Raw genomic sequence first — 72089 nt, forward strand, 5'->3', positions numbered from 1 at the left:
CGATTCTGAAGGTATTTTTTCAAAATCAAAACGCACGTCTTCATCCGTGGTCGTTGCGTTGTAAAATGAATAAATTGTCAAGAATTTAGTAGAACTGACTTTTACGCATGCGTAGTATAGATAAAAATGTCGCAATGCGGACAAATAAGACTAAACAAAGTTAATGTTCATATTTATCGATATAAAACACCTCTCGATGATTCCTACTATTAATAAAATCAGAAGAAAAACCAAAACTGGTTTTCTTTGGCCTGACTTGATGAACAGTGCCAGGTAGTCATCCAAGCAGAACGAGACCTTACCTGTGACTGTCCAATAAGTTAACAATGGAAGTGTTCGACAATTAATGGTGAAATGTTTTAAGTAAGTTATAAGCCTCAAACTGACCATTATGACAGATATTAGACTCTCCTCGGCGCTAACGCGCCTCGGGTCGTCTAATATCTGACATAATGGACAGTTTTCGTCTTATAACCTTTACATAAATTTCATTGGACAAGAACAGACAGTAATATTAATTTGGTAACATTTGATACTCACTCTTACTTCAATACAATATTTAACTTTCTGGTACATTTTAAACATCCGAATACATTTTCTGATTTTTTTTTTATCTCATTTCAGCTTACTCAAGCAAAATTATACCGTATTTGACAGAATTTATTCACCTCTAGAAAGATGATTACTTTCAACTTCAAGATTCTAATGATACGTTTGATATCCTTCGCAACAGCTGAAGCGTACTCTACAATACAGCCAGGTTTCAAGATAAATACACTATTCTCTGTTAGTCTGGACAATTTCCCTTTGAGGAACATCGCCTATGATGATTTAAACAAATCATTTTTTGTAAGTGGACGAAACATACTCTACAAATTCAATTTCGGAAATTCCGGTCCGTCTCTTACAAAGCTAACTGGGCCAAATTATACCTGTTTTGCAGAAACAAACTTAAATGCAAAATACTGTGGTGACGACAAGAATTTAGTCATGGTAGTCACGCCTGATTTTCTGATTACATGCAGTACCCTCTATGGTGGACGGTGTATAAAGAGAAACAAAATGACTTTAAACGAGGAAAACGCTGCACACCCATACATACAACTTGTGTCTGACATAACTGGTTCTGCGTTAGGAAAATTAGTAAATATAACAGTGCACGACGTAAGTGGTGTCAGATATTCAAAGGAACTCCTTTTGTTTGCTAAAACCCCAATGGAGTTACCAAAATCAGTGCCAAAACTAAACAGAAGTGTATTATTTTCCGTTGGATCAAATTTGCAGGGAAAATATTTCAATAACTTTTTAACTGAAAATGATATATTCGACTTATTTTTGAAACCTACTTACATAAGCTCAATGGACTACAGATCGATGTTTGAAAATGACGATTTTGTGTTCCTTTTGTTTAACCAAAATTCAAAAGCAAAGTTAGCCAAATTGTGTAAATCAATAGATAAATATAATCCTAAAAGAGTATACGAAGACATTCCAATTTATTGCAAAGACGGAAATAAAACTTTCGATGTGATTGTGGATGGAAAGTTTATCAATGCATCAGGTGACCGATATCTAACCGCCATTTTTACAAACTTTGCTGCAGGATCTTCTGCTCTTTGTATGTTTTCAGAATTTGAAATTTACGACGCATTTCTGAAGTCCAGAAGAGATAGATATGGTTGTCCTTATCATGATCTACCGAACAACGAATTGATATTTGATGATTCACAGAATTTGCCTAAATGTGTATATTTGTTACTAAGTGAAAGTGAGGTAAATAGGACTAGCTGCTTGTTTTCTGTACAATATATTCAGTGTACTTCTAATATGAAAGACAAGGCAGAGAAATAAAATTGAAATTGTTTGAAATTTAGCTCAATATATACTCAGTTGTATGTTCCCAAACTTCGTTTAGGGAACATGATTAAAGAATAGGCAAATTCAAAGAATTGTGGATATTGTGCCATTATTTTTGGCTTATTGTCCCCTACTTTTGTGAAAGCAAGGGAACATTAAATCTCATTTGTCTCTCTAACTGTTTATCCGTCTGTCACAAAACTTGAATCATTGGTCATAACTTTTGACTGAGAAGAGCTACATAAGTGTAGATAGAGCCTTATAAATGTACATTACCTGAGACGAGCCCTTTAAAAATACTACATGTATAGTTTATACTCCCTTGATATTTGCTTTGGAGTTTTATCAACGTTTCATTATTTTTTTTACATTGATTTAAATTGGCCATAACTTTTGAAAGAGAAAAAAACCCCAAAAATCCTAGCATCTTTGGAAATGTCTTATAGCACAGGTAATGTACATGTAAAATAAGAAATCCCTATATTTCTTCTCATTCAAAAGTGATCACTAAAGATAAAGTTTTTGTGTCAGAAGGACAGACGGAGAGACCTAAAGACGAATGAGATTTAATCTCAAATGGCCTTGTAAAGGAGACAATAAATAACATAACTAATAAATAATACAAGTGAAGAAGAGACTCGCGCATTAAGAGACTGCATCCTTTAGTCGACTTTTCTTTGTCTGGTAGACAAGTAATATATAAAATTTGCATTAGAAATGAACTTACACTTTCCATGAATATTTATTTTGTTTTTAAACTGGATACTTCGCTTTCTCAACATATAGATTTACTCTCATATGCATGCCTTAAACGATTTAGATTTAAATTGTTTAAAATTAATGAGCCGCAATTATTCCTTTGAATACATTTATCATGTAAAAATTTAAAGCTTAACCAGTTAATATTCTAATACTCCAGACTTTGTAAGGCAGTATTTGATTTTTTTTATTTAACTAAATATTCATTTGAATGTTTGTCTCACATAAAATTAATTCAATTCTTTTGTTATAGTTATTCTCTGGAATTTCTGATGCATTCAAAAAGCAGTGTTTCTGCAATAATGTGACCAATATGGTACCACAGTTTGGTATTGTAATTGGTATTTTGCCACTTTTCGGAAAATCCGTTTACGGAACACAGAATGTGATAACAGTTATTGGAGATCAGATAGTGGATGAATTTACATTACTTTACCTTGGGACGCATGAAGGAAGCGTAATAAAGGTAAAGAAAGAAAATACTTGTATCTAAGTAAGGAAAAATTGAACTCACGGTGTATTTAAACTAGGGATGTCAACAAATATTCGAGTATTCGACTATCTTTTGATAATACAGAATATCGAATAAATATTTTACTCGATAATTCGAAAAAAAGATATTTACTTGTAATCCTGAATTCAAGGTGAATGGATCTGCCCAGTTCATTTATTAAGGAATCGGTGTTCTCCAGAGTAAAACTCAGATTAACCCAAAGTTTCTAGTCAGTCTTCGTTATAATTGTTCATACTCAGAGATTATCTGTTCGGCAAACATACAAATAAATGAAATGCTTTGAAAGGTGTCAGATAAAAATTGTAAATGTTTTAAATGCAGTTACATAATGTCGATATCTCGCATAATGCAAATATTATTCATAAGGAAGTATTTTATACCCTCAATATAGATAAAATTTGCTGTAAATATTAAATATATTCATTGCTACATAAATGCAAACTACTTAATCAATTCGTTCATGGGGAAAGCGTAGATAATACATTGTACAGGATAAGAGTCTATTAATGACAAAAAAGGGAACATCAATTGAAAAATCAATATAAACTAGATGCCGTCATGAGACAGTAATATCCGTAAGGTGTTTGTCTCTAAATACAAACTTCTTCATATAAGGCTTTCCAAGGGAAAAAGACAAAATAATTCTATAATTTACACAGTACACGTATTCGTCAAATTGAGTAAAAGATTCTCAGGTGACCATGTGATGAATTTATAAAAAGGTGCCAAATTTTTTTTTAGTATTTGGTCAGGCAAAAAAAAAAAAAGGCTGAAAATCGAACCCAATCAATTTTGTCAACGCCCAATCGCCACCCCACACGTTTTATTTTAAATAGGCCTATATTGCAAATTTATGTTAAAACATCGTTTGTTACAATTTAAAAATCGTTTTTGTAATATACATGTATGTGAACACCTTTTTGAAAATATCTACATCACATTGGGTTTGTGTCACATATTGTCAATTTTATATAGCAACACTCGGCACACCTCTGTCGTTGTTATTTTTAGACACAGGACAGACAATCACATGACTTAATACTATTCACTGAATTCCCGCTTACAGGAACTAACAGCTGGGCACTCCCAGCCTAGCTGATGAACGAGTTCGATGTCTATATTATACAGAAAGTAATATTTGTGAATTCTTGTGTGTGTCCCGGTTAGATAAATTTATAAAATATATATATATATATATATATATATATATATATATATATATATATTCTTAAGTCAAGTCTATTATGCTTTAATTATCTGTCAAAATGTTTGTCTATGTGACGTCTATATGTTGTATGTCATTGTAATATTTTAGGCTTTTGAGTCTTATTTCTACGCTTAATAAATTATTGAACCTATACCAGGCATAGTCATTTTCTGATGCTCTGATCACTGGCTACACATATACTGTGTAAAGTATAGAATTATTTTGTCTTTTTGTTTTTGGAAAGCCCAATACATGTATGAAGGAGTGTATATTGAGAGGCAAACATCTTAGTGCAGGCATAACTGTGTCATGACAGCATCCACTTGGAAACTACTCACGGCTTAAACATGACATGAGACTCAAACCCATCACTATTGATGTGTATTATACTTGTATTGCACTAAGAAAAATGATGTTTCAGATAAAGAAAGAATTAAGTAGCTAAAAGTCTTATGTAGATATAAACTTTTTATGTAATTTTTGCTGTGATAACACTGAAGATGCTTAGTAACGCTTAATGTCATAATTTCAAATACAATTATATTTAACTTTTGAATTTGTACTGTCATTTCCTCGGAAATACTGGTAAAATTGGTTCCCATTATTTTTGCTTTATTTTAGTTACTTGTGAACAAAACGTTTTCTGTACACTACATCGAAACAATAAGAATAGACAAAAGCGAAATCAGGGCAATAATTGACATCAACGAAGATCCAGTAATACTGACAGAAAATAAGGTATGTGGTTATCTATGCTTATGTTTTTCTTAAATTAGTAGAAGCTATAATAATACGACCTATACTTTATGCATTTTGAAAATCAATGTAGTGATTAATTTGGTACAGATTGAATAAAAACAATTACATCTACCTATTTTGATGAAACTTAAATCAGTCTCCGTACTTGAATTGACATCAGAAACATAAATCAAATAAATTTTCAATGCCATGCTCCTTGGTTGCCATGCCAACAACAGAAAAATCTTAAACAATTAAATTTTCAGCTTCTTTTAATCTTAATTGGGCCATTCTCTTAGATTACCTCTTTGCTACTCACGTTCTTTGGAAACTGTTCAGAATATATATAGTTTGTGGCAAGCAAGGGTAACTCTGAAGTTCATTTAAAATTTATGCTGAAATATGCCTTAAAATTAAAGTATTCACATGTCATAGGTAAAACATTATCAAACTTGATCAACAACTTTTATAAATCAATGAAAATGTTTGACATGAAGTAAATAAGTATAAGCAATATCATAGTATCTACTTTTATGGCTACAATGGCGACACAGTGTAACCAGGCAAAATCAGTTACTAAAATCGGGTTAAAGCTACTGTCTTGAGAAAAATGAAAATTCAAAACTGTTAGATATGCATTTTTAGAACCTTGCAACGCCAACACCGTAAGAAAAATACCCCAGGTAAGTGCTTTTTTTGCGATTTAACCATGGAAACAACATACCACTGGATTAAATGGACATTTTTGCTGGTTTTGGAATTAACTTGTCATTTATCAAGAAACAAATCATATGACACAGCTTGCATAGTACTTATCTCTGGTAAATCTTAAGTTGAATATCATAATATTATATTGATTAAATTTGATGAAGAAAACAACACTGTGGCTATAGTAACCAAGAAGAGAAAATTTCAATTTTATGAACTTCATATCAATATTAAACTCTTTGAGCCAGATTCTTGCATCCAGTTAGAGATTGGAAGATAGTCAAAATTGAAATAAGGTTTGCTGCACATATATATCAATCATAAAAGTTTTGGGAATCTACATTTAAGGGGAATTATCCAAAGAAACAAAATATTTTAAGGTAGGATTCTTTTCATATTTCTTGTATTTAAATATTAATGAAATTTTCAAAGAATCAAGAACACAATATTACTATGGGCCAGTTTCATTTGTCACCGATCGGCGCACGCCGAATTGCGCCGGTCATATGACCGGCGTTAAACGGCTAAGAGGCAAATGAATTAAACCGGCGAAAACATTTTTTAAAAATGAATAATTACGCTAAATGATAATCAATTAATTAAGTTTTATCACTTTTTACATTATGTCTTAGTAGAATAATTCGAAATTCAATTTTAAAAAAAACCATGGACCTCATGAAAAATTTTATTTTTCAGAAAATAAAAACATATTTTAAATATATGAATAGAGATTTGCTCAAAATATGCAAGCAAATAAAGAACATATCGATTTGGTAAAAGAATCTGCATTTTCACAGTTGTTTTCTCTTCCCGCCATATTTCTAAGACCGGCAATTTCCTCGCCGGTGATTTCAGACCGGCGCATTCGGCGTACGCCGGCGAACCTTCCCCGGTCAAATGAAGTAACAAACCGGGTTACGAAAGGTCAAGCGGCGCATTCGGCGTACGCCGGTATTACAAATGAAATCCTACCTTTAATTCATTGCACCAATGTGTTTCTTTTGGTATTACTTGAGAATCCGTGCTCTTCTTTGCTCCATTCGTAAAAAAAATAATCAGTGGCTGTCTTTCTGATTGCTGATTTGTTAAAGACCAAATAACAAACACTAGATAATGGGTTACCAAGTATTACGCAAAGGAATTAATAATCGCCGTCCAATTATACTAGGCGTACGCAATGTGATTTGAATCGGTTTAGCTTTTAGTAGAAATTAAACTTTACAGGACATATTTCAGGTGCTGCTTGTCTTTAATTCGACTCCGCCCCAGACAATCAGCTTTAAAAAGGTCAACCAATGGAACGTTTCATTCGAATTAAGAGTGAAAAGAATCGCTTTGGTGCAGTGCATTCAAAGTGTTGCTATCAGTGAGATTAAAATGACCGTTTTATATTGGAGGCAAGTTCAGGTCAATGTCATTGCCTTTTTTCCTGGACATTAATAATGATAAAAAAAATAATGTTGCAAATTATGAGATCCCTATATATTAATGTGTATTTGAATAGATTGAATGTTTTTCTTTTTCCATAAAAAGATACTTGTATAAATGGCCTATAAGATAGTATTACCAAATTGACATAAATAATTAAACTAACACGGATATTCTCTAATCCGAATTTTCTCTACTTTTCTTAAATTTTTAGGATATATTAGTTATTTTTATATGTTTCCAATTAATTTTTTCTCATTTTCACATATAGTCAAGTTGTCACATAAAGATACGAAATTATAGAAAAACAAAAACAAAAAAGTCCGTTTACTAAGAGAGAAAAAAAATACTTTTTTATGGATTTTTGGCTCAAAAACAAAAAAGTCCGTTTACTAAGAGAGAAAAAAAATACTTTTTTTTATGGATTTTTGGCTCAAATCTGTACTAAGACTGGAGGCTTATAAAAACTAATATTGTTCTAGTTTGTTTGAGGAATCATATCTATTTGATATATTTAAGAACTTTAGTCAATTACTTTTAAATAAACTTACATTTGATTTTTTATAAGTCTTTGATTGGGTAAAAATTATTACTAAATTCATAGTTCTTTAATTATTTTGAGAGGCGGAAAGAGATGTTTTCATACGCCACAATTCCGTCAAAAATATAATCCCTGCGAGCATTAAAATACGGTTTACCATTTCTGGCTAAAGTTGTACAATTGTTATGAGGAAGGAAAGATATTGTGTTTTAAATTTCTTACGCATAATTATATAAGACATATAAGCAAATGCACTTTGAATATTCCATTTTGTCAGAAACCAGAGAAGAATCCTACCTTAAATGTTTTAAATAATGTATTTTCTGTTTATTTCCATAGCAACGGTCAATTTAGAGAATTTGATAAGGAACAATCCAACGCCTTTAAAAATTGATTATCAGTTATAAAGAAATGTTTTTTTTAAAAGACAGAATCAAATTTTTACAGATAGAGTATAAATTGGAAGTCTCTCTGTAGAATAGAAGTTTTTTGAAGAGACTTACTTTTACACTCGACGACTGATTTCTACTATTGAAACAGTGACTTACTCCATCTACTAAAATGTAAAAGTCAGCTGTCGAATGCAAAAGTAAGTCTCTTCATAAAACTCTATAAAGACCATGGCAACCATTGCTAACCAATGTAAAATATTCTAATTTTTCATTGGTATATTTTTAAAGGCTCCTTTCTCCATTATTTGGTTACAGTTCATCCTATAATTGTTATTTACTTTGACATTTATAACTTTATCAAATTCAATTCTTTTAACTTATGAATACTTTGTTAACATAGTAACGTATGAAAAAGTTGATTTACCAAACTTGTTCATAATGTATTAAAATCATCAGAACTTCAACTCTTGGAAATCTATGCCATTTGTTTTCTTTGCCGCAAATGTTAAACACGGGGCTCTTAACATGTTACAAATGTCATTTTCCAAACTTCAAGACATGTAAACATTGAAACCGAAATAAATCATAATCAATTTTTGCCTGATTTTATCATATTAAAATTTTATCATGGAGAGTTTGGGAAATTTCTAAGACTATGCATGCGACTGCTTTTATAATACAAATTTTTAAGTTATTACAGAGAATATCCCTCTTATAACGGAGATAACTTTCTGAAGATTTTTTTTCATGAAATGTAATAAAATATCATGTCAGATTTTACAGATTTCATTCATAAGTAACATTTTCTAGTCAGCTCAATCGAATATGTTTTACCTTTCAGATGTTGCTTTCTAGTGTCTATTGCCAGTTTTTTTCTTCCATTATTGATAACATTTTACCTTAAACATTTATACTCAGTTCCTTTAACAATGTAAATTGAGATATTTCTATCTCTTAACGAATTTGATATTCTGATTTAAAAAGCAACGCTTCGGTGTTTTCTAATGAGATTTAGATAGGTAATAGTAAATATTATTTATATTTATATACTTCATATGTTTAATTTTATTGTAAGATAAAAATAATTACCGTCCCGTCATGTGTTTTCGTGGTTATATACGTTTTCGTGGTATTTTTTTTTATTTTTAGGTATAATCACACAATGCGATATCGAAATGACATCATATTTGCTACTAATAAAGGGGAACCTTGTGCATGTTTTATGACCAAATGTTAAACCTTTTTGCCTTTGCCAAAATAAAATATAGCGAGTGAGTTATGCATAGTTTGCAAATTTGACAATTTGCATAATATACGTTTATTCGTCGTGTTTTGAACTAGAATACCAAACTTACAAACTAAAAGCCGGCGATCCTGCAGATCATCGTCTGTTAACTATCTATACAGCTACCAGTCATGTGACAATAATGTGGAATTTTCCACTTTTGATTTTTCTACTGTGATCTAGTAACGTCATTTTTCGTATAATTTTCAAAGACAATATTAGGGGTGTTAAAAAATGATGTGATAAAAAAATAGTGTGCCGTTGATAATCAATTCAATTAAACATTTAATTTCTTTAAATATATATGGCATTTATATTTTAAACATGAAACATTCAAATTAAGCTTTACAAAATTACTTCCAGGCCACTCTTGAGAAAGAGAAAATTAATTTTTACATTATTTAACAATACAGCTTAGGCACGCCTAGATAGATGTGGTCTTAATTAACAACAAATAAATTTCCATGTCAAATAATGTAATCATTTTGTCAATAAATTAGTATTTTTGACACTGTAAAATTTATAAGGATTTTGCCCTACTAGATTTCCATAGTTTACTTGTTTAATAAATACCAAAAAAAAAAAAAATCAAAAGAGCAACCATGCAAGAATTCAATTATCTTCTGAACAAATAACAAATGATATGTGAGTTAAAATCATTTTAAAATAAGGAGAATTATTGTTTGTATATGTGATAAATAGCAAACATCTCAATTATTCAGTCTTGAAGCACTTTATTACAAATTAACCGTAATGCCACGAAAACTCATGATTCGAGGGTATTTTTTTAATTAACCATATCAAATTTTCTTCACATCATGATTTGACATATTATTCATATCTGAAAAAGTAAGCAACACTCTATACTTCAATCTATTTTCCATTTGAATTTAATGCTATTGTTGTTGATGAAAAAAAAATGTTTTGAATTTCAAAAAATGGTAAATTTTTGGAGCTGAGGGATATTTCACTTTAATACCTTATACAGAGAAATTTGTATAATTTTCCAAATATTCTTAACAGTTGTATATTATAAAGATATACATACTTATATATTAATACACTGTAGTATAAAATATAGTTTGATCCCTGAGAGCAGTCAATTTCTATGATGAAAGGCCACCAATTATTTTGAAACATAATGATAACAATCACTGATGATAATTTTGCATTGCCTGTATTTATTATTTATTCTATGTCTATTTAGATTGTGACTATTACCCCAACTGATTGTGAAGTATTTAATCAGAGTTGCAGTAATTGTATGCAAGCAAAATCCCCACACTGCGGCTGGTGCATTTCAAAGCACAGGTAATTTGAATTACAACTTGAGTGAATAAAGAGATATAATACTAATGTGTAATATTTAATATTTTCTTGTAATTCTAAAAAGTACATCTTTAATCTTGTAATGCTATATCTTGTAATTCTATAAAGTACGTCTTTATTAATTCAATACTTCTCTAATCTTAGCTGAAGAACTGTAGCTCTCCGAAAAAATATATTAACAGACCTGAGAGCTACAGTACCACCCATTGAAAAACCTGTATATTTATTACGCACAAAAAAGTGCGCTCGGTTATGGATTAATTCTTCCAATTTCTTACCTCAATTGAAAAAGGTAGATTATCATATTTAAAAACATTTCTTACTCCTGATGATATATATGGAGTTAAGAAAAAATATTCAAGCTCAAAAGTCCATGAAAAATGCAAAATTGAAGCAAGGTAAACAGGGAGCTCCGTATTATTTATTAATTTTAAAAAGAACAATGCATTTTTAGAATTTTGCTTCTTTCTTTTCTAAGCAATTTTCTGAATTTTATAATATTATTTTTATTTAGATTATCTGCCTTTGTGTCGGCGCTAAGCTCATTAAGGATTTTAAATCCTAATAAGATAAAAAAAAAATCAGTTTTATTGAAAGGTACGATTTGTAATAAAATATAATTATTGCAATCAAAAAAATTATTTTATTTTGAAAGCTTACATTGCAAAAAATCTTATCTATGAAACTGACAGACGTAATTATATTGAAATCATATCTGACTTCCTCTGCCTTTACTTACCGATATTTGTCGCCCGCGTGGCGCAGTGGTTAGAGCGTCTGCTCTAGATTCACGAAGTAAGGAGTCAACCCTTGCGTCGCAGGTTCGAATCCCACTGTGGGACGTGGAGACCGGTCCTTCGGATGAGACCGTATAAACCGACGTCCAGTGTCGCAGTAGGTGCTGGCACGAAAAAGACCCGTCCCTGCTAAATGGCCCTGAGTGCCGAGTATAGGACAAAATTTGCAGCTCTCCACCGGCAAGTGGTGGCGTCTCCATATGAGTGAAAAATTCTGAAGAGGGACGTTAAACAATATGTAATCAATCAATACTTACCGATATTTAAATCTGCATTGAACTCTCTTCAATAGTAAATAATAGTTTTTTCTGTTTTTTTTTTTTTGTGTTTTCCTTACATATCTATCAAAACCTCAAATTTTAAAAATAACCGTTTACGTGGAAATTTTAACGAAACGCGAATTTGGCGATTGACCTTAAAAATTTTAGCGATTTCAAATGCTCACTAAATAAGATATTGCATATGAAAGGCAATTAATTTTAGCGATATTTAATTTTAGCGATCTAAGCACCCTCGTTAATAATCCTCGTTGAAATTTTGCTACGCGGTACTAAGGTTCAAGATAAAACATTTAAAGGAACGATAACTTGTTCAGATCTGTCTGAACGAAGTGAAATAAAAAATGAGCTATGCAAAATTTTTAATACGATATAGCTAATAAGTTTATAGTAAAAGTACGAGAAATTTAGGAATTGTCAGCGTTTGATAACTAAGCGTTTTCAAAAGCTAAGCTAGCTTTACGTGCATAAAGATGCCACAAACATTCTGAATATGAGCGTCAAATATTAAATGACCTATAATAAATAAAAATTTGTCTGGTCACCCAATTATCATCAATTTTTATAATTGGTAGTGTTGTCTACGTTCAGGTAAAATTGAAAGTACATTATGCATATTAATTATAATGTGTAATTAATGATAAGTACTTATGAGCCTCAATTGATACCTTAATAAACAAATCACAAGGCTTGGAATCTTATCGGATCATTGAAAATGTGTTATAACAGAACATGTATCGATATTGCTCCATTTTAATTTTGAATACCGATGCTGAAAAGAAGTCACGGAATTAGAATGGTCTAATTGAAATGATAATTATAAATCAATTCTTATTTTAAAAAGCTATTTTATATAAGATTTTTTTTATATTGATGAATATTGACACGAGCTAATGTTACGGACATAAGTCCAATACCCTCTCTGTTTTTATTTCCAAAATCTGAAGAGAAGATTATAAATAAGAAAAAAAAGAATTGACAGGCATAATATAATGTAAAGTCACCCAACTATTTCGCTTATCGCGACCATTTTCTAAGGCCCTGCCACACCAAGCAGCGTTCACACGGAGTCATTACGGCGTTGTTAAATTTTTGAAATCGCCGTGGAATGGCAGGAAAATTGCACAAATTTCTGTAAAATTTTTACAATGTGTAGATGTCACAGCGTCTCTACGGCGACGAACGCGATTCTACGGCGATCTCACGGCGTTCCAACCGATCCCATTGCTCTTGTTTTGTGAGTTGGCTGACAACGCTCTAACAAGGTTGTAGGAGCGCAATTGTGATCGCCAACGGACGCTTAAAAAACGCCCTGGGAGCGCAATGATCGCAGTTACAACTCAGTGATGTTGCCGTGTAGTCACAGTCGAAAAAATTACAAGACGGTAAATCTCATTAGAAGCGCTGTAAAAACGCAATGGAAACGCAGTGACATCTTCGAGGACTCCGCGACATCTCCGTGAGGTCTCCGTGGAAGCGCAGTCTACTATGACTGCGTTCGTGCCGAGATCATGTGCGTCTTCACGGCGTTCGTAGGAGCTCCCACTACGTTGTTGGAGATCTCACCGCCCTGCTACGGCAATCATACTACGTGTCTACTGCGTTCTTATAATACCGCGATCACACGGCGGGTACTTTGTGCATGCCCTGGCTTTCTGGAAGACCCTACGCGACCATACGGCGTTCAGTGGAGATCTCGTCGCGTTGAAACGCCGCTGTAGGAGACTCTACTGCGATCACCACGGCGTTTTGCATTTCCGACCAAAAATATCTCAAAAACAAAAAGATCTCACACACCCCAAGTTAAGAAGAAGACAGATAATGCAAAACAAAAGTCAAGCTCAATGAAGATTATTTTTACCCATGGTATATTGTTTATAAATAGCTCACCGTGTCATCCTTTATATAGTACCTAATTTAAATGCCTCCGCCCTTTTGTATGTAATAGAAAAACCGCACACTGCTCGAAACAAAATGTTCCGGAATTTGCATGTGCGGTAGGTGTTAAAAATTGGTTTGTATTTCTAAATACTCAAAGTCATTATAATAATTGTACAAACTTTTAATTAGAATTTTTATGATATACACCATGAAAATAAAATTGATACCATATCCTCAAGTATATTCTGTAAAATAAGGACGAAAAAATGGAACAAGCTACTATACTTAAGTGGGAAACTCCTTTCACAGCATAAAACCATCTATCACGTCGTAATGTAAATACAAGTAAAATATCTGTGAATGTACAATGTATCCTACACATTACCTCCTATTTATTATAGTAAACAAATAAATAGTGGGAAAGTTACATGTAGATACATGTACATAGAGACGTGAAACGAGTTGAGAGAGAAACAGAAAATAAGAAGGTAGAAAAAAGGTAGTAGTTAAGAATGGGGGTCATGTTAGTATGAAAATGGTAAAATTATACCCATTTATACTAAAATGTTATTTTTACGACTGAATATTCAGTTTTCCCCTATTAAATCAGTATTGAAACAAATACATCTAAAAGAGAATAAATGTATTTTGAATATATGGCCATTGTATAATATATACATTTTTCAGTTGCACGACAAAATTGATATGTGAAGAGGAACACAGTTTATGGATTTCTTCCTTGAAGAACCAATGTTTAACATTGCTTTTGAATAAAGACGCTATTGATGTTGACTCAGGATTGGTAAGTTTTTATATGTTATGTATGATGTCAAGTGTAAGTTTTCAAATGTATCGTGAATTTACATGTAATTGACAAATAATACGAATGACAAGTATACAGAATTATCATGTCGTTATTTGATTTTTGTCCCTTGAAAAGTTTTCATTCGTCACAATTAAACTTCCAATACGGTGCACCATGAATGCGAACTCGGAACTTATTGAACGTAGTGGAGTTTTTTTTTAAGTCATCTGAGTATTCAACTAATTTTGGCACAAAGCATTTGGTGGTAAAGAGAAACAAAAATTCTATATTTCATGGTCCCTGCCCCCATGGGGCATGAGGGGTGGCCCAAAACCACTAAAATTAATGCAATCTTGAAAAATCTTCTTCTTAACTTTTGGGCATCACGCAGTCAAACTGTTGGCATGATTTTAGTCAGAATTATTTTCTCTACCAAAATTGTAATAAATCATGGCCCCGGGGTCAGGCGCTCTAGTGCTAGGGCAGAGCTTAATAGATCATAGTGAAAAGGCATGATCTCATTGAAAAACTCCATCCCTACTCCTGGAGAATAAATAAACTAACCAAGCAGATAGTTATGTTGAATAAAGCTGCTTTTTCCAAAATTGTGAATTTCATGGCTCCTGGGTTACGGGTTCTTGTGTTAGGGCGGGAATCTATTGATCATATACTAGTGAAAATGCTTGAGTTCTTTACAATTTTCTCCTCTGCTCTTGGGAATTGTAGCAATAAACTATGTACACAGTTATAATGAAGAAGGTTGCTTCTTCCCAATTTGTGTATTTCATGGCCCCTGCCTCAGGGGTTCTGGTGGAAAGGCGAGGCTCTGTTGGTTATATAGTGAAAATGCATTAATTACATGACAATCTTCTCTGCTACTGAGTATTAACAAACAATGTAATATATACAGTGTATAATGAGTAAGAATGCCTCTTCAAAAAGTATGAATGTCATGGCCCCTGAAACAGGGGTCCCTGTGTTAGGGCAGGGCTAAATAGAATATATAGTAAAATTGATTTTTTTTCTTTTAAAGATCTTCTCTCCACTTGAGTATTAAATAAAATAACCAAGAACATGATTATGTTAAATAAGGCTGCTCCTCACAAAATTGTGAATTTCATGGCTTCAGTATTAAGGATTCTAGTGTTAGGATGGGGCTCCATTGATTATATAGTGAAAGTGCATAAATTTTCTTTGAAATTCTTCTTCTCTGCTCCTGGTTATTAAAACAATCAACTATGCACATAGTTATAATGAGGTAGGATGCATGAATTTTTATGGTCCCTGGTTCAGGGATTCCGGTGTTAGGGTGAAACTGCAATGATTGCATTGTGAAAAAGCATAGATTCTTTGGAAATCTTTTCCTTTTATCCCAAATATTATGCCAATGATCTCGGAATTATAGGTACATGTTATGATGACGACAGGTGCCTTTTCCAAAATGGTTCATTTCGGGGCCCCTGGGTTACGGGTACCGCCGGGGGATAGGGGTGTTTTTACACTGCCTGAAAATAAAGTAATGCTTTGAAATCCTCTTTTTGGTATTAACCATCCATTTATGATTAAATAAAATTTAAAATACAATTTCCAAATTTTTGAAATATATGGTCCCTTGGTCAGTGATTCCTATGGGTTGAGGTGCACAACTGGTGGTTATAAAGTGCGAATGCATTTTCTCTTTGTTACTCTGATATACCTCTGTCTATTAAGTAACCAAAGTAAGCATACTACGAGGGGTGATAAAAAAGTTCGCAAACTAACTGAATAACTTCCATAAAAGAAACAATATTTGGTTTCAGTGTTGATTATACTTTAAATTAGTCCTCTCCAATTTTATTGAACATCTGCCGACGTTCTGCTCATGCGCGAATCAATCACATGATATAGGCGGTCACGTGACCCCCTCCGTAGCCTTCTGTCACAAAAGCTGAAAGATTTTTCCTAGTTTTATATTTCTCTCCATGTAAGGTAATTTTCATAAAAAGAAAAGTTCATTTGTCAGAAATGGACAAATCTCGGAAACAGAATAGGTGGATAAGAATATCCTTTCCAAAAATAAGCATGGCGACCATCAAAACCCAAATCTTTTTTCTCGGGAGAGACGTTTATTCAAGGTGGATAGAGAATGCGTGCCTCCTTTTTACATATCTAATACGTTTAAAAGTATGAAGTAAACGGTATTTAATAATTATATTATTGTTAAAATATTCAACTATTTTCCAAAGTGTAAATTGGACGTTTTTGAAAGCTAATTGCTTAATTAAAACCACATCACTTTTAAAATTTGCTTTCAATGGACAAAATATCAAGTATTATTTTTAATCATCTGTCTTCCTCCAATAAAACGTTCAATTCAGCTATTGATTTAATTTATAGTAAGTCATTTGTCTTAATAAAATGTGAACAAATTATTATAAGGGATTTCTAACATATACGATAAATTTTACAGTCGTTCTTTGAACGAGTACGACTAAGACAACAATTTTTCGTCACCAGTTACCTACATAGTGACGTCATTTTCACACTGTGACGTCACAAACAAGGAGCAAAACTTTATTCAGCATATGCTATTTATAGCACTTGTGTATGGCTATGTGTGTACCAAATTTTTTTTCAAATCTGAATTATGGTTCAGTAGATATAGAGATAGTTCGCGAACTTTTTGATCACCCCTCGTATGTATAGTTATGATAAACAATTGTGCCTCTTTCAAAATTATGAATTTCATTGCTTTTGGATTAAAAAAAAGAACCAAACTCAATTGCTGGAAAGTTGTTATATGATACTCGGGTGACCTAAAAGGCCCTTGGACCTTTTGTTGCATTGGAGTTGTCATTGCATTAGATTTAGATGAATACCAACATATAACATTGTGTAAGTTTATTTAAAGTCAGCAAAGATCATCATTTATAATGAACCATATTTAACAAAATCTTTTCGTGGTAATATTTCAAAGGGAAAATTTTTTAACTCGACTGTTCTTGTAATAATTATAATGACTGTAAAAGAGTTTATTATATAGTCTATTTATAGTCCCTATATAATCTATACAAACGCAAACAGTTCATAACACTACATATTCACCGGATTTTAGGCCGTATTCACCGGAGGATCAATTCGCTTGCAACGGCATTGTGACGTCACAATCAAAATATCAAACAACGTTGTAAACAATGGTTGCAACGCCCGCAGCGAGCTACGTATCTGAGCAGGAAAACGATTATTCAAACCTTTTTCAGGATTATTTTTTAAGATCTGGACGTCTTACACATAGCCAAACTCGGAAAGGAAAACACGGAGGTTACAAACAATAATCTGGAGATTTTTTTTTATTTTCAACAATGGAAGATCGCAAATGAAAATGAAAATGTTGTCGGCATACAGCCTTCAATGTCTTATCTATACAAATCCCGACTATATAATAAAACAATTATGGACTCTTTTGGTCAATATGAATATGAATATTTTTCTGGTGAATAACAAACCATATTCAACACCAAAAGAGTCCATAATTGTATAATGTTATCTTTCAGTGAGGGAAACATATTTTTTAATGATCGAGTTATATCTTTATTACACTTTTTAAATGCTAAACAATATGGATAACTTACTTCATATAGGGTATCATAGATTGATATTTGCAACAAAGGTTTTTTTAGCAAACCTATGATAACCTATCTAATTTACTGACAATACCATGTATATCTAATATCTATGTTTCTTTGATTCAAATCCTTGAGATTAACGACTGAAAAATTACTAGTGTTACCGATCTAGTGATTCTTATGCCCAACCATGTATATGGCCCTGAACAAAGTGTTTGTCATATCCGTCTATCCATTCTAATACCCTTCCGTCGCGCTTGAAGTTTACGTAAGTTGAATCTCAGCTTAACAAAAACTACTCTAAATATATTAATAAATCTTCATATGCTGAAATTAATTCTTATGGCGGCTATATATGCTACAATATCATCATTTTTTACCTTGACTTAGCTTTTCTCATATATGTGTTTAGCTCTAGATAGCGTTATTAAGTTTCATTTGACGATACATGCAGATGTTTGCTTTTTAGCAGCATAAACAGCAGCCCGTCTAAATATGGCTGAAATATTGCCGACCAGGCATTAAACAATATTAATCAATTGATTGCATTAGAACGTTAAACTTTGACCTTTCCTTTGACCTTGGCCTCAGTTTTTGTAAATTAGTGTAAATATGAAATAAATGGAGTATATGGAGAAAAAAAAGCAATATACAAGCTCAAAAGTGTATTTAACAATACAGAATAGTAGCAGAGCAAAAAAAAAACCGGACCTCCAAATCATTGGAGGTGGGATCAGATGCCATGGAGGAGTACGCAACCACTGCCGACCTGTCACATCCGGAGTATGCTCCTTTTCTTGATCGAGAATTAACAGAAAAACCGTCTTCATTTCCATATATTTTACATTTCTAAATAATTTTCCTTTGGATTCTTTGCAAATAGGAACACTGTTTATATTTTCATAAACTACCATTGATGAGTGTGTATATATTGTTACGTCATAATCCTGCACCTGACGTCAAAACTATAGTACTGACTGTTTTGCTTAAAAAATAACAGTTGAATGGCGTAAATTTGGGGTACCTCATTAAAAATTAATTTAAATTAAATGTAAGTGCTGACTGTTTTGCTTAACAAATAACAGTTGAATGGCGTAAATTTGTGGTACCTCATTAAAAATTAATTCAGATATAAGAAATGAATTTGATTGTTGAAGTTTTATGAGGTATATGAACTGCAACGCTTTACATGGGCATATTTTTCATGAAACGATAACGCGCTTCATGAAATATTCTGACTTGAAGCGTCGTATTTCATAACTTCATGAATCGTCAAAAAATAAATTTATTTTTAAATATAAATATAAGTAAAGTATTAATAGTTATTATGAAAAATGTCAGTCAGGATTTCACTAAATGATAAATCATATAGAGAGAAGAGTACTATATTGTCCTATATACTTGTATAAAGGGTAAATCTGTGACATTTAGAATTTGGAACTGTTTGTCAAAAACATTTAGAAAAATAAATATTAGAGTAACAGCTAGTTTTTGTGATCGTAACACTAAACATTTACAATATAACGTATTTAAATAAAATACTATTCATCACCTCCAAGTCAAACAACAATTTACAATCCAAATGTGACATGAAAAATTAAATTAAAGTTTTAAATACTAGTAATTCATGAAAAAAATGTTAACACCTTTTTTCTTTCAAATTTTTAAAAGGCCATTTTTATTCTTTTTTAACAAATTATTTAATCTTATTAGTAAAATTAAATCCAATCATAATTATTTGTACAGAAATCCAATTTGACGGTGAATTTTCTCCCTCCTTTAACGACTTCGAGAACTTTGTCCTGTCTGCTAGATGGCATTCCATTAATTACATATCAAGGAGGACTCGATTTGAAGTGCGAGATAGACCATACTCTTTCTCGAAAACAACATTATCGAGGTATGGATTAGTTAAAATGATATCATCCTGTAAACTTTTACAAAAAAAAAATATCTAAAACCTTTGATTATGCAAATATTTTTTTAGTCGATCCTGGATATAAGCTGTTAAAGATTTTATTAGAAGGAAGAGTTATTGCTGAAACAAGTGTGTTGTTCTATCGATGTGGTGACATGAAAAGGTTAGATTCACTTATACTCTCGACTGTATGTTATTTTGACTCCCCCTTCCCATACACACACTCACACAGACACATTTTAAAATACCTAAAAATGTAAAATTAATAAATATTTCTAATTTTAATAAATAAAGTTATTACATATAATGATTTGTTGTGTTACATGTATCAACTGTTGGAAACGTACAATCACAAAATAATAGTTGAACTTAATTGCCCAGTAAATAATGCCGTAAATTATAGTTTCATAAAATGTTTAATTTCTTTCCATCATATTATTCACCAATATCTTTACTGTGTATTCTTAATCCAAAAATGAACAGCGACAGTCATGTTCTGTTACTTCTTTTTTGATTTATTGCAACAAGGAATTGTTTTTGTACAAATGTCCTACCAAAATTACCAAGTATACATGCTCTTTTTATTGCTTGTAAAATATGTTGGATTCACTTCATTTACAGCTTGGTGGAGTACTCCAAAAAGATTCAAATTAGAGGGTTAAGTCCACCCATTCTTTTCAATATCAGAAAGATTTCCTGTCTTTACAAAAAGTATCAAAATGCAAACCTGTTAACAACCAATAATTTTAGATATTGAAAAACATTGAAAGTCATTAAATACTCGTACCTCTATACAAAACGCCATTTTTAACTGGTACATATATTCATAAACAGTCAGTTGCTTGTGTTATTATATGTATCTTTCCAAAACACATTTCATCAATTGAAAAGCCCCGTGGGATCCGGGTTAGAATAGGTCCTCAGTACCCCTTGCTTGAGGTAAAAGGCGACCAAATGGGGCTGTCCTTCAGATGAGACCGTATAAACCGAGGCCCCGTGTTACAGCAGGTGTGACACGATAAAGATCCCTCCCTGCTCAAAGGCCGTACGAGGGACGTTCAATAAATAATGTCATCAGCTCGATGTCACACATCATAGAAATCAGATCCTTTAAGTTTGACTTCCTCTAATTATTAAATCTCTAATGAGTTGATAACAGTTTATGTGAATGCTTTTCATCACATAATTCCATGTGAGAAGCTGGAAAACAAGGCCTACTCGAGACACTGCATTTGAAATGAATAGTCAAGAAATTAAACGCATCATTAAAGTTGCTGTTAAATTTGTCAAGAATCTCAAAGCTATATTAATTGAAATATGTTTAATTTACAACAAACAATGCCTGTTTTATAAACATATGAGCAGGTGGATTTCAATAAACAAAAATGATATAATGGGCATCGAAAATGGGTATCGTTCTTGGCTACAAGAACACACAACAACCAATGTATATTTGCAAAATTTCAACAAATTATTAATGAGTATGTTTGATTGACTTTTAAGACACATAGCAAATTTAATAGACATCATTATGAGGGTATTTCATACTATTTTAAAGAAACATTTGGTAGAAAAAAAAGTTTAACACTCAAAGGTCACCTGATATTTTGAAAAATGAGTGAAAACAAAAGCGTGTAGGAATATCTAACAATTATATTTTAAAAGATAAAAAAATTGTAATTATCCATGTTTGTATGATATCCAAACAGATAATGAAACTTTAATTCATTTTGCTTTAAACCCTCAAAACATAGTTACAATGAAATACACTTGACAAAACAGCAAAGGGCTGAACAGAGCAAAGAATTGGAAGAGCAATAAATCCGTTTTATATGCTATTTTCTTAAAAATTAGTTGTCTTGTTGTTCAAATTTTTATTGTGGAAGTAATTTCAATTTCTGGAGGAATCTAGAAAGCAAAATGTTTGCAAAAAGTGAAAGGTTTATGAGAGGAAAGAGCCAGAATGAGGATTCACTACATTATTTTTTTTCCGTACAGCGTCCAAACCCACAGGCTATGAAGAGTAAAGGCGTTCTGGGGATAAAAAGAAAGTTAAGGTTTTGTCACATCAACATTATTGGCCAGCACTTTCAACGTTTTACTTGTTTCATTTCCCAAACTTGACAAAATACCTTTCAGAAAAAAATAATTAACAATAGGAAATCATAGGGTATGTCCTATTCCAGTATACGAAGGGTCATACTCAAAAAAGTTTTCTAAAAACAATTCGAAATTGAATAGAAATATTGCAGACATGTGTTTTCATTCAAAGAGAACATTTTAGTTTAATTATTAGGACTAAATCATGGAAAAGCAATTATTTATTTCTTTCCTAGCACCGATGGCGTCCCTCGTAAGTGCCGAGCATAGGCCTAAATTTGCAGCCCTTCACCGGCAATGGTGACCTCTCCATATCAGTGAAATATTCTGGAGAGGGACGTTAAACAGTATATAATCAATCAATCAATCAATTGAAACATTTTTACCCGAAAAGAGATATCACGTTTGCACACAATGACAACAAGTTTTATCCCTTCCTTGGCACTTAGTGCCACTGACTATTTAGATTTATGCCAACGTGACAAAAAACCTTAGTGTTTTTAAGTTCTCAAACGATGGATTTATAACTTTCACTTCCAAAGTCTTGTGCATAGGAAGACAGCATATTTGTATTTACTTCCTTGAATTGATCTGGCACGGCAAAAAAAAAAAAAATTGAACCAGGATCTACCGATTACGATGCTAATGCCCAGTCAAAAGAAAAAAAATAACAGTTCAATTATTCTTTTAGATTTATTCAGAATTAACTTTAAAACAATAAGAAGTTATCTAATTTCTATTAAAAATATACACGCTATAACTTGCGCCAGTTAAAATTTGATTGGAGATTTATATATATTGATTATCAATAAAAGTTAAGAAAATATTGTAAATTACACCATTAGAATCAAACGCGTTATAAAGTTTTAAAATTATAATTATTCATATCCCTGCTAGGAGAGAAATGGCTATTTTTAAATAAATACATCACGTGACGCCGTCACTACTCTTAGATTGATAAACAAGCACGGCGTGAAGAAAACAAGGAAGGCCGTTTGATACAACTCGCTTTTGACGTGGATGGGAAGCGTCTTAATCTTAATGATACTTATCTTTTAATGTAATCATGCAGTATCAACCATCTACTCTGTTATGACGAATATTAACTTTTTATTAATAAATTATTTATTATAATTTATTGTCAAAATGCAACATACATTGTTGTCTGTGATTTTCCATGGACATGCGTGTCTACATATAGGCCTACTGTTCATGCACTTCCTACATCAATATTCATGAAAAGACTGAATTCTTAACTGCTAGAAATTGCTTGATTGTTTTGTTATTACAAGGAAGTCTGTAGTAAAATTGTGTGGAAAGTATAATTTCTCATTACACTTCATGTGTTTTGAAATTAATTAATCATTTTGTTTCACACAAAAGTCGGCATTCATATAGCGTGTAGGACTTTAAATATTTTTAAAGTTGCCGGGAGTGTCTTGAAAACCTAAAAACAACCTGCTATTGGTGCTCAATGGACGTGATATGTGCCCGAGCTAGGGGAGACTGTGCGCCTTTGGTAAATGACAAATTATGTTCAATTCTCTATCTATCTATAAAAGATAAATAGCTTTTTATATCCTTTAAAGTATTTAAACATAGAAAATTACTAAAAGCATGGTTAATGGTATATTTTAAAACTCATATCTAATTTTTATACATCACGAATTACAGAGATACAAGTTTTGTTTGTATAACAGATTTCCTTATTTTTTTTCGAAGCCTGGTGAGGATCAAATACAGGTAAAGTACCTAACACTTATGTTGAAGGAAAAAATAGGTATTACTTATTTTGAAAAATTAATCATTTTGTATACAAAATTCAGATACATAATTTTAGAAAAGATGTAAGAAGATGTGTTTGTGAAACATTGGTGCCCCTCTATGACAACATAGTGGAGATAAACTTTTATTAATTGCAAATTAAATTATGTCGGTACCCAAAGTAAGGTCTTGTGACAAGAAATACAGTTGTAAAAAATATGAAAGCCCTAGCACTACCTGTTCAAAAGTTATAGTCAAGGATAAGTTTTTGAAAGGTACATCAAACTCCAGTGTCAATATTTGAATGTCAAAGGATTAAAGTTGTTGGTTTTTTACAGATATGTGAAGTATTGAAGCCCTAAGCATTCAAAAATTATGTCAAAGGTTAAAGTTATTTCATAAGTACGGAAATCTCCAAGGTCAAAAGGTTCAAAGTTTTTGGTATCCAATGAAAGGTCTTGTCACACTAGATACATATGTAATATAATTACCTGAACAAAAAAAGGTATTGATAAAAATGAACATTTTGTCCCCCGTTTTCACTGAAAGTGGGGATATTAATTTGAGTCTGTCGGTACATCTGTCCGTCCGTACTTCCGTCTGTTTTTAACACTTTCGTTTCCGCGTGATATCTCGAGAACCACGTCTTTGAGCTTTCGCAATGATATTTTGCAAAGCAACTAGGACTGTTATGTAAAAGCTAGATTAGACACCATGTGTTGTGTAAGATTTTGACAATATCGAACGTGAATATATACATGTATGTGATCTAATGTTTGTATATTATTTGTAATACAAACAAGTGACTCCATGGTCTAGAGGAATGACTCACGCTTTACATGTGTGAGGTCCCGGGTTAGAATACCGTTTGTTTTATTATTTTTTAAATACTTTTTTGAATTTTGTTAAATGATAGTATTCAACATGAGAAGTGAAAAAAAAATAATGACGTCTGGCTTGTACAAACTCATAAAATCACCAAAATAGTGTGATGAATGTTCTATATAAAAAGGAATATTATAAAGATATATATAATACATATAATAAAGAATAAGGAATCGAATCTTCATATCCATATTGGTATTTTTTGTTTGCATACATGTATACATTTCATAATTCCACAATTCAGTGGGCATCCCTTCGAACTGCACCTGCTCTTCTTTTTTCCCTATGCGGGGGACACAATTTATCTGTATTACCTTGATTTTTTTATTTTGATTTGACCGAAACGTTTAAATCAAAACGAAATTTATTGTGATAAAAAAAAATCTTGAAGTCACAGGGCGACGCAATGGAATAGTTTCCCGAAACACGTGATTCGACTATATATATCACTTCTTCCCATCGCAATGGTGAATACATGCATTTGTCGTAAAAAAGCGACTGGTGTGTGATATCCAATTCACACCCCTGGATTGCTTAAAACCAATGTGTTAATTAAACTGACAATTTGAAAGAGAGTATTGTCAAACTGTTGTACCTCGTTATTCTAATAATTTTTTTCATTTTATAACCTTTAATAAATTGACAACAAACTTTTCCTACCATAAATATCCATCTTTTTTCGTCACATTTATATATTGAATAATTAATAACCTATAGAGGAAAAAAAATACAGTGGTTGATGTTTAAAGAGAGGTAAGGTATGACTAATATAATAATGTAGAATTGATCACTCTCAAAAAAATAAATATATAGGATGATTGTAAAAGAGAAATATTCTTTTATTTATCTTTGAACCCAAAGATAATTCTTTGAGAATACATTTACCGGGCATACAATCATTGATTATCAATTATCAATAGCAAAACTTACAATGTGGGAACACACTTTTACTCAAACTATCTACAGCACTTGCTTTAAAATAACTGCCTAAGTTTGCTTTTGCAAACATTTAGAGGCAAAATCAGTTATACAAAGCATTATTTTTGTGATGTTTCGTACTTTTTCTCTGCATGTTTTAAAAATTGTCATTTTTTTCCTTAGTTTTGTCCTCTGGTTTTAAACAAAACAGCACGAATATCGTCTAGAAGCAAACAAAATGTAACTTTTCCCGGAAGAAATCTCAAAGTACGTATATGCACATGTACACAATCTAATTATGAACGATAAGATTGAAATTCGTGCAAGTTTTATACACTGCTAATTTTATTTCACTGCTGATTTATCCTGTTGTTTTATTTTATACGAAGGATTATAAAATTTTCCGGAAGTACTTATTTTATTTTTAAGTACAGATACTTATTGATATTTTGATTATTTTTTCATTCATTAGACTGGATTAACGTATCAATGTCTCATCGATGAAGTCATGTATGAATATTTTATTTCCCACTCAGCTATCATACTCGAAAGAGGAACCCACGAAGGATTTTCACGTTCTATTCAAATATGGTCTTAATATACCGTCCAGGAACCTAGAGTCATTTGGAAATAAAACATTTATATCAGGTACTATTTAAAGACGGACACGTATTCTCTTTGGTTGTTCCATCAATAAATTATGTTTATAATCCACCAATAAACAGTACGAAAAATAAAATCAATGGAAGAGAAATTTTCAAAAGTATTTTGCATTTAATTTTTTGCCTTAACATAGTTTAAGTGTTTTACATATATATATATATGAAAATATTAAAGACTTACTCATTTCATTCGATAGAAATATCCAATTGGATCTTCTCACAAATATTTTTATTATAAAATTTACATAGCTTATAAGTGCGAATACCTGTCTCCTGATAAAAGGGACTGTAGCAGATGCAAGTACCTAAACGTGGTGGAAGGGTTCAATTGTGTCTGGTGCGGGAAGCTCTATGGATGTGTGGAAAGTGAAATATGTACAGATAACCCCACTTGTTCTCCACCTGAAATTGACAAGGTATCACTTTTTATTTTTACTTTTTCACACCTACAGGAGTTGATCCAAATGTTAGTGGAATTTCTTTCTAAAATTTTATCGTGATCTGATGAAAGCAAACAACAGGCATATTTATAATAAAGAGTCATAAAGCAACTATACTTGAAAATTTCACAACTTTTCAATTACGAAAAAGGCCACACGAGCTTTCTAAAAAAATGGATTGTTGTGGAAACCCGGGGGAGACTTTGACATTACGTTAAGTTCGATATGTCACGTCATGTTAAAGAAGCATCTCACCCTAATGTACAATTCAAGTACGTAGTTCTACAAATGCTGCCCCCATCTCTATTTATTTTTCTCAAGAAAAGTCGACCGGTCACGGTAGCCTAGTGGTAGAGCGTTCGCTTCGTGATCGGGAGGCCCGGGTTCGATTCTCGATCGCGGCGCCGCGTCATACCTAAGACGTAAACAAAGTTAGTGACTGTTCCTTCGCCAAGCGCTCGGCACTAGAAGTGAAAGTCACGGGTCTTTCGGATATGACCTTAAAAACGTAGGTCCCGTGTCACGGTAGGCGTTGGCACGATAAAGAACCCTCACTGCTCAATGGCCCTGAGTGCCGAGTATAGGTCTAAATTTGAAGCCCTTCACCGGCATCGGTGACGTCTCCATATGAGTGAAAAATTCTCAAGAGGGACGTTAAAACAATATACAATCAAGAAAAGTCTGGATATCCTCTTTAATCAACTTATCATCATTTTTCACTCATATTTCAAAATACTTCCCATTTTTCCATATGATGTTACAATTTCAGAAGCAATGTGAAGAACAGTACGTCAGCCGACAACGTCCGTTAACGCTTTTAATTTATCTACGGGGATAAACATCCAAAAAGCGGCCACACCTTTAATTAACGTCCATGGACGTTCTTTTTTTCTAAAATTTCTCATGCCAATAAAAAACCAGTAACTAAATGCATATTTCCCCGGCCTATGTCAATAATATACGCGTTTAAGATAGAGTGATCCCGGAATTTTCACAAAACTTATGACTTGACCGAAATTTGACGTTGTCTAACAACTTTAAGATGAGCAATAAATTACGAACTAATAAACTAAATGTACAGTAAAATAAGTATAACTTTCACATAAAGGTTTATTAAAGATCACGCAATCGTAATAATGACACAATTTTCGTTTTATATACTACATAGGGTGGCTTTATTCTCATTTCTCGTATTTAGAATAAAAACGATAATAAACGCTTTAATGTCTCCCCTGCATTTCCAAACAACCGCTGCCATGGCAACTGCTATATAATATTTAAAATGTTTTTATTTATTTTAATTATTTAACTATTGTCTATATTCTAATATGTAGCTTTCAACCAATATCCCTTAAAAATGAATAAAATATGAAGAAATTCCATGAACTTTTGGATCAACCCTTGTATGCACAACAGTCTTAAATTCAGCTGTTTGTACATGCACGCGGGTATGTTAAGGAAGCATGTAAACCATTTCTCGGGAAATTTAGACATTTAAAAGAAAATTAAATTGGATGATTTACCAAAGCTGCTGATAAACTTAAACTATTATTAACTAATGAATAAATATAAAAGAGTGTCTGACGCAAAGACGTATACCACCACCACGGCATCATGTGACTTCTATTAATAGCGAAATATTCCTTTATAGAAAAAAATAACAGAACAGCGATACTCAGGAGTTTAATGATTCCTTTGAGTAAATAATTTAGTCGAAAAACATCTATTTTGCGTGAAAAGTGCTGCTAGAATCCCACTGGCCTGTCAATAAAATAATTATTCCACATATTTGCGTAAAAACCATGCTTAACTGGGGATTCTAGCAGCACTTTCCAAGTATTTCAAAAGGCAAACTTTCCATCTTTAAAAATCTTATGTTTTGAAATATCCAAGTTACTTGATGTACACGTATGACGTCATCGGTGGTCGATTTGAATCAAAATGACAGAGGCATATATAGCATAACAAAATAAAAGCATTTTAATGTTTATACGTATCTATTTATTTTCTAGAGTTGAATTACATTTCTAAATACTTATATTACGAAAACGTCTGTTCTAAAATTGACGTCATCTCGCCTACTATGAGGTCATAATGTATCGCTGATTTAGTAAAGGTAGAGTATTCTATATGCTTCCTTGAGACCGGTCCTTCGGATGAGACCGTGTAAACCAAGTTCCTGTTTCGAAGTAGGTGCTGGCACGAAAGAGATCTCTCACTGCTCAAAGGTCCTGAGTGCCGAGCATAAGACAAAATATGTAGCCCTCCACCGGCAAGTGGTGGCGTCTCCATATGAGTGAAAAATTCTCGAGACAATCAATCAATCAATCAATCCTTATCATCCCTGCGTACATATTAAATAGTTGAAATTATATCACACCCTCTAACCAATATTAGCAAGAAAATAAACAAGAGGGAGATGCATGTAAACCTGTCAAAATTAACAAAATTCGTGAACCTTCAAAGAGCTTTCATCGCGAGAACTAGATAAGACCAACAAGCGAGAAATGAAAATCCAGAAAAATGTATTTAGCTTGAAAAAAGGTAAAATTCTATGTTTTATTTTTACGATTTATTTTTTTAATTGTAAAACAAAATGTGGTTGTGAAACACTTTGCGCCCGGTGGCAACAAATTTCGAAATGGCTATTTTTAGCATATGGGTCACATTCAAGGTCATAAGGCCATTGACCTTGGTGTCATTCAAAAGAGTTTAACTAGTGTTGTATGCATACCAAACATGAAGTCCCCATCTCTTATGACTCAAAATTGTTTTGTGAAAATTAGAAAAAGCGTTTTTTAACATAAAGGTCACAAAAAAGGTCACAAGGACATTGACATGGTATCATTTAAAAGAACTTAATTAGCGAAGTATGTATACCAAATATCAATTCTCTATCTTTTTTGGTTCAATAGTTATGGTGAAGGATAAAGTTGACAACAGACAGACATACAGACAAAAAGATAGACAGACAAACAGTCAGGACCAAAAAATATACGACCCGGATCTATCGATCCTGGCACATAAAAAGTTGAAAAACAAACTTTTGTTTACATGAAAGTGATACCATGTATGTTACGTCCCATTTACAAATACAAGGAGGGGTCAAAACAGCACCTCTCGATTTTGATTTATTGCGCATTTTATTATTTTATTTTTTCATTTTATGCACTGATTTATTAATAAAAGCACTTGTTAGTAGAATTTGACCTTGCTATTTATTACCCGTTGCACAAAATGGCTAAATATTAAAAGAGCAAGTTTGCTATATGCGCTTAGCAAGTCCTAATGACATATGATATAAACAAAAAAATGAATGAATTTCTTGTAAATAAAAATAAGTGCGTGTTGGTTGTTTACATTGCCATATTTTTTTATCAGAACATTGAAATATCAGTATTGTGCAAACAGTGTATTCCATTTATATTGTTTTAATTTCATTCTACTAATTTTAAGAAAAACTTTAACTGAATATGATTACCGGGCCCACAAATATTAACATGGATCCGTACATATGAAATCAAATAAACTTAAAAAACATTATATTTATTAAATGGAAATTAAATTAAACAATCACTGAAATAAATATTTTGTGATGTTTTTTGTATACTTATTGAACATGAACCTTGATCAGATGTGATCCTGATTAAATTCAGGATATAAAATCATAATGATGTGTTTTTTAAAAAATCAATCACACTTTACAAAATTTATGTCTTTATGTATCAAAATCGATAAAAGAAATCGACTGTACCATTTCAAAACATTGACTATCTTTGTTGAAATACATTTTTCTTTTGCAATGAACACTACCTTGGATTTATGACCCTGAATATTGATAAGGTTCGAAGACGTGAATATATTAGCATAATCTTTTTATTAAGGATTGTTCACACATATACATTCAAAGTAACTTCTTCAAGCAATCTTTATTTATCTGTCATGCTATTGATATTTTAAATTAATTTATTATTATGAAAGGTAAAAATATCGCTTAAAGAAATGTAATAATATCGTTTGTCGTCATTTTTTATTAATACTATAGCAAAAGACCATAAATGGTCAACAAAGCATACGCAATAAAACAGAGAAAAAAACATTACCTGTGAGAACATATAGCATAAAATTTATATGATTATGTTAAAAACTTTCTTTCAGCCTTATTAGTGTCAAAATATCAATTTCAAATTAACAAAAGGAGAATTCACTGCTCTACAATCAGATTGTGTTAAAAAAAAATAGAAACAAAAAAAACATAATCATGAAAAACAAGCATACTTGTCAATTCGACTTCAACAAATGTTCAAGAACAAAGATAGCAATACAGTTTTAGCACTAAAAATGACATTAAAATTAACAACTTTTTTGGTTTTCTTCTAAATAAATTAATACGGTGTCTTTTAAATAAATCAATTCTTTTATATGTTCTTTTAATTTTTCATTTATATTCCGGTTTCATTATACAAGATTGAGCCAACTGATGGACCAATAGGTGGAGGCACATTCATCAAAATAGAAGGAAGAAATCTAGGTGCATCTCTAGCAGAGGTTACAAATGTGACAGTTGCTGGTGTTAAATGTTCAAATCTGCACTTTGTTCAAACAAGGTAAAATTTTCAATTAAATGTAAATTTTAATAAATTTAGAGTTATTAAATTCGAAAAAAGTTGACCAGGATCAGGTTATTCAAACTGTCTCAACTACGTTGCATATTTTATGAATAAACTTTTTAATGGTAAGCAAATGAATGAATTACTGTAAATGTATTATATTTGGCGTGTATAATATTTGACTGTCATTTTTCAACGAATTTGCAAAGATTTATTTAGTCGCTATACGAGAGTGCTAAATATGAATGTTTGACATACTGGATATTTAGCAATGTTCTTAATTATTGTTGAGCTGGCATAAACAATCGATGTTTGACCGGTCGATGGGATGTTGAACCGCTTACCCGAAAGAATGATCGGAACTTAATCTTCTTTTCATTCATTTGTGTTCAACAGTGACGAACCTGAGGTTACATCATCGGGCAAAATGTTTTTTGTCGACCCTCGAACAAAACTGTACTTCTTCAACCTAACGGCTTCAGAAAAACAGTTTTGTTTTTGATTCCGAATAAAAAAACGCGTGTTGCCTTCGAACTCAGTCAATAAATGTACATTGTATATCAAGAAATAAAATACGCATCATCATTTTGATGAATAATTTTTTATCTCATTCTTTGAGCTAAAAATAAATCTTCTGATTTTATTTGGAATGTCCACACATCAAGATAGGAGGGATTTATTCATCCCATAATCTATCAAAGTTTAACTCGTAGAACATTTTGAAAAGATGAATGAAAAAAATGAATATATAGTACAGGTTTCTAAATGTAAAAATGATTCTGAGAAAGGAGAAATGCTGATGTTAATATGCAGTCCTATTGTCAAAAGTTATTCAAGTCCCAGATTGACGTTGCTCGTATAAGGTAAAAGTTTTAATCCGAAAAGAAATTTTTGCATACTTCAACAAGTGAGGAATAAATCATCAAGTAAGACGGGTTTCAGTATTTTTGAAAAACCCTAGGAATTGATCTATTGAAATGTCGGTGCTAAGAACAAATAGGAGACGTTTTATGTACTGATCAAGTATTCTTCTCTGCTTATATTGAGTCATTTGTATACAAAATTAATAATTGCTTTGAATGTACTTTTATCTAAATATACATTTATATACATGTATATATTCATTTTTAATGCTTTGGTTGAAGTTTGCAGTGTACGACTGGAAAAAGTAATGGACCACTTTCCGGAGATGTTATGGTACTTGTTTCGGGACACTGGTCGAATAGAACAGTAAAGTTTCAGTATAAGGTAAAAGGCATTGGTTCTGTATACCTATATTGCAGTCGGTATTGAGGATAAACATTTATACTTGTAGATGTGAACCTAAAAGTATTCCCTAGTTGGGATATGTGATTTTTGTCATTAAATTTGCACAACATATCCAAAAACTAAAGTAGACAAAGGCTGTGAACACGTTTTTTTCTGTTTAAAAAGGAGATATGCATCGAATTAATGACGTCATATTTCAGATTGGTACCCCTTAACGCCATAGTCTTTCCTGATCTTTCACAATCATAAACTCAACTTATATATAAGCCAATTTCAAATCTTTTTTTTAAAACATAATTTTTTTTAGGGACATTAAAGCTAAAACCCTACCTTCTTTTTGTATCTATACATGAACGACCTTTTATCTTGAAATTTAATATTAGACTCCAGAAATAACTGGTATATACCCGGAGTCCATCATTAAATCTGGAGTCCGTATTATACGGATAGCTGGGCAAAACATCAACATTGGAAACAGAAAATACCAAGTGATACTGTCGCCTTTGAATTCTTCTGAACAAAACAAAACGTGTGCCATGTACGTACACACAAATAATATATTTCTGTCAACTTCAAAGATGTTATGTCCACAAAGTGTATGTATATTATTTTCAATTAATTTTGACACACAGAGATATGGATCAATCTACAGACGACGGGGAAATATTCTGTATTCCAGAGAAATCTGATGTTTTGGGTGAACATGTTGTACAAGTAGTGTTTGATTCCAAAACTATAACGAAATTAAAAGACAAGTTTTTGACATATCTCTCGAACCCTTACATAAATGGAACAACACCTCCATCAACCAACATGAAAAGTATAATGAGGTATCTTACTTCCTTTATTACTAAATTAGATATTGCGAAGTTTTATGTTGAAGAAAACAAGATGAAGTCATCATCTTTGTTCAAACATTTCTGACTTCCTTAGAAATATTATTTTCAAAATAATTTACCTTGAAAATTTTAAAATTTCAACCAAAATGTTACGTAAAACGTGTGGCGTAGGGGTATTAGATATAGAGCACCTTAGCGTTGTTTTCGTAGTAAAAGTTAAGCTTTCAAATGTTAGAATTTGTTATAAAACAAGTTACAACTGAAATTATTCTGATCTGTCTATCAGATCAATACTTGGTACAAAGGGGGTGCTCTCACTTTATTTTAAAAAAAGATTAATATTTATTGTTTATTTTTAGTGGCGGACTTGGATTTCTTGTGCAGGGTCAGGGGTTTGTTGATGTCATCGAAAATATTCTGATTAGCTTGTCAGAGTCAAGTATTGTAAGTTGATACTATCTCACTTTTGTTCATTATTCTGAATAGATTTTTAAAAAGCAAACTTCGTGCTCTTAGATTGGTTTGAAACACATTTATGAGTTTGTTTTCACCATACTTATACTTTTAGCATAAATTATTTGATACTGAGTAGCAAATTTCAAACCAAAGACTGTTAAAAAATTCAAAACGAATTACCATTTACAATGTACCTATACTTTGATTGGAAAGAAAATTACTTTAAATAAGAATCTCCAGTTACATGTATCAACAACTGCATATTGTCGGTTGGTAAATGAATATTTAGTCTTGTAAACAGATATAAGAAATCAGTTACATGAATACGAGGAAACAACTAAATTACCATACAAAGTTTATGAGTCATTTATACACCAAATTGTAAAAATTCGACTATTCAATATCGGTAATATGAAATAGAACCTTTAGAATTAGGCATCGTTAGATCCTTTTATGAATCAAAATTGTACATTTACTGTTCTCTATGATGCAAATGTTGTCTTTCCTTCATTTTTATAATTGTTAAAATAAAAAGGTTACATTTAACTCGTTTGATATGTATGATATGAAATATAATTGAATTATTCTTCTAAAATGTCTGAAAAATCAATAGTTAATAGCAGAGAGTTTACTTAAGCTCTATTATCCTCTTTTTAGGAAGGACCGAAATGCAGTAGACAAAGTTCAGTTCTTTTATACTGCAAATTTCCACAAATGCAACAGGAAGGGCAACAAACTAGAAAGAAAAGAGACATTGTTTATCAAACCATTGTTATTCATATCGATGGGTTCAAGTTTGTGATTTCAAGGACCGTCATATATGTGAGCGATCCTGTCATTTTTGAGTTGAATGGAAACCGTTCCTTTAATTATGACCCATCGTCAGAAAACAGGAATATATATGTTAAGGTGACTGTGAATTTAGAAGAAAATGAAATCTGAATCGTACTAAGATTTTTTACTTGACATTGTTTTCTTTTAAAAGAAACGGCTTGGAGAGTATTTGTTTGTTTTTCTAAAAGTAACAAAAGAAATGTATTATATATCTTTATTAACAGGGGGATCAGTTGAACACTATCACTGATATAAAAGACTACTTCGTCCATGTTGGTAGTGGTGAGTGTGTTATCCTTGAACTGTTCAGCGACACTTTAAAGTGTTTACCTCCATACAAGGAACCATCGCCACGTTTAAGCGAGGATAAACTCTACATCAGGGTAAATTTCAATCTAATTAAAATTAGATGTTAGATCCGTTCGCATATTCGCTACACTAACATCTACATGTAACAATATCCCATAGAGGGTCATGTCAGAGGTCTGATTGAGAACAGCTCTAGACTTATTCGCTTCAACAATATACGATGATTGTGCAGGCGACAATTTGATTGGTTGAAAGCACTTTACCCTCAGTATGACGTAACCCTTCATAGGATGTTGTTAGATGTTAGTTTATCGAGTATGCGAACGGATCTAATATCTAGTTTTAATTATATTGGGCAAATCTATAAATACCTTTGTTAAAATGATAACAAAGGTAAAACAATTTGATTTGTTCTTTATATAATACCCGGGAATGATACAAAATTTTCGAAAATTATGATTACACAGTGTTTTGAAAATAAAAAAAATATAATTTTTTAATATGTTGAAAATAGGTAAGAGTTGGAAACATCAATACAATCATTGGTGTTGTTCAATATCCTTTAAGAGGAACGGCAACATCTGTATCAAACAATACTCTCTATACTATCCTGGCCTCTTTAGCGTTCCTGATTGTCATTGCCTGTGTTGCATTCATCTTAATTCGGCAAAGAAAACAAGACAAAGTTAAGACGACTAAAAGAACAAGGGTATCAATGGAAAATATTCAGGGAGATTCAGGTATACATGATTCTTAATCTTAACTATGCACTGACTTGAACATACGATGCATTATATTAACAAATCTAAAATAGTAAGACACTTAATCGCTAACTCTTCTCCATAAATAACATATGAAAAAATTGCATTGATACAAATTTAATATTTTGGTCTTCCTTGAGAATATTTCTGAGGATTAGAAAGAAAAATTGAACTCAAAAATTACTTCAAAACTGGAATCTGAAAGCATTCCACAATATACCTCCTACAAAAGTGAACAAGAAAACATTGAATGTAACCATCAATTGTCGCCCGGGAAATAAATAAAGTAACAATGGAGATAAATCGTCTTGATCATCAAACCTCTTCCATATGTGTGAAAAAGGCATGCGTCTAGATGATGGAGACGATAGTCAAGAACATTTTGAAAACTTAAAGTCGGATGAAAATCGAACAAAAACAGTACTCTTTTAAACTTTATTAAATCCTCAAGTAAATGTTGGCTGCATGAAATAAAAATTGAAAACAGACACGTGCATCGCCTATATTCAAAAATGTATTTCACTTTAAAAATGCAAAACGTTTTTTTGCTGTAAGTAAAATTCGATGTTCTAGAAAAAGGGATCTGTCGTTTTTTCAATAGTAATGACTAGCAAATTTATATATTAAATATGAAAAACATATATATTTTTACAGAGTCACTTTATTAAACTAAATATGTTATGTATCTCGTAATTTATAAAGGGAGAGAACATTCTGATTAACAATCTTCTCAATGTTTAGAAAACCTTTGATACTGAATAACTTCTCCCACCTCAATCCCCATACACCAACACTTAAACTTATATGTATAAAGCAGCCCGGTTCTCCGGGCTGCAATAAAACGTAGTGAGGCTTTTAATAGAAACGTTATTACATAATCTCAATGTGTACTTCTACTAAATATTTCGATCGGACAAAAATGTGGTGTTTCCCATGGCAAAACATGTACTTTACCATTATACACATTTGGTAATGTGATATATTATTCCTCCTTCTTTAAAAAGGCTTAACGAGGATCAGCATGCAGTAGTAGCAGATTTTGGATTGTCACGTGATATTTATGAGAAAGATTACTACAGTAGTAGTAACAAGAAAACAAGGCTACCAGTAAAATGGATGGCCCCAGAAAGCCTCGAGAAGGGAATATACAGCTCACAATCGGACGTGGTATAAGAAATTATTATATATTGAATTCTTAGTTATGAACTTTTCAATGATATCATTCGATATTGAAAAAGTAAAAACAATTAAAGTACTAGTATGCTTAGTTCACGTACATGATCACAGCTGGAATTAAGATATATTTTGACTTGTATTACTCTGACTTTTGGACGGACACAATGGTTTTGAATCAGTTTAGTAAATTTATTCCAGTAAATATTTAATCTTGTAAGGAAAAATAAGTAGATGAACATATTTATATCAAGACAGTGAGGGTTATTTTTTTTTATTTATTTACAAGAGACCCAAGGGGCCTTGAATCGCTCCTCTTATAAATTGTACAATCTATCACTTCTATTTGAAGCGTCAAACTCTACGTATCCTAGGACCCAAGATGCATCAACTGACAAAATTAATGACTCTTAGCCACTTAGGACTGAAGATATTTCAATATAGCTATAAAATGCCATAACAAAATCACGATGAACTACTTTTTGATTGAAATTTTCTGAGGTCTCAAGATGCATTAATTGAAAAAGATTGGTGATTCTAAGCTAATAAGTAGTTGGAATATTCAAAAGTAGGTCACCGTGACCTACTTTTTGGTCGACATTCTCCGAAAATCCAAGGTACATCAACTGAAAAAGTTTGACGACTGTAAGCCAATAAGTACCCGAGATACTTTAATATAACCATAAAATGTCAGAAGTAGGTCACGATGACCTACCTTTCAGTCATCATTCTCCGATATTCTAAGATCCATCAACAGACAAAGTTTGATGATTCTAAGTCAAAAAGTACCTGAGATATTTATAAGAAGGTCACAGTGACCAACTTTTTGTTCGACATTCTCGGAAAACCCAAAGTGCATCAACTGACAAAGTTTGACGATTCTAAGTTAATGAGTCCCTAAGATACTTAAACATAGCCCTAAAACTTCAAAAGTAGGTCATAGTGACCTACTTTTTGATCAACGTTCCCCTTCAAACCCAAAATGCATCAAATGACAAAGTTTGATGATCATACATGTAGGTCTGAAAGCATTCAAAAAAAGCATTTTAAAAAATTTGAAAACAAATGCTTGCAAATTTCTAAAAGTACGTCACTGTGACCTACTTTTTCAAAAATATGTTTTAGAGCCCCAAGATGCATAAACTTACAAGATTTGATGATTCTAAACCTCTCACTGTCTGAAATAATGGGATTAGATGTTTTCGACAGATTCATATGTCATGGTGACCTACTTTTTAGTTGACGTCTGAAATCACAAGAAGCATCAACTGACAAACAGTGATGATCATAGGCCTTAAAGTGTCCAAAATATGCCTCAAAATCAATTTGAAAACAAATGTTCCCAACATTAAAAAAAGTAGGTCACCGTGACCTACTTTTGAGTTAACATGATGTAAAGTCTTAAGTTGCATCAACTTAAAAGATTTGATGATCCTAGTGTTTTAGTAAGCGAAATATAAACGTTTTTATTAAGTGTAAATTTAGGTCAACTTGGAAGTTACCTTTAGACCTTGAGTCCTTTGGGGTAATTGCCTGTGCAAATTTAAAGCTTCAACATATTTGTTTCTTGTATATAAGTTTGGTGGAAATCTGCCCGGTGGATCCCGAGAGGAAGATTTTTTAGCAACCAGTATTATTTTTGTTTTAATTTTCTGATTATCGCCCCTTGTTTAGGGGTCCAACCCATACTTTAGTATAAATGGTTTCTCTTGGGCCAAGGATTTGACAATGATTGGCCAAGGGGTTCTTGGTTTAAGGCCCATTTTCTGAAAAGTTTACACACACCGCACAAATGGCCATCGCTTTAGCTCTTTGAGCCTTTTGCTCAGAAAGCTAAAAATACATTATGCCTTAAAACAAACTAGAAAAGACAACACGAATTAAGACTAGTGTAGGTATTGCAATGTACTCTAACAAATTCGATTTGATTCATTTTACCTGAAAATGCATTTTTTTTCAACAGATTAGTAAGTTGTAAATTTGGCGTGCTTGTAGTTTACAAACTTCAACTGAACGTATCGGAAAATTTTACCGTGCCAATCCAAACTGACTTTATTTCACACAATGCTAGAAAATCTTGAGGAACATCAAAACTCTTGTTTGAATAGAGCATTTTCGTCTTGCTGTATAGAACCGTCAGCACTGTTAAGATTACATGGAACGGGGGGTTGACAGAGCCTACTTTTTCTGGGAAAATGTTTACTTAAATAGCATACAAAGTATCCATTTCTTTTAATGCCTGACAAATGTAATAATTTGTGATTTCAAACTGAAAGAGAATACTAAACTGCATCAAAATTTACGACGGCATTCATCCCACCAACAACTACAAGACATCTTCAGGTAACAAAGCATATATATGTAGCGTATATATGACGACGTAATGGGTGGATCAAGGAATTCTTCTGAAATTGAGAAAAGAATTTTGATTTTAAACGAAATATTATTTTAAGCATATTATATTACAAAGCATCACATGACCCACAAACAACCACACATGTACACACCCATAGATGGTCACTATATCCCCTCTAACTCCGATGACAGGTGATTATAATCGTCTATTGTTTAATTAAAGGATATGGAGATATTGAGTATCTTCAGTAAAGATATATTTCAAATGAGATCAATCTTACGACACATCAATCCTTTATATGCAAGTATTTAATTTCAAAACAAAACTACCTTTTGCAACAACCAAATTTTTATACAAATAAATATTTTGTCATGTAGGGAATACTGTACACAAGGTTATTTTCGTCCCGTGTTATTTTCGCCCTTTTATACTTGCTTACAAATTTGCCCCGTTTTAAATTCGCCCAGTCCCAGTTCTGTTTAAGAATTTATACTGTGTTCTTTGCATTCGTCCCGTTTTAAATTCGCCCACTTGTGACAAGGGCGAAAGGGGCGAAAATAAAACGGGGGCGAAAATTACCCCGTATAAAGTATACAATAAATAATGAAGTGCATTGCAGTATTTGTAAGTAAAATACATAAAATCGATTAAAATTTCCACCAGTGGTCCTTTGGAGTCACCATGTGGGAGCTTCTTACAAGGGGAAGTAAGCCATACCCGGAAGTGGATGGATGGGACATGTTAAAGTACTTAAAGAATTCCAGACGGTTGCCAAAACCAACCAAATGTCCAGACATACTGTAAGATATATTACCCCCCACCCACCCTACCACCAAAAAAAAAAATACTGAAATTTGACATATTTTCATTTCATATATATAAAAAATTTCCCCTTGACTCATTTATTAGATTTTTATACATTGGTTAAAGGTACAAAACCTTCATAATTCTTCTTTCTGTATTTCGCAGATACAATAAAATGCTCAGATGCTGGAATCTCGATCCCGATGAAAGACCATCATTTTCAGATCTTGTAATAGAGCTCTCTGAAATAGTTTCTTCAACCGATGAAAAGTTTGAGACGCATTCTGATTACCAAAGTCTCCAAAACACATACATAAACACAGGCATAGAGGATTATCTCCAGTTAGAAAATTAGATATGAATGATATCGAGCATGCTTATGATATGGGGTACATAATTTACATTTGTTTAAAACTCTGTCAGAAACAGTAGTGCTTCAGTAGAAATTGAAGAATGTTTTATTTGGGATTTATGTCTTTGTAGTGTTTGAAATATTTTAAGTTTTATTTAATTCGATGTTATTCGTAAACATTGTTATGTACATGTGCTAATTCTCTAATTGGAACTATATCTTATGCATGTAATTTTAACAGTATTTGTATACATTTCCTTATACCTTTGTAGTTAAGTTTTTTTTATCACTTGCACGCACTCCACAGACTCAAAAGATGAAAAAATGAAAGTTTACAGCGTAATTTTGATTTCTATTTTGCTGAAGTCTAACTTGTCAGGTAACAGCCTACATTAGGTTTTGCAAGTATTTTAATGGATATATCGATGCAACATCGAAACAAATAATAGATAAACTTTTGTTGACTGTAAAACTGATTGATAAGGAGATACTAATAAGACAATTCTGATCCTGTTTTTGAAGAACAGAACTGGAGATAGTTAAATGTCGGGTACCATTTGATTGAAAAAAATATCACCTGACTCTTCAGTTCAGGTGAAATGTACATTTGCTAATTCAAATTCAATTGCAAAAATATTTTCTTTAAAATGGAAGATAAAATCTGAAAGGTGAAAATATGGACAATGGTTTATATTGAAAAAAATATATATTTTTAATATAAATCATAAAGAGGCAATAAAACAAAGACCCTCAGAACAATCAATTTAAAAAAAAGAGACTCTAAAAAACAAGGTCGTTGAAACGCCTGGAACATTAACTTATCAATGAGAAGTATGCCCTTATTTGATATTGTCGTGTACTCAGAGCAGACTCTTGTTTAATGACTGTTTTGTTGTCCGATTTAAGACTGATTTTCTTGTGTTACAATATATTGAAAATAAATTAAAATATACTGATAATCCTAACTATTAAGAATTTGATTTTGTGAGATAGGCGCCGGTGGGGGGGGGGGAGGTCTCTCAATCATACTGAATGGCAAACGTATATTTAGTTACGGTGAAGGAAGGAATTTTCCCTCTCTCTAATAATGGACTTTATATACGTAAAGTAGAAAAAATTCCAATGTATTACATTTGATATGGTTGGTCTTTTCTAAAATTTAAAATCACTCTATCAATTTAATTCGCTCTAAAGATTTTAGCATCGTTCTACATACATGTAGTTACTTCATGTATCTTAGTTATTTAATTAAAAAACGTGTAAATCCTTCCCATCAAAAAGATATGTCCTTTCACTTCGGAGTTCCGAATGACAATAAAGACTGAACGATAAGTGAACAGTGAACGCAAGGTGAACGCAAAGTAAACGATAGGAAGAGCGAACGGTGGACGTTTTGTGACTGGTGAACGCGAGCGCACAAAACTATGAACGGAGAGCGAACGATGAACGCACGCTGAACAAACGGTACACGAACGCTGAACGCACGGTGAACGAGCGGTGTCCGAAAGGAAAAACGGGAAAGTTGAACGCTTCATGGACTGTAACCTTCTAGAAAAAATATAATGTAGAAGAAGAAATATCTGTTGGGGATTAAATTTCGTTTTTTTCGTTGTTAACAATTATCAATGAAAATAAATCCCCACAAAATTTTATATGACTAAATTTTGAATATGGTTTGATTTCGAAACAACAAAAAATTTTATGTCCACGAAACCTTTTTAGATGACAAATCAACGAAATTTTATGTATACGAAAATTTGTCTTTCTAAAGTAACATGAGAATTAACTTGCTAAAAGATAACATGAGATTCCTAAAAATATATTTCTAATAGAAATGACTTTAAATTAAACACAGTTTGTACAAAAGCTATTTAACTATGGCAGTGGATGCTTACTCCTCCATGACACCTGATCCCACCTCCGATGTCATGGAGGTCCGTGTTTGCTCTGCTCTTATTTTGTATTGTTTAATGTACTTGCTAAAATGCTAAATTATAAATCTACGGGATGATTCATATATTTCTTCTACATTTTCAGTTTTAACCTAAAAAAACGTCAACCTTCATCATCAGATCTCTACTAGTGGCATATTTTAAGAGCAAATATCGAGCACGAAGCAAGTGTTATGAATACAACAAAGGCAAGGAATTGTTCTTCAAGTGACAACTTCAAGAATTGAATTGGTGCTCATCCCACAATGCAGCCAATGTCTTTTGCAGCCCTACCTTTAGGAACCCTCGTTCTTTTTATTAATGGGGGAGTTTTTGCTATCTTTATAAAAGATAAAAATATAAGAAAGAACCCCTACAAGTTTTTAGTTCTTTTATTATCTTTGAGTGATTTTACAATCGGTCATGGGGTTATATGCAGCGGACTAAATCTTATTAATCATTTCGTAATTGGGAACAGATTCGTAACTGTTTTGCAAGTAGTTTTGAGGTGTAATGGTTTGTGTCTGTCACTTCTACAGACCTTTTTGATCAGTTTACAGAGATATCTTGTTTTGTGTAAAGAAAACTGGAACTTGTTCATTTTTAAACAAAACCGGAAGTATTACGTTTGCATATGCAGTTCAGTTGGAGTTGTAATTATGAACTTCGTTCTTATTTCACCACCTGACAGGGATTTCGATATGAAAAATGATCGTTTTCTGTCATATGTTTATGACAGATATTATATGGAACACTCAATATATATAAGGCTTCTTTCTCTCTCTCTTGTAGGACTTACGATACTTTTTTACTCTCTTACGATTTGCCATGTATTGAAAACTTTCAAGAAAGTGCGTCCTATTGGCAATTCAGATTCCATAAACGTAAAGACGATTCACGTAGAAATGCGGCCATTACCTACTACAGTCGGTGCGAAAAACGACAAGAGAACTACTCATGGTAACTGTATTACAAAATCACAGACCCAGAGTCATCGTAAGATACTTTCACTGTCACAGCAAAGATATGTCAATACCTTGAAGTTAGTCGGTGTACTTATTGCATTGTTCATACTTTTGACGGGACCTTTCATTTTAACATTCTGGGAGGAGAAAACGTCTCCATACGACATGTACACCAAAGTAGCGGGTATTCTTTGCGTTTTGAATTCTATTACGAACCCATTTATATATATGTGGAAGATGATAGATGTTCGAGAAATTATCAAATCAAGAGTTGGATTCATCAGACGTTAAGTTTTTGTGTTTTTTCTAAATTATTTTTCTGTCTGTCTGTGACTTATTGTATGGCATATTGTTTATAATATGATATTATGATTATTCAATATTTATTATGTTAGGGATTCTTTTTTACTTATTCTTTTTAGTTTTTTTTTCATCACATACCTTCCTAATCTGAGAATATTTTATTTTTTTTTTTTTATTCTGTTATGTTTCCAAAATTTCAGATCAAAGTTTAACTGTGTTGTGCATGTATATATAAAAAAAGGTACCTAATGCTGTTTTATGTCAACATAGTCACAAAATTAAAGAAAGCTTGCGTGTGATCAAAGTATAGTTACCGTAGTTTAACTGTATTGTAGACATTAAATGCATATATTTGCAGAGATGTGTCCTAAAATTGACGGCCATTCTATTTTTTTTCTCTATGTATTTCATTGAAAATAACATTTTGTAAAATCACTGCCCAATAGTAATTTTTTTGTCCAATTTCATTATTTATGTCTGTATTGAAACCAGAGATTTGTTGTAATCTTTTTCTTAAAGATCACTTCATATACATGTACTTTTTTTCAAAAGAAAAAGATCGATGTTGACTATGTAATACATTGTTAGTATCTGACTAAAAGTACAGTATTTTTTTTTATTTATTAATGCTGATCCGATTTTAAAAAAGCCTGTTGTTTCTATAAAAAAATTGTATTCCTGGATTAACAAGAGATTTGTTGTAAAATTTGTAAGGAAATGTTGTCATGCCATTGATTTTAAAAACTCTTGTTTTCAATAAACTATATAAAGAAAACATAGAATTATCTTCTTTTTAGCGCATATCTACACCAAATGATGTTTCGGATAATTTTTCAATAGATAATGAACTGGTACCCATGCAATAATAAACTTACTTTAAAGTACTCTCTCTCTCTCTCTCTCTTTCTCTGTGTGTGTGTGTGTGTTTGTGTGTGTGTGTGAAGAAGGGTGTGAGGGTGGGTGCGTGTGTGTTTGTGTGTGTGAATATCTGTGAAAAGTGTGTGTATGTGTATGAAATGTTGTTTATGTGTATTTTATATCCTATGTAATCACTAATTTTCGAGGTTTTCGAAGCATAAAAAGACTAACGATTTTTTTTTCCTTTCTCTTCATGCAATATAATTTTACTCAGAAATTACAGTGTACTATCTCATAATTTGTTATTCTCGCAATGCCATTCCCACGAACCAAAGAAGATAGGACTCCACTTCCTTTTTCACATAATGAATTACATCATTTTCTTTTTTTAAAATTATTTTGAAATGCATTGCTATGTACAATGTACGCTATTTAACTAGCGTAAATCCTAGAAAAAAATAATCAATCTATCTTCAAAGCTATGAGGATAATCAGAAATTGTAGACTGGTAAATATTCACGGTGGTTTTAATTTAGCTATGTTCGCAATATATCATTTTCCCGCGAAATTAAACCTATCGTGAATTCTATCATTAGTTTTAAACAGCGTTTAAATTCTGATTAGATTTTGAATTAATTTCCTGCACAGTCAAATTAAAACTATCGCAATCGGTACATTTTGAGATACTGAGAAAATTTAAAACTTTTAAAAATTAAAAAAAATTTTAAAAAATTAAAAAATTCGAATTAAAACGACTTACAGGATAATGTAGATACTTTTGAAAAATGTTATCAGTAATGAACTTTTACGAGAAGCATTGTCTTTTATAGTTGACGGTTTACTTTGACATTTAAACCTGTGTCGTGTATGGAGGTACACAACAGATGAGGAACTTTTTAATTGGTTATAAATATGGTGTTAGGGGCATTAACAGATTAAAGCTGGGGTTGAGGGTAGGGTGGTTGTCGTTGAATAATGAGCTTAAGGGAGTATGGAACTGACGATTTTGAATCCACCGCGCAACTCGAAGTGACGTAAATGAATTTTACGTTTTTGTTATGTCGTTCAAATCTTTCGATGATTTTTTATTAAATTTTACCGAACAACTTATTTTATAGATATACTTGATATAAAATAATATAAATTGTGATAAAAATATCATTAGAATCGAACCCAAAAACAACTCAGTGAAATTTTACGACTTATCTCGCTTATCGCCATTTTCGGCATTGTAAACAAAGCGGGTAACACGAATCACCGGAATGCCCCGTAATCACCCAAATGCCCTTACAAATCACCGAAATGACCAACAAAATCACCGAAATGCCCACACATATGTTTTTACATGATGTTTTTCATAAAAATTAATTCTTATTTTTATCATTAAAGCATAACTGACGGTAAAATTAATTATTTTCAGGTTTTGTGCTCGCGTACTTCAAAGGGCGATAACTCGTATTTGATGATAATTTTCTAGGAAGCGAGATCTACGTAGCCCAATAGATATATATAAAATAATAATGATATTTCTCAGAAAAAAAAATGATGACAAGTGATTGTTACCCATGACCGTTATTGTTACATGATTTCAAATTGTTAAAATATGGTTTGTATAGGTTCCTAGTCTTAATGTTTATAGTCAAGTGCACATGCTATTATATTACAGATACTTATATCATACAAACACTGTTTTTATGCTATTATATATTACAGATACTTATATCATACAAACACTGTTTTTTAAACTAGCTGAAGTTTTGGGGAATTTGGATTTGTTTAAGTTTTTTTGATTAAGGTAAAGATCCATACCACGTAAAATAACGTTATGTGACGTTATTCTCGTTTGTGCGTTATTACGTCAAACGCGCCCGACGCTTATTCTATCAAAAATGCCTGACGTCGATTTCACTTATTGTAAAAAAAAGGTACATTAATTTCCAAATAAAAGGCATAAATATACGATGTTCAGTTATTTTCCGGGATGCATGATCGAAGGAGAGTTTAAATTTAGATGATTCGTCAAACCGAAAGTACAACAAAGATGGCATGGAAGATTCATTGTCTCGAGTACAAGATAACTAAAAGACTTCGACAATCGGGTCGTTTTTTGTCTCTGTAAGTTGAAGAAATACAGAGTAACAAATAAATGGTTCTCTTGTCGAAAGTCATTATCGTTTGCTTACATGTTTGTACATAGGCTTAGTACATAACCATTTTCGAACCACGTACGGCTCTGAAAGTATTCAGGTACCTAACTACAGTACCTGGCCATAAGTGAGTCATAATTTTATTTTTACACTATGAACTATATATTTCATTGAAAAACCTATTTTCATAAAAACTTGTTGTGAAGTCAATTTTAGCTCAATTTTCATGATTTTTTCACTGAAACATGCAGAATTATTCAAATTTTCTTATCTTAAATGATAAACAAAATGATACTTAAACTATTGAGAATAAATCATAAAATATTGTCATGACAAAATTTTCTAACCTCAAATTACTATGATTTCTTAACAAATTGAAGTCTAAAAATTTTTGTTTTGCACTTGACCTGTGATTTCATGGTAATGCATAGAGATAAAACTATTTTGAAATAATGTGAAGAAACTACAACAAATTCTGCATTTTATGGTGTTTTAGACATTAAAAAGAAACAATAAATGACACTGCAAGAATATTTTAGAAAAATGTGTTTCCTAATGAAATATATAGTGGAAAAATAAAATTATGACTCACTTATGGCCAAGTACTGTACTTTGCTTCAATATTCCGATTTTTATATGTCGTTTTTCTCTTCTCGATTGTTTGAATTAAAATATCGTCCCCTGGGGATTGACTCAGGATTTTGAAAAAAAATTATGGAAAACTTTTTTTTTTTACAATGTATATATCATACATAAAACAGTTACTGCACAAATATTAATGCTCCAGACTGTTATTTGGTTTATCCTTGCACTGAAACATAAAATAATTATTGATAAAAAAAAAACCCGAATATTTCATTTAAGTAGGAAAGGACATTGATACATTGACAAAAAAATTCCTTAATACACATAATATGTGACATATATGCTGAAAATTTGGAAAAATTTGTTTTAAAGCTAGTGCACAATAATCTTTAGCTATCATTTGTAGTGCTTTGGGTATACAATGTAGTGTATTGCTGCACATGTCATTAGACTGACAGGTGTCCTGGGTTCGATTCTCTGGAAGTTGAAAAAATACAGAGTAACAAATAAATGGTTCTCTTTTGTCGAAAGTCATTATCGTTTGCTTATATACTTGTACATAGTACATAACCATTTTCGAACCTTTTGGGCCTCTTGTTATATGTTTGCTAGAGCCAATTTCCAAATTGATGATAAAATTACATATTTCTCATCTACGGTATATACAATATGTATAATAAATGAGAAAAACATACATCGAACAGACCAAGGGGTCTATATCAGATGGGGAATGGGGATATTTCTGTCTTCAAGCACCCGTGAATAGTACAGCAATAGATATCAGTCGCTAATAAGATAATGTGCAATTTTATGCATTACCATGATTACTGTAATGATAGTTAGACTTAAACCCACAAATAACAATATGACAGTAACAAAGAAGGGAATACATGTATAAGATGATAAATAGGAATGCCTATGAGATCATAGAGGGTGATATAAAAAGGAATAAGGAAAAGGATAAAATTTCAATCCAACATTTCACAAAATCAACTCTGTTAGTTAAGCCGAGTGCTTACAATGTTATAATTATACAATTAGGTTGTTCGTGCGTGGTTTAATCATGCATTAATCATTAAAAACAAAGATAACCAGTTTCAGTTTAGATTTTATGGATTTATGTCAAGATTGTAGCTTTTTATTTGAATGAAAAATTATTAATACTGTCTCATAAAAGTTATGACAGTGTTTTTTTTTCAAAAACAAATCAATTTTCCAACATACAGAATTTATTGCATAATTACCTTGACCCTTTGATCACAAAATCAATAAGGGTCTCCCTCGAGCCACAGAGAGTTGCTGTGTAAAATTTCAATGCAAAGGCTTCTTGAAAGTGTTACAGACAGACAGAAAGACACACGGACAGATGCACAGACCTAAATTTAGTATCCCCACTTTCAGTGAAAGGGGAGACAATTATATAAGTTTTTTTTTGTTGATGTTAAACTTGGTTTATCAAGATACTTGTTTAAAAAAAAATAGCATAACTTTCCCAGTGATTATTCAGTTCTTTCTTTTCCTACATAAATAGTTTTTGATATCATATTGAGCTTAATAATATTATACACCTACACATTTATCTATTTTAACATCAATATGCACTAAGCAACACAGTTCCAAAAAGCCAGATAATGTATTGGACCAGCATGCAAAACTTGTATCAAACCATTTTCCCCCAAATGAATGAAGAGTCCTTCCCAAACTTATGAGTTAGGACTTTGTGCTGTGTCATGTAGCATGATAAAAAGCTGGAGAAGAAAAAAATCTTTCTTTTTTTTTAATTTCATTATTAGAATACAATTTTAAAGAAGTATAATTGAACTGCCTAAACTCCAATACAAGTCAAATTGAACCATCTTGGATGTCTTGATTAAATGTTTTTATTTTAGGCACAGAGCAACAGAAAAGAGTTTTTTTTTTTAAACTAGACCAAGTTCATAATGCATGTATTATTCCTCAGGTACTTTTAATATACAAGTATACATACAAATTAAATATTCAGTACCTATATTCCTCAGGTACTTTTAATATACAAGTATACATACAAATTAAATATTCAGTACCTATAACTATGTTCATCAGCTCAGACAATTTCAGGTTTGAGAATCTGTGTCAAAACTCATGGAACAAATGCTCACTGGATCCATATCAAAATATCACTTTAACATAGAACATTCTATTTACTCAGGGAGTTGTTGACTTTTAAAGCATCATACCAATGACTTTTCATACCAATTTTGCATAGATCTGTTTTTCCAAGGAGGGGTCCTGCCATCCAAGGTCACTTTTAGTAAAATTCACTGTTATCTTAGGACTATCAGTAAGGCGGGATATTCTTGATGTTATGTATTTACTATTTAGCCTCTAAAATTTACACAGCTTTCATTCATCGTTGAAATATATGTGGCCGGGATAGAAATTCAGGACATATAAGAAAGTAAGATTACCGGTAAGTTGTCTAATGATTGTCAACAATGATTAAATTAAGTACCTGATGTTATTAATTTTGTAACCAATGAAAATTTATTTGCCATTTGAAAGACACTAGTGTCGAGAATACTACGTCTTACTAAAAGTCCAAGGATGGCAGAGAATAATTGTACTGCTAGGTTAAGTATGTACATTTAATAATTCTGCAATGTCCATGGGAACACACACACTCACCACTAGATCCGCCATGAAAATTTCAATCAAAAAGCATCCTATAGAAATTATACTATAGAAACGAGAAAAAAAATATAAGTGCTGACAAAAATTATTGTGTAAGGGTGATTTTGACAGCTCGGTCAGAGTACATAAAACAACTATTTTTTTATTGTTTGACGTACTTAACCCTTTTAATTATGAACTCTTTCATATATTTATAAAACCTTATTGATTTTAAAAATACATAAATTACTTCACATTTTACCAATTAAATGACATAGCTTTAGTAATGATGCTCTCAATGCAATTCTAGTCATCAACTATGGAGCTTGAATTTATTAAACGAATTTGAGTTATGTACGGAAAACCTCGATCATTCAGTGCTAGAGTGTCCCTAGCTTAAGAAGGGGATCTCTGCCTTCCAAGGATATGATCGCCTGTAAGCACGGTGTTTTAAACAAACAAACATTACAAAGTGGAAACACTGAACACATTCATCTCCGCGTACATTAATTTGATCTATTTTATATGGTATATGAATAAAAACATGATAAACAACGTTGAACCTTACTTGGACAGGTCCGAGCATTTCCTGAGATCAGAAACCAGACGTTAAAAAGATGTGGCAAACAAACCACTTATTTGTATCTATGAATAGCGAGAAATGTATTACATAGACACAAAAAGTAGTAAAACGTGCCACTTCTTTAAATTTTTAATCAACTAAATCGCATCCAAACTACCCATGTTGAAACTGAAAGTATTTTCTTCCCTTTCACTTCCGTCACAACGTAACACATGCGCATTAACGGTTTATAGAATATTCCGAAGATTGAACCCGATTACTATTATGCTTGTGAATCGTGAAAACGAATTTTTGGCCGTCTATGCATTAAATATTCAACTTATGATTTAAACCATACTTATTACTGTTCTATTATCGATAGTTTCAAATATTTAAAGCGATTTTTACACCCAAATCCTAAAAGTATAGATGTAAAAAAGATTTTTCAAATTATCATTTTTCAGCAAATTTGGTATAAAAATGTGAAATTTTCTTGTTTGATGCCCGCTGCCCCACTTAATTTTTATGCCATATAAGGGAGAGAACATTGGAAAATAACGTGTTTATTTTAAAAAGAAATCTGTAGTCAGAATATCAAGCAGCAATTTATTTTTACTAGTAATGAACTTTATAATTTTGAGCTAAATATGTTTAATTCGCCCTAGAAAGTAATATTAGGTGGATCAGCAGATTAAAAAAATAATTAAACATTTAAACAAGCATATTTTCTCTATGATTCATATGTTAAAAAAATTCTTTTGTTTTTAATTTTAGAAAGCTAGAATAAATATCTTAATTTCCGCATTTCCGTCATTTCACGAGACAATGTCTATTTTTAGTAACAATCCTTTCAAAAGGAGGCCCGGTTGACCCCAAAATTTACACTGATCTGGAAAGGACAAATACTCAGTTAAGATTCTGAAAAGTTTCAACAAAATCTGTAGTTCCGTTATTTCTATAGGATGGTATGGATCTTTACCTTAAATGTTTGTGTCCATTTTCTTTTTTTTTTTTCTTCCTTTTTAATTGACTTTTTGTGAACCAGGTTGGACCATTTATACGCCTGCCGACGCCTGTCTGGGGAAATACATGTAGGTCTGGTGGTAAAATCTAAATACCCGTCATTATTTATGGAGTAAATTTATCTTTTATCAAATATATATAATTTTAAGGAATATAAAGTTTATGTTTTACCAAACAAAATGAGAGAAAGAGAGAGAAGATACCGGTAGACCAACTCCTGTGATAATTTACGATCGATATGAAAGATTTTCAAAAGACAAATGCAATCACAAAAGGAAAAAAATTTTTTTTTTACTCTGTACTTCGTTAAGCAATGAAAATGTTTTCATTTTTTAAAATAAATATTAATTTTAATTTGTTACTTGCAATTGATTAGATACATTGTCAGTCAGGTCAATTACGGATCGTTTCTCTTGTATATTAGCGAATATTTCGGAAGTAGCAAGTGCTTGATAAATCGTGTAATGTGTGTATTAAACACATTCAACAACTTAAAAAAAATTAAAGTAAATTGTCAACTTTTACTATTTCATTTTCAATTGATGTAGTAAACTAGCTGATGATTAGCAAAAGATCCCCTTTCCTGTGTTTGTATAGCGCACGTGCGTAATTTCGGTCACTGGTTGTCATGTACCTGATTATGTAACATGACATAAGAATACTACACACCTGTCACTAGATCAACTATTTAATCACTGTGTATACACAGAAAACATAATTATTATTTCAGATATCCAATTGTTTCAAACCAGTTGAACATTGAACACAATAAAATCAAATCAATTTCGTCTTCGTTCTTTTTTTTTTTTATCTTTTATTGTAAAATATGAAACTTCCAAAAAAGTTTGTTATCTTATATATATATACAAAAAAGAAATAAATTCATATTTTTTATACATTTTATTAAATTTCTTCCAATACTGCAGTTCTTTTCTGTGCTGAAATGAAAAAAAAGTGTATAATGATTTATTTTCCTCAGAAATATTGTGAACATAATATAATGTCATTAATTTACGAATTAGATCAACAAAACTTTAATTCATACATGTAATATTTATAATACACGATCAACCATTTCCTTCGATCCTTGTAAATTAAATAATGTACAAGGGACATATATAAGTCCCTGATTATACCAAGCATATAATCTTATAGTTCAGTGAATAAAAAATAAATTTTGATTAAAGTCATATATGGCATATATTTTTGTTTATATACTATAAACGTAAAATCTTTCTATTTGATTATAAATGTTACTTTCCAGTAAAATTACACGTGTCCTCCTTTTTTAGAAATCAAGAAAATACGTCAATAATATTACAAACAAATTTTTTATAAAATAATAACTTATTGTTAGGAATATATTTAAACGAAAAATATGGCATATATTTTTGTTTATATACTATAAACGTAAAATCTTTCTATTTGATTATAAATGTTACTTTTCAGTAAAATTACACGTGTCCTCCTTTTTTAGAAATCAGGAAAATACGTCAATAATATTACAAACAAAAATTTTATAAAATAATAACTTATTGTTAGGAATATATTTAAACGAAAAATAGGGAAAAATAAAATAAACTATTTTGGCACGTGTCTTTAATCAGTGAGAGTTATCTTTCTTTGATACTTACATGCACATATCTTCAAATAAAAATACTAACGCTAAAACTATGAAATTTTTACTTGGTATCTAGGCTTTAGAACAGTTAATTTCATCAATATTTATTATTTTTTTGTTTATTCTTAACAATATAAGGGGCTTTTCGGTGGCATTTCGGTGATTTCTTGGGGCATTTCGGTGATTACAGGGCATTCCGGTGATTCGTAGTACCGAAACAAAGCGGATGTTTCGGAAAGCATGAAATGCGGAGAAACCTAGGGTATTCGTCTACCTAATCTATTCAGCGGTACAAGGCTTCCTTGACTGAAAGAAGGCGATATTGAGCTGTGTCATACTGAATTTACTCTGCCAACAATCACTCGAATGAAGGAATCACAATCGCATCACCATGATCACCCCACAATGCCCACGACAACTCTCGTCTGATCTGCCCAGGTTTGTCTCTAAATTCAACCTATTATTTTTCTTCCGTAATCATGGCAATTCTTTGCAATATAAATATTCAAACAGGGTAAAGGGGCAAGGGCACTATAACTATTTTATCCGAGATTCCTCTGACTCGAACTCCTGCTTTTGCATTGTTACCTGCACAAGTCACACATAGGCACTCCCCATCTTAATTGTTAAAAAAAATCTCTACTATACTATAAACAAAACGTAGCTTAGTAGAGATTTTTTTTTTAACAATTAAGATGGGGAGTGCCTATGAAGTCACAAAGTAAAAGCAGGGTTTAGAGTCAGAGGAATCTTGGATTATATAACTATAATCACACGCTAAATACAATTCCACAGTGGTGTATTTGTGTATCACTGTCAGTTGATCTTCACATGACATAATCCAGTTGTACTCTGTCATGTGTATAGATATATGTATATCATTTGAGACAACTGTTATACATGTAACAGAACCCAAACAATTAACCTGAGATGCAACATCATGCAAGGTGTTGAGCACTCTATAGAATTTTTCCAATCTACATACAATTCAATATTTCACTGACTAATCTGCACTACAACAAAAGTAATGCACATATACCTCACTCATAAAATTCTTCTGCATAAAACAGTGGTATTCTTTAATTATTGTGTAAATGTTTGTGCCTAAGCCGCTAAAATATGAAGCTCAGGTCAGGAACCCTCCCCCCCCCCCTGTAATTTGCAAAGGTTATTAAATTCATATACTATAGCAAGATAAAAGTTACCTTGGACCCCCCTCAGAGAAATTTAGACCCCCCTGTTAAATGCAAATAATCTGTGTTGAATCGGTAGGAATAATCAAAGGTTTGAAGCATTAGAAGTCATCGACTATAAAAGAATATTAATGCAGATTAAAGAATATTCCATTAAAAAAAATTTCATACATACATGTAAGAATAAACATGACAAATCAGTAATTGCTCCTCAGATGTACAAACATATATATTTTTTGAATAGGTATTCCTGTTTTTGTGGAAGCATGAAGTCGAGATAAAAGAGAATATAGAACATTTTATATCTGCTAAATGGAGACTTGAAAAGAGGTACATGTATAGGGATTGAGCTGACAGATGCTCTTAAGGCCAGTTTATAATATGGTGCACCACTGCAGTCCTCTCACATGGTCCTTGCTTTTGGATAATCCGGCTAAATCCACTTACATTAAGGTACAATGTTATGTTTTTAAAAATGTATATTTTATACTTGTCAATATCTTAGTCTGTACATGGTGTTATTAATTAAGTGAAAAAAAAAATGTTTCTGTTTGCCCAATGTTTATAGCCAATTCCTTTTTTTTTTTAAATCCCTTTTCAATAAAAATATGAATATTCATTTTTAGCTCACGTGAGCCGAAGGCTCAAGTGAGCTTTTCTGATCAAAATTTGTCCGTCGTTGTTGTTGTCGTTGTCGTAAACTTTTCACATTTTCATCTTCTTCTCAAGAACCACTGGGCCAATTTCAACCAAACTTGGCACAAAGTATCCCTGGGTGAAGGGGATTCAAGATTGTTCAAATGAAGGGCCACGCCCTCTTCCAAGGAGAGATAATTATGAATTAGTGAAAAATTATTAGCATTTTTAAAAAATCTTCTTCTCAAGAACCACTGGGCCAGGAAAGATGAAACTCATGTGGAATCATCGTCAGGTAGTGTAGATTCAAGTTTGTTCAAATCATGACCCCCGGGGCTAGGGTGGGGCCAAAATGGCCGACCAAAGTTTTACATAGGAATATATAGGAAAAATCTTTAAAAATCTTCTTCTGAAGAACCACTGGGCCAGGAAAGATGAAACTCACGTGGAATCATCCTCAGGTAGTGTAGATTCAAGTTTGTTCAAATCATGACCTCTGGGGCTAGTTTTGGGCCCAAAATGGCTGACCAAATTTGTACATAAGGATATATAGGGAAACCTTTTAAAATCTTCTTTTCAAGTACTTCAAAGCCATGATTAGTGATATTTTTCTATTTATATGGAATCATCCTCAGGTAGTGTAGATTGTACATTGTTCAAATCATGACACCCAGGAGGGTTAAAATTCAAGTCCCCCCCCCCCCCCCCCCCCCCCCCCCCCGGTTAACTTTCAGTTTTGATCTGATATGTGCTTTTTCCTAGTAGATGTGCTCAGGTGAGCGATGTGGCCCTTGGGCCTCTTGTTTCACAATATTACCAAGCATTGCAATTTCCATATAAATTAAAAAACAATAATTTTACATCAGTTTTTTTTTATTTTTTACAGTGAGCCAGAACACCATATCAGCAATGAGCGAGTAAAACCATTTGAACCAGTATTTTGTTCCATAAAGAACAATCGCTAAACAGGAAGACAAAACTACAGGTTTGAAAATAAATGGAAGAAAATCACTGGACACAATATAATTTCCTATCCCAGTATTTTGAAACTGTGGCATTGTCAACAAACTCCGTGTTGGATTTAGTATGGATAAAAGATTTGAATGAAAAACTATTTGTGCATTATTCTAAATGAATTATGGATTATATTTCAGAATTAAGACTTTTTCAGTTGAAGTTTGATACGAAAAAAGACATTCATCCTCAGTCTATTTGAAATGTCAATGGCATAAATTATGTCTTTTGAATGTTGAAGTTTTCCACATACTTTATGTGCTAAATACAATTTACAATTTGAAAAAAAATAGGAAAAGATATTTGAAATAAATAGTTTGAAAAACTTGTCAAATCATATTTTTCTTTTTCAGCATTGAAAGAATAGGTGAATTCACACTTTTCAAAAGTTATGTCCCTTGGCCGCCATTTGAGGAAAAATCCAAAGAATCCTCACAGTACCCTTTATAGTTTTCTGGTTTGTAAATTTGTCATCTGAATTGAAGAATTATGTGCATCTTCTATAATGACTGCCCAAAGATGGGCCAACTCATATATCAAAAGAAAAAACACAGTTGATTTATCTGAGCATGCCCAAAATATTTTGTAGCATGAAGTGGAGAAATGTCATTTCTTTCCTATTTGATTGACCTATCAAAGGGACATAACTATTGCAAAGTGTGGATTGGATTATAGTCCTTATATTCTCTATTTAGAAAAACAGTTAACAAAATACATTTAGATTTAAGCTCCTTAAAAGTTAAAACATATTGATGGTCATTTCCCAACATTTTATTGATTTGAATCCATTTATAGTGATACATGTATAATGAAACAGCCGCAACTTGCAAAAAACATCATGTCCATGTTGTCTCTGCTCTTATTTGTATTGTTGTATTGACTTTGAGACTGAATACTGTTCGTTATCTCCATATCCTTCCTGTCACAATATAAAAAAAAACAATTAAGGCAAGATCTGCTAGCACTACATGTAGGTCATATTTGTTGATCTAAATATTTATTTAAAACAAAATACTATATTCTATCGATTTGTTTTGCATATTACATAGCAATTTACCAGGTATCGACCGTTTTCAGGCGACATCAGTTATTTTAGCCTCCCTGGGATGAAAACATTCACTCCACATTGGACAATATTTCAACCCTTGGAGACTAATTATAAAAATAAAGTTGCCCTCAACAGTCAACATCATTCAGTATTTGTTTTGGTTCATGTAATTTAGTGGCACTTGATCAAAGAACTTGTTTTTGTAATTTGTTGTTCCAGCTGAATAATAGCGAGCGCAGCGAGCGTCGCAAAGCGACGCTCGTCACTGTGAGCTCTTAAAGCAACGCCTGTGCGAAGAGAAAATTCGGACTACTGCACATTCATTTGATAGAATTTTTTGATGCCGTAATTTCGACCCACAATGCATCACTTATTTTAGCTATGTTCTCGCGAGAATAACGACAAATGTTCAACAAAAAGTTTGCCCGCCTTGATTTAATGGATATATATTGAAGAAATAGAAAACGAAACTTTCTTCATTAACTTTCAGCACTGTTCAGGCTTTTTCTTGGAATTGAAACTCACATACGACATCATGTGACGTCAGAGTCTAGACGCACCAAATGTCACGTGCGGTTTGACGAGCCCGATCTGAATTAAAACATAGAAGAGTACTGAGTTTGCGCTCGCTCTTACGGTCGCACCGTCAACATATTATAATTTTCTTAAGTATTGTTTTTACTCTTCACCCTATTATACACATGCAGCAAAATACATTGTAGTGTATTGTGGTGGTGTAACTTTTTCCCCCCAGGTTTAACAGGGTGTCCATGATATGCGGTGGTTTCATATTGGTTATTGAATTTTTATATCATATCTTTATAAGCTACTGGACATAAAAATATTCAAAACAAGACGCAGATTTTTTGTTAATAATAGTTGTACGTGGAGATACAATCTTTAATCTCATTATCTCATTATAACTAAAGAGTATTCAGAGCATGAGGCAGTGTCAATCTACACTATACACGTAGGCATTCCATGATTCCTGTCTTCACCCAATCACTTTATTTCATCAATTTTACTGAAACGTTAGAAACAATCGAACGGTTAAATAATAATTATTCAATGACAATTGAAAATACCTCGTTTAATCAGCTAAATTGTTCAGTTTGAGTTGTAAACTGGAAATAAGTTGTACACTGTAATATACAAAACTCTATCGTGAAATCGTAAGATTTCCGGATTGCTCGCGAAAACTCTGGCGAAAAGCATTATTCACCGTTATACGAAAGAAATACAGCAACGATGGAAATATTTTAGTGTTAATTGATAAAACCGAGTGAATAAATAGAGAATAATACATACCCTTTTCCATATCACATCCTGTATCAGCCCGAGACACCAATATCAGCCAGAGGGCCGAAGGCCCGAGGGCTGATATTGGTCGAGGGCTGATACAGGATGTGATGTGGAAAAGGGTATGTTTTATTATATTTATTACATACTTAGTAATAAAATACAGAACACATTTAGTTGAGAAGAAAATAAGTAAATAATCATACATGGACTTCTTACATACATGTACATAGTCTAATGTCTCATACGATTTGGGTTCGTCTCTACTTCTATTTCAATGCACTTGATCTGTAATTTGAAAATATTCTATAGTATTACATGTATTTGTAAATTAAGATTAACCTTATTTTCAAAAAGTTAAAATTAAGAGAATATGAACCCACCAAAAATTGTGTATGATCACAAGTACTGTTATTGTGGTTTAATTTACTAAGGGTGTGATATTGACGTCACAATAGCCGTATCAGCCCTGCAGGGCTGATATGGATTTGCAGGGCTGATACGGATATCAGCCCCGCAAATCCATATCAGCCCTACAGGGTTGATACGGCTATTGTGACGTCAGCCATATCGCATATGCAAAAAACCTGTATTTATTACTAAGTGTGTAATAAAAAACTAAAAACAAGTATTTTAAAATTGCAAGCTCATTATTGTTACATTTCATAACAACTGCGAGCAGAGGAAATTCGGGTCTAGGAATTCGAAAGAAGATTACTCTAAAATTGAACACTAACTTTATAATTTTTTTTCAGCAATTTTTAAAACAAGCAAATTGCTATGAATCTTTCAGAAGAAATTAAACTTTTAATTATTCCTTAATTGCTTAAAATTACATTGTACATATATATTAACCCATTTCCCAAATAAATTGATATTATATAAATAAGTCAAAATAATTCGTCTTTTTAGATTTTTTACTTGTACTTTTTTCTTTTAGATATTTAATTCCATTCCTGTTGAAGACAATATTTCATAAACTTTTTTATTTTCTGATGTTTTTATGGGAATTCTGAAATTTTTAAAATTGCTTATAAAATATCATTTTTTCATACAGAGTTACTCCCCTTATTTTGGCGTGTTCTATTTTTAGATTTACGCACTAGAACCTTTTTTAATGTATTTTAGTAAAATATAATAAAGGTCTTCTTTCAATCTGTGTATGTGTTTTAGAGTTTTAATTACTCTGAAATTAGGACCCGAAAGTCCCATACTCCCTTAATAGTTTTATAGTAAAAGAGCTTCCCTACATTGTCTTAGTGTAAAAGAAAGTCGTCAAATGTAAATTTCAGCGTTTCTCGTAAAGGTTTATGAGTATTTTCCGTACACATGTGTTGCCAAATCATAAACATCAACTTATCCTTCTATCTGTATTTTTTTTTTTTACATTTATTCAAAAATATTAACGGAGGATTTCAATTGAATACAGATAATTATAAAATTGAGAGGAATACATGTATTGCTGAAAATGTACAATACGGTTTTAATATCAAATATCCTCGAAACGCTTCATGAATTTAATTTTGTCATAGTAAACAGGGAATTAATATTTTTTAGACTAATTATAGAGCTTAGATTTTCAAAAAATTCTAAAATCAGGTGTAGTGCTGAAAATTAACTCAATTTTGCTTGAAATACAAGTTTTCACTGTAGTAGAAACTGTCTGAATGGGTAAGTGTGTATAGAAGAAGCTTAAATAATTGAATTTTGGTTTATTTTTATTAATTCATGTTTTTATTGTGTTTCAATTTCATATTTATGTTGTTTTTATTGATCATAATTATTATTTTTAGGGTAAAATGCCGGTTATGTAGTGTATCTGGTGTTCTACTGTTGTATCTGAGGGGGGTTAGTCAATTTTTGATGCCAGGCATCGACTAACCCCCATTTGCGCATGCGTCATTATTTTCTCCTAAATTCTGCAGTTTTCTGCAATCAAACGGCAATATTAAGATAATCCCTCGAATGTCCGTCGTTAAATTATGCCACGACTCCACTGCTATCGCAAACAAATAGTGCCTTCCGAGTAGTAAATATCCGGTAAACATTGCCAACAACGCAAGGCTTCATAGTCCCCATGAATGAAGACCTGCCGAAGAAATGACTCGCAACAAACGAAAATACATACCGATGCGTATTCAGCACGAACAGTGTAAACACTTACATGTGTTTCCACAATCGTAACAACTTTTAAATCCAACGAAATGGCCAGAGAAACGCAGCGATATAAACACTACCAATTCACAGCAACTTCCTAATGCAGACAGCCACTCGTCGACGTCACAGTCGCAAGGTACGACGTCACGGGTACACAGTTTTCCCGAACTTTTCTGAAGCAAAATGGAAGTCAAGCATTGTACATAATATAAGGTTTTCTGACTTTGTTGTTCATCATTTGTAGAGTGTATTGTTTTCAAAACGTTCTCCTTTAACCTGGTAATAAAATATCACAAGAGGAAACGAAACTGGAATGTCTTTAGTACAGAAATCGGTCTTCAAAAATTTGAAGATCCATGATCCACCCACTTGTTTCAACTCCAGCTAAGAGGTGCATATTTAGTGTGCAAGTCGAGAGTTTTCAAGCTACTGTGACGTCATCCTCAATGATTTATGACTGATCAGAGAAATCTTACAAATGAATCAATGTATAAGGAAATTATAGGTTGGACCTTGAAATTTGAATTAATTGTGTGTTATGAAATTATTCATTTACTTTGTTAGATGCAAGAGTCGACAGTAGAAAAACGAAATCAATACAATAATTTCCAAGCGTATTAAATTGTCTCGTAACTCGAGAAAACATTCTTTTCATGGATTAAATTATGTTTTTAAAATCCTTTCAGCGTCAGTATGATTTTTTCTTTAGTATATTTATTAATTATTAATTAATTCTTTTCTTGCATGGTGTGTGAAAAAACAATATGAGAGAGAGAGAGAGAGAGAGAGAGAGAGAGAGAGAGAGAGAGAGAGAGAGAGAGAGAGAGATGCAACCCCTTTACGCGGAAAGAATTTCACTTGTGTTTTGAAACCAACTTTTTTCAACACAAATTTGTTTCAGTATCATATTTTCTACAAACAATTACTACATTACCCTTACCTCACTTTTCTCGAGCAAAAAAGGGGGGGGCAGCCTTTCAATGAGCATTTCAATTGTAAAAGTAATGTATGAAAAATAGGGGGCAGCTCCCCCCCCCATCCCCCCGTTGCTACGTATGTGCCTGATATATTTGTACTGAAGTTAGCAGAAATTCCGCTGGCGATTTTAGTATGCAACGAATAAGTTGATCACTATTTAATCACATTTTCATTTCTATCTGTGCATTAGATATATCTGCATGTTTACCACATGTGATATTTTTCTTCCGTAGTTTACATAATTACAGATTTTCAGTTTCAGTCTAACTGCAGTAATTCATAATTGAACCAATGATTTGCCAATTCATAGAGCAGAATTAATGCGCGAGTCTGATACGTATGGAATGCCATATACGACAGCCAACTGCTTACTGCCAACTGCTGAATGCCAACTGTCAGCTGCTTACTGCCAACTGTCACACATATTTGAATAAAGAGCGATATATGGTTAGTGTCTCAATTGGCCCCTTAAAATGAATATCTTAATTTTACTTTATATGTAGCTTTAATTTGTACAGCTATATATGCGACCTTTATTGGTCATTTTCATTTTGATCAAAATGCTGTTATTTTAGAAATATGACATCATAAAAATAACGTTTTCCCGCCATTTTAGCATATTTTGTATAAAAACTGCCTATTTTCAAGCAGTTTTTCTTCCAGAAAATATAGAGCGCAGTTTAGAACAAGATTTAATTTTTACCAAAGATGTATCCATCAAATATTAATTAGTGACAGAAAAATTATGTATGTTCTACACTGCGCTCTATGTTTCCCATAAGAAAAAACATCAAGAAAAAGGCATATTTTTGGCTTTTTTGTTAGATAGCAAAAACAGCATTATTTCTCATGTCATTTACTGCTAGTGAGTGCATATAAATGTGAAAAATGTATTGGAAATATTTCTAATATAATCTCTTGTACAAAATAAATATCAATTAAACATATTTGAATGTCATTATAAAATGTTGATTTTTAGGAGGCCAAAATTGGCTCTTATCATATATACTCCTTTTTATATTTATATGGATATTTATATGAATTTTCAACAAAGAAAAAACCCCCAAAAAAACAAAAAAAATTTTAAATTCACACAAATATCAATATAAAAATAAAATTTATTCAAATATGTGTGGCAGTTAGCAGTAAGCAGCTGACAGTTGATACGGTTTTTTTTTTTTTTTTTTAAATTTTACTCTATTGATACAGTTCATAGATATTTTTTTAAATTCAGAAATAATTCATTAGTAAAATCACGCATCTGATATGCACATAATGCACTACATAAGAATGTATACGTATATGGCAAAACAATTTTATACCTGATTCAACAATTAAAATTGAAAAGATTAAATCGAAAGTAGACAAACAGGGAAAAACAGACACCGTGGCGCACAAATGGGAAAATTGGCAAACGTAGAATTTTTGCGACGTTGTAAATTTTATTAAATTCCTGAATGTATAAGGTTTCAGAGCTTAAAATATATACTGATATATATGGAGAAAAATATAAGTAAAAAAAAAGAATCAGTATGCCCTATTACAAAATATCGTTTTAATTTTTCCTCCTTATTGAACGCGTGCGCAAAGAATTTGAATAAGTTACCTTTGTCTCAAGTACATGTACCTAAAAATGAATAAAGAAACATGTATGGACCGAGAATTTTGATTAATTTTTTTTAAAAAGTTTTCACCTTTGCAGTTGTTTAAAAGCTCAGCATATCCCAGGTGGTTTTTCGAGTATGTCGGAAAGCTGTTAAGAAAACTGAAAAGCCATGTATACTGAACACTATCATTTATTTAAAAAAGTATTTCGGGGAAAAAAAAGAAAATGCATCATCCCTGAATCGAACCCGGTATCTTTCACACGTGAAGCGAGGGACATACCACTACGCCATGAAACTGCTTTAATAGAAAAGAATCCTATATACAAAAATGAAGTCACATACATGTATATATTCACGTTCGATATTGTCAAAATTTTACGCAATGTATGGTGTCTAATTAACCTTTTTTTAAACAGTTATAATGTATGTAATACGAAAATAAAGTCCACCGAGAACCTGTTTTATACGTAACAACTCTCCTCATGCCCCTGTGCTAAAAATAGCGACATGTAATACAAAAAAAACTATTAAAACAGACGGGGCGGGACACTTTGAGAGGGATGAGAGGGGTCCTAGGGAGTTTGGGTATAAATTCACATTACAAAAGCTCAAAATCTTCTTGAAATATCACCCGGAAAGAATAGTGTAACACACAGACAGAATGTATAAATTTACTACCTTGAACTTTGACCTTTTGACCTCAAAATCAATAGGGGTCCTCCGTAGGCGACAGGGAGTTGTTATGTAGAATTCATTGCAAAAGCTCCAAGGGATCTCGAGATAACGCGCGGAAACGAGTGTTATAACAGACAGAATTTGCGAATTTCTGACCTTTGACCTTTTGACCTCAAAATCAATAGGGTTCTTCTCTAGTCCATAGGGAGTTGCTATGCAAAATTTTATTACGAAAGCTCAAAGAATTCTCGAAATATCGTGTGAAAACGAAAGCGTTACAGACAAACAGAAAGACGGACGGACGGACGGACAGACCCAAATTAATATTCCCCACTTTTCAAGCGGGGACAATAAAATAGTTAAAGTATATCTTTGAGGGAGTCATCAAGATTCCATTTCCCCTCGGCTGATCCCTCAGTGATACATATATATAATAGTCTTGTGTTTGGCTTTCACTTTGAGTAAATTGTAGTCAGTGTTTGACACACAGGCCTTTAGTTCGCTTAGAAAAAAAATTGAGGTGTTGAAAAAAAAATAAAGGTATGGAACTCTTTTCATAGGGTACCTACTTGAGCCAATAAAATTCTTTTAAATCAAATGCTTTACAATTTTACTTTTTATCCATATCTATTCATATGTAAACAACCTTCATTACTACCAAATTTCATTCCGTAATTCCTTATACTTCTCGAGATATTCTGAAATCAATTCCAAAATTGACCTTTATTTTTTTACTCGACATCAGCTTGGGCCTTCGGAGGGCTACACTAATTTTTAAGCGGGAATGACGGGACAAAATTTCCCCGGAGTTTATTCTAAACTCAATGAATATTTGCTCATTTGCATTCGAGCTTTACATGGATTTTCTATAATTTGATCATATGGACTTACTAAGTCACAAACAACATTTTAGCGGTCTAATTGTTTTGAAAATCGAAAGGTATATAATGCATTCCGGGAAAAAATCGTTCGACCATAGCTTCTTTTACATTCATAATCAACATGGCGGTGTAGTTGTTGATGCAAACGTTTTCAAGTTAATTTTTCGCGAAAGGAATTAATACGGACTTAACTTACAATCCGGAGTAAGAAATCAACTTTAAAATGTTGAAAGATCTTGCAAATACTATGCAACCCTTAGCTGCGCTTCAAACACCGTCTATTTACATGTGAATGGCAAGGGGCCCAAGCTAATGTCGAGTAAAGGAAAGTAGGTCATTTTTGAGATAGATTTCAGAATATCTCAAGAAAAATATGGAATTTCGGAATGAAATTTGGTTGAAATGAAGAATGTTTATCTGTGAATAGATTTAAATAGAAAGTAGAATTTTAGAGCATGTGAATGAAAAATATTTTATTAGCACAATTTGGTAACCGGTGTAAGAGTTCAGTACCTTTATTTTTTTTTTTTTACACACAATTTTTTTTTCAAGCGATCCAAAAGCCTGTGGTTTGACACATGGTGCATGAGCTAGAGGCGAGTGCACTGTGTCAAAAGCTGACTACTGTTTATTCAAAGTGCAAGCTAAACACAAAACCTGAGCCCAAGGCTTAATTTAGCTTTTCTGATCACATTTTGTCTATCATCCATCTGGCTAGCTGTCTGTGCATCTTATTAAGGTATCTTAAAATTCTTGGAACATTTGACCAATGAAGTGTACGTTTTCCAAAAGGACAAGGAAAAAGATAGATAAGGCTTTCATCAATCTTATTTTTAACAATCCAAATATCAGCTCCAAAAGAACCGAAGCAATGTTTAAAATCAGTCTAATTCCTATCAAAGCTGAAGAATCCATTCATTCGCCTTTGAATCCTTCATAAAAAACAAACAAGAACCCTGAGAACTTCTGAGATGAGATCTGAGGACAGGAGGAGTAAGCGACTTTTATCAATGATAATTTGTCAGGATCATTTGTATATGTACAAAACCCGGCAAAGTTTATTTTTGACAAGATAAGAACCCGTTATAACGAGAAAATTATATCGTTATAACGAGAAAATTATATCGTTATAACGAGAAAATTATATCGTTATAACGAGAAAATTTACTCATAATATGGAGAACAGTACCTAGCAATAATGATTTAGTATCTCGTTATAACGATTAAGTTTACTCATTTAACGAGTTAATCATCTCGTTATAATGAGTTATTTTTCTCATTCTATGAGATAATTAATTCGTTATAACGTGAAAAAGTGGGAGTAACTTGTTTTGACCAGTTAAAATTAGTTTTCTCGTTATTACCAAGTACCAATAATGAAATAAAAATTGGTAAAAAAAATGTATATGATGGAGCCTTCAACTGGAATTTTACATGTATCGACGACGTATTGTTAATTGAAAATGGTAATTTTCATTCTTATGTAGAGTCCGACACATATGTTTCTCATAAATGGATATTTTACTTGAAAAAGACGTTAAAGGTAATCTATATCATATGATAAATGTGATGGCTTTTACTTTTCTATTGTCAACTTCACTTGCAAATAAATGAGATAAACACAATAAGTGGAAGTTAGTGGAACACTATCTAAATAAGGCATTTTTACAAAAGAAAATCTAAGGTCATCTTGTTTATCATGAAATTCGATTTTTAGGTTGGAATTTATCAATCTATAGTTAGTAAAACATTGAAATATAAAACAGGATTGGCAAAATCTGAGTATTGTTCCAACTTATTTCCTGATTTCATGGGATATATTTACATGTACATGTCTGAAGTTAATTAGATTGTTTTATAACGAAGAGAAACGAAAAACAAACTGGCAAATAATTGAAGGTCTCTCCTTTTTCAACTAAGTCACATTTCAAAATTTGCGTTGCAATTATCTTTGATTAGAAATGCTAAATGAAAAGGATACTCAATAGAACTGAATTATTTGAATAAGTATCAATTAATTTCATTCTAAGCTTATTATCATCGTCAAGTTTAGAAACCAGTAACCACGTAGAACAGTTCTTTCGTGGTCAGGTAAAATATAGAGCCTATTGGAGAAACATCTTCCTAGATCGGCATGGAAGCATGAGAACATCAGTTTCAATTGCCTTTAAACCGGATTATTAGAATTATTTTAAGGTAGGTCTAGGATTTACTGCATTAACATCCTTACAAAAAAAAGAATATCATGGAGAATTATCTGTAATTTTCTTGAAATAATTTGCCTGCTTAGTTTTATTGCTAATTATCTTTAAACGCAGTAAAGTTTTGAGTGCATTCTATTTTTTATGTTTTTTTTAAATATATAATTATATACTTTTTTTTAAAAAAACGGTATATTTAAACAAGTTTTACTGAGGGTTTTTTTTTTTTTTAGAAAAGGCTGCGTAGGTATGACATGGTTTCCGAGAGAATATTGAAGTGTACTCTGTGCATTCAGGTCTCAGAACTATAAGTGTATGACGTCATAATTGAAAATGACGTCAAGTCACTGCAAACTTGAGCAGTAATGATGGGAAGAGTGCCATAAACTTTACATCTTATTTCAACCTTCATACATAGAGTCAGAAAGCTAGTTTGAAAAAAAACCTGCTTAAACTTTTTTTTTTAAGATTTAGATAACTTGGCTTTATTACTCTTGTTCAAAAGTCAGCTTGTTCAAAATACGTACAAAAATCTACGTTTACCCTTTTTTATACCGTAGATAGAGGCAGAATTCATAATCTATGTGTGGAAAAGACACTGGCGCACATGATTAACGAGGATTTATTTGAGATCTATTGTATAAATCTTTAAAAAGAGTTTCCCCTCTAACTGAAATTTGCTTGGGAAAAATGTATGATGACGATATTGTACGGAAAATACCCTCAGATTTGTTGGTAAATTGAAGTTATTGTGAAATAGTTTGTACCAAAGTGATAGTAAACTTTTCCTAAGCACATTTCGGGTTCACAAGGATGAAAAGTGTTTATTTACGTGACAAAAAATTTATAATAATTGTGTTAATAAGCTGCGCCGATGCGATTTATGTGAAACACTTCAAAAGTAGAAATGACCATCACGTGATCAACGAGGTCATGTGATATCGTAACAAATACGTTTATATATAGACTAGAGCTCTCTACACGAATTGGGCGTGCTTCAGTACATAACTTAAATATAAAAATCAAAATCGACTTTAAACAGGCGTGTTACGTTCGTTTTATATGCATTTAAAGCTCCGGGAAGCCTTGACATTACTGCGTGGATAACTTTGTAAAGCCTTAAACGAATTCTTAAGGATTTTCAAAATGTCAAGATTAGGTAAAACTAAACAATTAAGATAGAAAATATCAACATGTCTTTTTCAAGGTTTTTTTCTCTAAATTTTTTCAATGTTTGCTCTTCTTTTGTCGAAAATTTCGCTTTTTTTATGTTTTCAACATAATTATGTTGAATGTAATGTCGTTTAGAGAGCAGTGTATATACATAATTAGTGTATATTATATTGTATATATATAATTACATTTCGATTATTCAACATCTACAAGATGACAGATATGCAAAATGAAATTTATAAATCATTTCACTGTTGTCAGAATTTCTGGATGACGGAAACGTTTTACTCTATTTATGTGAAATTGATATTCAACTTACAAAGTCGGAAAGAAGGATACATTGAATAAGCATTCCTCGTGCATTACAATTAACATTTGGCGACAACACTACGAGTGATGAAATATCAATTCATGTGTATGTTCAATACGATTTTAGACGTAAGACATGAATTTGTTCGCTTCATTCGCAAAAAAGGAAAAAAAAATAAATGGAGCCAAGAAATAATAATGCGAACTTGAATATAAATTTACAGCATATAAACATAATTTTTACTCGGATTGCTTCAGGTTTATACAGAGTATTAGTCTTTGTAATCCGCAATATGATATCAATGGTAATCTAACAACAAAGCTTTGGGATAAAAGGTGTGACTTTAACTTTTCAATCGTCATTTTCCCCTTTTTAGGCAGCAATATTATACATTTATTGCATGATAGTGAAGGAAATATGAAGACTTATTCAGCCAAGAAAAATCATATTCCCCGAGGGCTTCGTCCGAGGGGAATATGATATTTCTTGGCTGAATAAGTCTTCATGTTTCCTGAACATTCATGCAATGAATTGTTTATTATACCAAAACAAGCAAAGCCTTTGAAATCAACATAAACTTTCAAATTCGGCACCGCTCTCAAATTCACTTTCATTTTTTACGTAAAGTTACTAAAACCCTTTGGTCAACACATTATCATCAATTTTGTGACGTAAACCAGGCTATTGTGACGTCTACTACTCTCGGGAGTTTTCGTTCAACGAACGAGAACTATTTTGCGGAAAAATACACTAGGTGTTCCGAAGAGGTGGAATATGATGAAAAGCGTGCCGACGGCCGTGAAATATAATGTTTTCCGGCCCGATCACCTGATAACCTAAAACCACTCAGATAACGCGTTGTGTAGAATATTTATAATGAGGTATAATAAACCTTTATCACATGAGTTTACATCTCCTACATGATTCGGCTTCAAAAATAATGTAAGTTATTGACAGAGAATTTTTTGACACAAGAATATCAGCCCAATTTAAACTCATCTTTTCATAATTCTATGGTCAATACGATGACCTTGTTAGGAAATACAATATGTCATCAAGTCAGATACCATTTTTCATACGAACTGGTAGACCGCTATTTACACACTGAATTGTCAACGGACTTTTTCCGTTATTTCTCTCAAATTCACTTTCATTTTTTACGTAAAGTTACTAAAACCCTTTGGTCAACACATTATCATCAATTTTGTGACGTCTACTACTCTCGGGAGTTTTCGTTCAACGAACGAGAACTATTTTGCGGGAAAATACACTAGGTGTTCCGAAGAGGTGGAATATGATGAAAAGCATGCCGACGGCCGTGAAATATAATGTTTTCCGGCCCGATCACCTGATAACCTAAAACCACTCAGATAACGCGTTGTGTAGAATATTTATAATGAGGTATAATAAACCTTTATCACATGAGTTTACATCTCCTACATGATTCGGCTTCAAAAATAATGTAAGTTATTGACAGAGAATTTTTTGACACAAGAATATCAGCCCAATTTAAACTCATCTTTTCATAATTCTATGGTCAATACGATGACCTTGTTAGGAAATACAATATGTCATCAAGTCAGATACCGTTTTTCATACGAACTGGTAGACCGCTATTTACACACTGAATTGTCGACGGACTTTTTCCGTTTTTTCTTCAATCATGACAAGAAGCACACGGCGCCTGTAATGCATCGGAAAGGGATGGTCACTCATCCATCCCACATGATCCCACTCCTGTTATTTTAGATGTCCATGTTAGAGCTTGAATGCTGTTCATTATCTCCATCGTTATTTTCTATGCATTTCTTTTTTATTTAAGTAATGAAGCTTATTTCAACTTTTGTTATACGATATAACATAACTTAGGGCAGTTTACGCTTTATAAGCCGCGAACCTTATAACTTAATTTCAATGTAGACAATGAGACAATTTTCCCATTTTTTCCTTCGAAAAAAGGCTTCAAATATCGCATATTTTAAAAGTTAACGTCAAGCGGAGTAATACGTTTTTGACGTAACTCATTGTGACGTAGGCAAGCTGTGTTATACAAAATAGATAAAACAGTTTAACCAATCAAATGGCGTGTTACAACTAAAATTAGATTTTTCTGTAAGAATATGTGTTTTCTTCTCCTTCTTATAAGTCATCAATATTGATGATTGTCTGAATATAGTAATTGTTACGCGATCGACTTCAGGCGGACTTTTTCAAATTAAAAAAAAAAAGTTATTGTTTTTAATTTTAATGCACACTTAGTTGAAAAGCGATCGATTTGAAATTTGTCAATCAGTAGAAAACTCTCATTTTAATCAAGAGAAATGAAAGAAATAAATCTTTTATGCAATTTAGAGTTTAAATATTATTTGTTTTCCCCATATGTTTCATCCTTTAAATTTTGCTTATCTAAATTTACCAAAATTATACGTATAAAATGTATGGCCTTTATACATACCATATATTGAATTAAAAAGAAAATAATTTTGGAATTGGGACAAGGGACATGAAATCAAAATTGACGTCCCCTTGTTCTCACCAAGTTTTTAAACAAAGGAAATTATACCGACCATGTTCTATGTATTTACTAAATGTGCTATATTTCAAACAAAATATAGTCAATTGATGTATTGTAAAATTAGAAACAGCGTCATGAAAGATATCTTGTGCAACAAAAACAAATAATCATGTAAAACATGTTTTGAAAACCCTAACATTACCCTTTTATGGACAATTTCAACAGTTGAGATTTTTGACCAGAAGAATCGAACACTATAGAATCGATAAACAGAGAGATAGACAGGCCAAAACCTGAATGTTCTTATATCGCCGATAAAAGGGACATAAAATCAAAATTACATGTATATGAATTTGAATATTGGGAAGTTCATTTCTACGTCACCAGTGTTATGGGGTTAATTCTCAGTATATTGGAGAGTGTTAATTGTGATAATCACCATTTATTATTTTGTTTACTGTTTGTTTTTAAGAACGCGCCTAGCAATTAGTTATCAAATGTCGTATTGGTTATAATTTCAAAAGATTTAAGCTCTGTTACACGAATTCTGCTCATAATTATTTTTTTTGGGGGGTGGAGTCTGAAAAATCTGCAGTCTTTCATTTTTGGTACATGGTGTGTCTTTTCAGTTATATTTAAATACCGACGCACAGACATATTTAGAATTCAACATATTTACTCAAGTTAGTCACCACCTGTTCATTCTGACCAATTGAAAGGTATTCTGTGTCTATTTATTAATAAACAGGGACATAAAATCAAAATTACATGTATATGAATTTGAATATTGGGAAGTTCATTTCTACGTCACCGGTGTTACATGTATGGGATTAATTCTCAGTATATTGGAGAGCGTTAATTGTGATAATCACGATTTATTATTTTGTTTTCTGTATGTTTTTAAGAAAGCGCCTAGCAATTATTTATCAAATGTCGTATTGGTTATAATTTCAAAAGATTTAAGCTCTGTTATACGAATTCTGTTCATAATTTTTTTTTTTGGGGGGGGGAGGGGGCTGACAAATCTGCACTCTTTAATTTGTGGTAAATGGTTTTTCATTTCAGTTATGTATAAATACCGAAGCACAGACATATTTAGAATTCAACTCGTTTACTCAAGTAAGTCACCACCTGTTCATTGTGACCAATTGAAAGGTATTCTGTGTCTATTTATTAATAAATTA

At 32.1% G+C, this 72089-nt stretch overlaps 1 protein-coding gene across 1 annotated transcript; it reads left to right on the forward strand.

The window, feature by feature from the left end:
* Window positions 1-1062: 1062 nt before the first annotated feature.
* Window positions 1063-40577, forward strand: LOC134250699 (hepatocyte growth factor receptor-like). The gene is made up of 17 exons (XM_062733065.1): window positions 1063-1773; window positions 2870-3082; window positions 4959-5075; window positions 26246-26357; window positions 26621-26787; window positions 31279-31418; window positions 32567-32669; window positions 33074-33228; window positions 33323-33520; window positions 33889-33973; window positions 34643-34894; window positions 35044-35202; window positions 35643-35868; window positions 36707-36710; window positions 36894-37056; window positions 40082-40218; window positions 40388-40577. The coding sequence occupies exons 1-17, from the start codon at window positions 1063-1065 to the stop codon at window positions 40575-40577; spliced, it is 3132 nt and encodes a 1043-aa protein (XP_062589049.1).
* Window positions 40578-72089: the final 31512 nt, after the last annotated feature.

The sequence above is a fragment of the Saccostrea cucullata genome, unplaced genomic scaffold, assembly GCF_032062105.1.
Source record: "Saccostrea cucullata isolate Sc308-1 unplaced genomic scaffold, CSIRO_AGI_Scuc_v1 ctg1587, whole genome shotgun sequence".
NCBI classification, from domain to species: domain Eukaryota; kingdom Metazoa; phylum Mollusca; class Bivalvia; order Ostreida; family Ostreidae; genus Saccostrea; species Saccostrea cuccullata.

Bases quoted from the DNA above. Each gene is read 5' to 3' on its own strand.
- LOC134250699 (XM_062733065.1), top strand. From the start codon at position 1,063: ATGACTTTAAACGAGGAAAACGCTGCACACCCATACATACAACTTGTG. The intron at 26,358-26,620 runs GTACTATTTAAA...AAATTTACATAG, and splicing joins AAATAAAACATTTATATCAG to CTTATAAGTGCGAATACCTG. The intron at 26,788-31,278 runs GTATCACTTTTT...TCATTATACAAG, and splicing joins CTCCACCTGAAATTGACAAG to ATTGAGCCAACTGATGGACC.